General features: G+C 49.8%; 3 protein-coding genes across 15 annotated transcripts; 1 reads left to right on the top strand and 2 right to left on the bottom strand.

Annotated features, from left to right (window-relative positions):
* Positions 1–16,308: 16,308 nt before the first annotated feature.
* LOC122366449 (sorting nexin-16-like) lies at positions 16,309–28,418 on the top strand. Of its 4 annotated transcripts, none has more exons than XM_043338706.1 (2): positions 16,309–16,411; positions 18,261–20,838. In XM_043338706.1, the coding sequence occupies exon 2, from the start codon at positions 18,285–18,287 to the stop codon at positions 19,179–19,181; it is 897 nt and encodes a 298-aa protein (XP_043194641.1). In that variant the 5' UTR covers positions 16,309–16,411; positions 18,261–18,284; the 3' UTR covers positions 19,182–20,838. The 4 variants fall into 4 exon arrangements, 3 of the variants coding, with proteins under 3 accessions (XP_043194641.1, XP_043194642.1, XP_043194640.1); XM_043338707.1 differs by having other exon boundaries at positions 16,321–16,398; XM_043338705.1 differs by lacking the exon at positions 16,309–16,411 and adding an exon at positions 16,469–16,730.
* LOC122366450 (EEF1A lysine methyltransferase 1-like) lies at positions 22,436–26,248 on the bottom strand. 2 transcript variants are annotated; one of them, XM_043338708.1, is made up of 6 exons: positions 26,110–26,248; positions 24,698–24,749; positions 24,167–24,477; positions 23,696–23,846; positions 23,147–23,356; positions 22,436–22,863 (listed from the first exon to the last, which is right to left on the bottom strand). In XM_043338708.1, exons 2-6 carry the CDS (start codon positions 24,729–24,731, stop codon positions 22,718–22,720), a joined length of 852 nt encoding a protein of 283 aa, XP_043194643.1. In that variant the 5' UTR covers positions 24,732–24,749; positions 26,110–26,248; the 3' UTR covers positions 22,436–22,717. The 2 variants fall into 2 exon arrangements, with proteins under 2 accessions (XP_043194643.1, XP_043194644.1); XM_043338709.1 differs by lacking the exon at positions 24,698–24,749 and having other exon boundaries at positions 26,110–26,246.
* Positions 26,909–48,946, bottom strand: LOC122366447 (gamma-secretase subunit Aph-1-like). 9 transcript variants are annotated; one of them, XM_043338701.1, is made up of 6 exons: positions 48,919–48,946; positions 39,680–39,815; positions 39,013–39,132; positions 31,606–31,703; positions 30,142–30,392; positions 26,909–28,325 (listed from the first exon to the last, which is right to left on the bottom strand). In XM_043338701.1, exons 2-6 carry the CDS (start codon positions 39,790–39,792, stop codon positions 28,143–28,145), a joined length of 765 nt encoding a protein of 254 aa, XP_043194636.1. In that variant the 5' UTR covers positions 39,793–39,815; positions 48,919–48,946; the 3' UTR covers positions 26,909–28,142. The 9 variants fall into 9 exon arrangements, with proteins under 9 accessions (XP_043194636.1, XP_043194635.1, XP_043194632.1 ...); XM_043338700.1 differs by having other exon boundaries at positions 48,716–48,923; XM_043338697.1 differs by having other exon boundaries at positions 48,730–48,923.
* Positions 48,947–70,608: the final 21,662 nt, after the last annotated feature.

Here is a 70,608-nt window from a genome sequence, read left to right as displayed (position 1 = left end):
TTACGTGTTTGGCTTTGAAAACGTGTGACCCAATTCGATTCTCTTGAAAGAAAAGACACCACAATTCATAATGTTCAACAGAATCATGTTCGCAACTTTAATTATTTCATAGTCTGATAAAAGAAAACGACGTAAATATTAGAATGAACAGTGCAATAAGTAAGGGGAAATGGGCAGATATGCACGTGAAAGTGAAACTGTTGTAAAAAGATGACCCTTAGCAAATAACGTGCACTGTGCACGTGCAGTCTGTAGGATAACTTGTTATGACCTAAAAGATGATTTGTGACTTCTGTGCCTTCGAATTTAATCTGACGCATCTGTATTGAAAACTTTGGCAGCAAGACAGACGAGATGTGCATTGTGCTTCCTGTGTTCCAAGTCACAAAATAGGATCATCCTACTTGGGCAGCACGATGTGCTATTAGAAGCTTCCTTTGATCAGACTGAAAGCCTTTTGCGAGGCGCATCACAGCGACCCAGCCACGGACAAACCAGATGACTCGTCCCCGTGCGTTGCGTAGGCGACCGACAGAACCGATTATAAACTTTCCCAAAGCCGGAGCGGCCAGGTTCCGACAAAAGTTTGTGGCCAACTTTGGTCACAGACGAAATCAAATGACTATTTGTCGTGGTAAAATGTGCGTCCCTTTATTCGTCTGTTGGTGGCCGTCGGTCGACCTGTTCCGGTCGCAGCCGGCTGGAGACCGACAGAAAGACCCGGTAGCATTGGCGTGTGCAGTCGCGCCTCTGCGGCCGCCGCCTCCGGCCTATTCATCAGGCGCTGCCGAGCGTGCCGGCGAGCGGGAGCGGGGGCCGGGGGGGGGGGGGAGGCGGCGGTCCACCCACGCCGCCCGATCAGTGCCGATATGCGCCGCTCCAGCCGCGCTATCGACGCGTTATCGGTTACCTCGGGCACCAATAGCGGGCCGGAGCTGCAGCGACCCGGCCGGCGGCGCACGTCGTGACCGATGGCGGCCCGACCGGGTCGACGATCGGTCTGCGACGCGAGCCGCCTGGCCGGCCTCGGAGAGCGTCCCGACTGCCGACCGCACACGGCTCCGCCACCGGTAGCACCTCCGAGCTACCTCCCAGACACCAACCAACACCCCGATTGAGCGCCTGTGTCCATCGACACGGGCCAGCCCTGGCGGCACACTGCAGGGCGGCCGCCCAGACCAATGCCCTCCCCTAATTCTTATCGCCCTTTCGGCTCTGAAAGTCTTGTCAGAGCAAAAGGGTAGCCATATGAAACAAACAGAAGCAGTTTCCTCCAGTACACACCCTGAGCAGCTGACTTTCATACCAATCGAAATATTTGCCTGCTTTATGACTGCTGAAAGGTAGACATAGAAGGAAGGAGTTTTTAGGAATTGCATCCACCAAGAGGTGTTTATTCAGTGGACATAACTAGCGGCCTAGTCCTCTCCCGCGGGGACAGCCCATAAACTCGCGCTGGAATATATCGGAGGCGTCAGACACTCGGGGCGTGTCGGCCAGCCCGTCCGTATTTACAGACAGTTAACAACTTCGGCAGGAGCCTGACGATTCGCCCTAACTTTCACAAAGTTAGTCCACCCGGAGAGGACGTCCAGCCGTTCCAGTTTATGGCGACTGGGCGCAGTTGACTATCATCTGCGTTTGAAGGGTCCAGAAATGGCACTCGCCACGACACCACTTCAGTACGTCTTCAGTACGTCAGTACGTCTCTTCTCACGTACTGACGAATAGCTCCCCATAACTCCGTTAACCCGCGCCCTGCTGGGGGGGTGTTTGAACACCCCCCCCCCCTTGTGGTTTTTCGCGAATATCTCAAAAACGGCGGCGCGGAGCGCCGCCGTTTTTGGTACACCGTATCATACATCAATTCTACACATGTTGTGAAAATTTCAGACCAAGGTCATTCAAGGTCAGGTCACCAGGTCACTTGAAGTGACCTCACCTCATAAAAAGTTTCAATGTCTGTCATAGCTACACCGAGCGACCGATCGCTTTGAAACTTTCAGCGATTGCTAAGAGCAATAGCATGTACAAAATGTATATCTCAGAATTTTGATATCGATGACCTAAGGTCAGGTCAATTTTGCGACCTCCCCATTATAAGTCAATGGGAGAAAATTGCAATACGCCTCTTTTGGACGAAAGACATTATAAACACTGCCAAACACCGAATTACAAGTGGTTTAGACACACTGAACATGAAAATGGTGTCCGTGACCCTTGTTTGTGCCCTGAGGTCATCTTAGGTCACGAATGGTATCTAACAGTTTTTCGCAAATAACTTTTGATAGAGGCATGCTAGAGCGATGAAAACGCCTTATATGTGTTCAGCTCGACGATACGGATCGACTGATATGCAACATGACCCTTTCCGGTCAGGTCATGACCTTGACCTGAGGTCAAATTTTCAAGTTGACCTTTCAAGGTCAAGTTATAGTTCATTCGATGCGTCTTGACGAGAGGAACACGATGCCGGTGAAAGTAAGCTCGTACAAGGCTTGGGTCAAAAGTTATTGCAGAAAAACTGTTTCCGAAAAAACAGGTTATTTTTGCAGTTTTTGCCCCCTGCAGGCAAAATCGTTGACGTTAGGTCAAATCTGAGAGAATTACTCAGAAAGGGCGTTAATAGGGCTATCGAATACACTTTTCCGCGGCGCTGTAGCTCTATTGGTTCCCGAGTTATGCGTTGGCTTCTTGGAAATTTTCGACATTCGACCTGGAAATCGGCGAAATTTTGCCTTCAATGACCTCTGGTGACCTCACCTTTGACCTGACCAAAAAATTGACCGAAGTGATTTCGTCATTATTTTTTACGCTCTTTCGAACGCCGCCTTCCGCGTATCGCTACGTGGCCCAGGAGCCGAGTTACAAGGGGGGGGGGTGTTCAAACACCCCCCCCCCCCAGCAGGGCCGAAATCCAGGACCCCCAGCCGGGCGCGGGTTAAGATGTTCTCCGTATCGCCTGCTGATTTGTCGAACATTACCGGCTTCTGAAGACATAGCCCATTTTTTCCTGCAGAAGCAACACATCCGATCCATGCTACTGGTGGATAAGGTGCAGCCATTCTCAGAATCAGCGTGAGTAAGTTGACATAAACCAAATTCAAGGCAGCTTGAAGGTCCAAGTACACCTTTTACCTAATTGGCAGCGCCGCGAGGATCAAGACCATACAAAACGTAAAAATAGCAAATTACTCCGTCTTTCTTAGCTAAGCATGACTGCCAGTTTTTTTTTCTGTAGCAGCTGATTGTCTGCTGCTATGCAGACAATCAAAAAGCTGTTCCTGTTCCCATGCAGGAGACCCTGGGCAATAGCGAAAATACACAAAGGTACTAAACAGGGATCAATCAGTAACTACTTATCATAGACACTCCCACTTTGTAACGAATGTTACGTGAATTTGTTCTGAACGAGTAGGTATCTTGTATCACTATCCTACAACGCCGCCTCCGCTCGTCTCGCCCATAACCATGCGCGCTGTCGGGGGCTCCTTTATAGCCTGGCACATACTCCGGGTCTCTGGAGGGCTGTTCGAGCCATTCCGGCAGCACCGCTGTGCATATGGCATGGCAGCTCCCAGTGAATTCAGCGCCGGATGGTTCATGTGAACGCGGCCTCGGCGGAGGCGCCGACTCCGGGTCAGCGCCAAGGTAGGTATAACACCGGATTCGGGTGCCGCTTCTGAGACCATTACTGATGGAACAGCATCGGACGCAACTGTAAGCCAGCACGCCAAAGACCAAGAAATGAGATGGCAGCGAACATATCAAGCAAACGTTATCCTCGTAACTAAACTAATTGCGCCCTGTTCTGCCTGTAATTTCTAGACTTGAGCTTGTACTTACATACATTACATAAAAAATATGTTACTATGGTTCATGACATCGAATGCAATAAGGAATAGTAGCAAAAAAAAAAAAAAACACTAGCACTGCTAGCAGTTAGGCAGTACCAGCAACGCTCACAGTCTAAAACAGCCTTAATAAAATATGAAAGAAGGTGGATGAAAACTCCTCTCTGATGTTTTTCATACGAAATAAGTTTGGCAGTAAAACTAAAAGTTTGATCGTTTGAAAGTCAATCATCCTGGTTATGGTCTCTAAAAGGAGCCATAACCATATCCAAGTCAAGGTGCATGACGCCATTCGGCTCACCTGGTGGTGTCAGAAGCCACCTTACCTAAGCGTTTAGCCGTATAGAAAGAAACACTCCCACACATCGCATGGCGGCTTTTTATCGTGTTGATTCTAACCGCTTTAGTGGTTACTTTCCAGTAAATATCACTAAATACGAGCCATCATTGCATTTATCGGGAAATATCGAAACTAATCTAGCCCAACAGAAAACTATTGGCTGCCTCCCGAAAAGTCTTGACGATCCGTCTGCGTCCATGTCTCATGGGACAATGCGTGTAGTTATAGTGCTGTCCCCTTTAGAAGCTAAGAGTAAAAAAAGCATTAAAAACAACCGTCAACTCAGCTGATCTCGATGCCATTACAAAACAACTTCATAATGAAAAACATTTTCCAAGCCCATGGGAACTCCCATGTTCGAAAAACGTTAACATTTAGGAGACGACATGAGCCTGTCCTGAAGATGCTGCGCGCGACCTCGGTACGAGTTAATTTCATTTTCAGACAAACTTTCATCATAGCTCCCCTGGGCAAAATGTAATTACTTGCAACGTAGAATGACTTTCAGCCTTGTCGAAGTCAGGACGTGCTCCGCGGGACTAAGATGATCAATTAAAACTTGGCGTACACAAACTTAGGCTGTTAACATTTGTCATTTACATTTGACGTGGCTTCAACACAACTATTTAATTAACCCTAGAACGCCTAGGGGGGGGGGGGTTGTATCAACCCCCCCCTGAGGTTTTTTCGAAGTGCACGCTAAACGGCTTGTCGTAGCGGGCTGAAATTTTCAATACCCTCTGGGGCAACCTTTGCGCATCTTTTGCCGAAAAAAAATTGATCGGGTCATGTCAGGTCACGGAGTTATGACGTCATAAGAGGTACAGCCTCCGGCCGACAGTTACCAAACGTGTGCGCCGAATCCCTAGGTTTTCTGCCGGTGATACCCACATTGTTTGATGGATCATGATGAAACTTCCCATGCATGTTGGGGCAAGCATTGGCTATCGTGTGGTGCAAGAAAATTGACCGGGTCAGGTCAGGTCACGGAGCTATGACGTCACAAGAGGAACAGCGTCCGGTACTATTTTTGAAAAGCGCCCGAACCACTATTTTGCTAATTCTTGTCACCTCAATGGGAATATGCAGCAATATTAGCTTCTATAGGGAGCAAATGGACCTCCCAAATCCAAAAATACAATCAGATTTCAAAAATTTAAATTTTGATTTTTCGAATTTCTGCCGCCGACTGTGACCTTGCCGACTTCCGGCGCTCCCAACGCGCCATTTTTAGAGCTAGGGAAACGAAATACATACCAAACGATAGAGAATTGATCAAGGAACACGATAGTGAAGGTTTCAAGTCGATATCTCCCACCGTTTTTCCGCAATCGCCGCGGAAAGTTGAAAAAGTTTGATTTTTTCGGAAAATTTGACCTTTGACCGGTCATAAGTAGGTCAAATGTTGACCTAGGACCAAAAAATATACCACCAATCGCGAGATCTCGTTGAGAGCAATCCGTTGGTTTTTTTCCGCTAAGCTCTACGACCTTCCGTTTCGAAACGCCAGGGGGGGGTCGTAACAACCCCCCCCCCCTGGTCGTTCGTGTTATGAGAAATGGCCTGGTCGTGCGAGGGTTAAAGCTGTTCATTGTTCATCCAACTTCAGCGAAGTTGTTTTTAGGAAACCTGGAAATTGGAAAACGTAGGTACCAGCACCCGCTAGTTAAGTGCACTCATGAAACATCGCGCTCTTTTAAGCTCACAACTGCCAGAAAGAAACGACTACAACCCTGAGCACTTTTTAAGGGATACCTCCGTTTAGAAAGATACCGGACACCGGCAAACATCAATCAACTCTGAGCCCTACTAAGCTTGTTGCTCTTTCTTTTTCCGCTCCATCCCTCTTTCTCTCTCTTTCTCTCTCTCTCTTTCTCTTTCTCCTTCTCCTTCTCTTTCTTCTCCTTCTCTTCTCTTTCTCTTTCTTTCTTTCTCTCTCTCTCTCTCTCTCTCTCTCTCTCTCTCTCTCTCTCTCTCTCTCTCTCTCTCTCTCTCTCTCTCTCTCTCTCTCTCTCACTCTCTCCAATCCTCTGCCACGGACAAAATTACACTACATAGATGACCCTTTTTTCATGGAAGCCCGGACACTTCCATTGCTCAGAGGACTCTCAGGAGCTTTTCATCTGACGGATTCTCTCGCGGGTGCGCGTTCCCTCGGGGACGCGAAGTCGTTCGGCGGTCGGCGCGTCGGACGGTGTGGCTGGACAGAGTGGGTTCGGCTCACGGCGCACGGGCCGCCCCCATTACCGTGCCGTGGACGGCGCCGTGATGGGTGGCGCAATACTGCAGCAGGCCTCGTCCAACGAGATGACCATCGATTCACGGCTATAGGCTACCGTGTATTGGACGATGCACGAGATGCAATGCACGTAGGTAGTCTACATAATAATTAATCGTGTTTTATTGTTGTGTTGCCCACACTATACAGTATGTACGGTGACCAACGGCCGATAGTTTTGGCGATTGGAAAAAGAAAAGACGCCATTGATAGCAGTTCAGTAGTTCTGTGAGCTCAGCCACCGGTCTCCTTGGATTGCTCAAAACTGTCTCAGGGAAAGCATATAGTTAGGTGCAATGATACATAGAGCCCGTATCATGAACCATGATACGGGCTCTATGTATTGTCAAACAAGAAGCTAAAACTAAAATAAGATTAAAAGGTGGACCATGAGGACGCCAGTATAAAGATTCCTTTCAATGTAGTTGATATGCAAATACCAGCCATGTGCATTATGCCCGGACTTAATCTAACGAAGCGGTGGTTGCGCAGTTCTCATGAACATGAATCTTGTGTCCAATGAGCTTCATTTAAACAAGAGGCGCGCTGCCATTTGTCACGGCGCTTCCACCACCGCCCAGAGCGCGTTCCACTTATAGCCAGCCCGGAACAGCGTCCTTGTGACATTTTCCAGTGAGCGGGAATTTCGGCCAGGCTGAGCTCGGTGAGCAGGTCGCGTCTCCGATGCGACAGCAGTACCGCGGAGAGTTCAGAGTTGGACGGCGCCGCTCCGCGGTCCGACCCTCACAGGAACGCCACCTGCGCCGGCCGGTGTCGAGCGAACGACTTGCAAGCACTGAACGATGCATGAGGTCGGCCGTGTGCGGCGCTGCCATTGAGACGACCTTTACCTCCCCGGACGGCTCTGTACCTCCTCTCCGGGGAGCGGGCCGGTGATTGGAGTGCCGCAGGACCTCACTCAGCGCCGGTTCGTCCCGGCGGGCGGCCGGGCCATCTATCACCTCACAGAGACGGCTCCGTCACCTCACAGCGACGGCTTCCCGTCACTCCGCGTCAGCACCAACTCTGAGCTCAGTCATCTCTCGACGGCGACCTCAGCTGTCCATGACGGCGACAGGGAAAACTGACACACTGAATGTGTAGGTACTTCCAAACGCAGGGGAATCAAAAATATGTTACCATACACGCAATCGTAACTGTTAGTACAGGGAGCTTTCTCAGGTACATACCATGAAACTCACTTTCCTCGAAGTCAAAGACTCAGGTCCCAAGCCTGCTCAAACTCAAGGTCCAACCTTTTTAGGTATGTATAGGTACTCCATTACACACCGCGCAAGGCGAATGCTATCTGGCTAAAATGCCGGCTATTTAACATGGCTGTATGAGTCAAGCCAATCGGTTGTACTTAAAAGGATTTGATGGATGTCCTCAAGAGTCAGACGGAACCTAATCAATGCTCCCTGGGAGGATCCACCGCAAGCACAGGAGCTGAGTGGCTCGGCCGGCCGAAGGCGGGTGCACTTCATCAGCCGGGCCTTTATGGCACTCTCGGCCGAAGAATGGCTGCCGGCCCCACCAGAGCCCGACAAACGGTCGTCGGCGCCCAAAATGAGCCCATAAAATCGCCGCCGAGAGCTGTGCGAAAATAGCGTCCAGTCGACCAACTTGGGTGGCGCAGATGATTTAGCCGCGGATAAACAGAACGGCCGGCGCGGATGTGCGGCGGAGGCTCTTAGGACGCTGCGATCCGACCTCGCCGGTCGTCAGCGAGTGAGACGGCACCGCGGCCTGACGGGGCAACGCCGCTCGACAGTTGGCGAAATGAAGGCACTCAAGGGCTTCTCGACGGTAATAAAGGTAAGGTATTCGATGGATCTCCGAGAAGACCAATAGCAAACAGCGATTGAAATATTGGAGTGGCATCGATTGTAGGTTCGAATTTCGGAGTGTATGGTAACGGGATGTGCTCCTCGACGAAATCGTGACTGTTACCCTTCTGTGAGATGCTTGCCTGTGATCACTCAGTCGTCCCCTACGCCAGCTCCTCAATCAATCATTAAATAATTGACACCTGCCTGCTGTATTGTATCAAATATATGTAGATACTTTTACTTGAAGTAACCCCTTTACTTCACTTTACAGCTCCAAGAGGGAGGTGGGCATTAGAGGCATTTGCCTCTCCCGCAGCACCTGCCGCCGGACATTGACAACTTCGCCCTTTTCCTCGCATGAAAAGAATAATTTACAACTTCTACCTATGAGGAAGTTTGTTTTAGCCCTTTTCCCTACTGGTGTTTTGTCAGCTGCTGACGAAGGGGGGGGGGGGGGCTTAACTTCAGCCGTTAGGCTCCTGGAGTTAGAGCTTCGCGAAAAAAAGACGAGCGTGCTGCCCGCGATGAGATTTTAAGCTCCTGGGTCATCGGTTGACCTTCCAGGTCAGGTCAACGGACCCAAAAGGCGGGAATATCAGGTTCAGGACCCACTAGAACTTCTCAAAGAAAGGTAGTTATGGGACTCGGGGTCTTGATTTCGAATTCGGTACCTATTTGTTTTGTCAGAGATGATGCGTTCGTGAAATTGGGGTATGTCGGGTCAGGTTTAGTTTAGTCACGTCAACCAGAAGGCGTTCAGTCGGCAGCCGCATGTCGATAGTAGGTGTGAACCACTACTGACAGCTTCGTAACATGTTGCATAGCTACCAAAACTACTTCTCAATGTTCGAATGCATGACAAATTTGAACTCAGCTCCAAAAACTAACCACAGAAGTTGCGAAGCTCGAAAGTCCGGCCAAGGAGTCAGCAAAGCTGTAGATGACCTCGGCTTAAAGGTAGTGTGCCACCTTCCAAAGATTTCCCATTTTATTTTTCCTAGGATAAGGAGCTTCTGTTTTTACCTAATATCGCAAAAAAATAAAAATGGGCCTAAAATAGTGCTTTTTTCGCCTAAAAGGTAATCGGTTTTTCGATATGTATAACAACTGTAGTGGGCTGACCTGCAAACAGGCGTCGGCAACAATCGCGAATGCGGCGCACATGTGACAATAAGCAAAGGTCATTATAGAGTTACGACGTACGGGAATGAGTTATCAGCCGTCTAATCGTAGACAACACAATGTCGAATTTAAACTGTAAGCCTGTATTGGTATTGTTTCTTTAATTTGGCTGTCGAACATTAATTTATGGTTTGAAATATTATTTTATGTAAAATAATTGATATGAAACAGCCGTCTCTAAAGTTACTCGAGGGCAGCGCTTTTCGAGGAGCGCTGTGGCCCGAAGGTTTGGACTTTGAATTGTGAAAAACGCCCGCCCGCCGGAAAACGCAAACACCGCAAAAGGCGCAAAACGCACGCCCGAAACGCCAACGCAAACGTCGCAAAAAATAAACAAACGCCCGCCCGCCGCAAACCGCAAATAAAAAACGCAAAAACGCCGCAAAACAATAAAACCGCCCGCCAACCGCAAACAAATTTAACACCGCAAACGACGCAAAAAAAAAGAAGAAAACCGCCCGCATCGCCCGCCCGCCCGCCCGCCCGCCGCCAAAGACAAACACCGCAAAAAACACAAAACGCCCGCCCGCCGCAAAACGTAAACACCGCAAAACGTGTAAAACGCACGCCCGAAAAGCCAACGCAAACGGCAAAAAATCACCCGACCGCCGCAAACCACACAGAAAAAAACGCCGAAACGCCGAAAAAATAAAACCGCCCGCACCGCACCGACGCTAACTGCTAACCGAAAACGACTAAAAGTCGCCCGCCAGCCGCCAAACGCAAACACCGCAAATAAGCGCCCGGCCGCAGCAAGATAATAATTTATCAGCGGCTGGCATACCGCTAGGCTGGTCATTTTCACAAATCAAAAAGATATCTGCAAAAATCTCCTAGATGAAAGCGCCCGATTAAAAAACGGATGGCACGTGCGTGTTCCTCGCCCCCAACTTCCTTCAGGTCAATCGTCATTTGGGTCATCTAACGCATTGACGTATCTGCAAAAATCTCCTAGATGAAAGCGCCCGAGTAAAAAACGGATGGCACGTGCGTGTTCCTCGCCCCCAACTTCCTTCAGGTCAATCGTCATTTGGGTCATCTAACGCATTGACGACCGGCTGGGTGGAATGAACATTGCGCCAAGAAACGTAAGTATATTGTCAAAAAGAATCCCCAGAGTGGTGGATCCCAAAAGTTTGAAACTACCACTTTGGCCCACTGGACGACACCTTAAACAGTTGCCGACCGGATGACACCCATTGTTTGGTCACCCACGCCATAGTATGCATCATGGGTGCACCGAAATGACCAAAAGTCCCAATTTCCGGTGTGCAGGGTCATTTTCAACGGCACGTGGCACGTGGTTCTGGACTTTTCCGGCCACTTTGCGACATACCCATGGGTAGTGCACCGAATGGTGGTTGATCTGCATGTAAGAAAATGGGGGGTCGTTTGGATCGTTTTCGAGCAATCTGCCGTGGAACGCATTTTTTCATTTTCCCCATTGGCTTAACACGGGAATTTTTAAAGTCACGTGGCACGTGCACCAGATGGTCCGCGGAGGGGAGACCCATACCAGAACGTAGATCACCTGGCCCACTAGAAATCCTGAAAAAAATCAGAATATTTGGACCAGCCGTTTTCAAGAGCATCAAGTTGTACTGATCTCAGGCAGCTTTTGCCAAATTGTCAGGGAACTCAGATTTGTTTTTCAATAGAAAAACACAATTCTAAAGAATAGTGTTTTAACTATTGACAACAAACCTTCGGTTATGACCCCATCTCACCACATGAAAGTGGCAGAAATGACAATGATCAGCTGACGCATTTTTCTTGGCCGAAGTCAGAGCGCGCGGCCCGACGCACCACCACCGCACCACAAAGTATGAGCAGAAGCCGTGCCCAAAGCCAGGGCCCCGGTAACGTGAGTTAGCCGAGTCGGGGCAGCGTGCGCTGACCCAAGCCGGGGCCGCGGCTTTGGGTGCGGTCTACCGCATCCCCGCGGGCAGCCCCGGGCTATCACATGACACCGGGAGGACGCGCGGCCCCGGCTTGGGTCAGCGCACGCTGCCCCGACTCGGCTACCTCACGTTACCGGGGCCCTGGCTTTGGGCGCGGTCTACCGCACCACCTAACAGGCGTGTTCGAAACCGCAGGAGATGATGATGAACGGGTTTATCGAAACTTGATTGGATGAGCCTATCGGTAATAGCGATTTCAGTCTGTATTTATTGTTCATAGTGGTGTAAAATGTGGTTGGGGTACGACCGACAACCCGTCGGGGCGAATTTTGCACTGGGGTACTCAAAATTTGAAGAATTTAAGACGTTTCCATGAGTTTTGAAGGTATGGATAAGTTCTAAAAATCCGGTTCTCCTTATCTGGGCCATTAACTCCATACGGTCCAGGAAAGCTGGCACACTACCTTTAACCCGGCAGTTGCTGGGGTATTTCGCCACCCACCGTTTGCTGGGGGGGGGGGGGCGTTAAACGCCCCCAGCCGATAACTCGAGAACCAATAGGCGCAGCGAAACGCACGAGGCGGCAAACGAAAGAGCGCGACGAGACGCTTCAGATGAGTACTTTAAAGTTGAATTTTGAGGTCACAGGTCGGGTCAAGGTCAGGTCAAACACCTGAAATCGGGCTTTCAGTAGCATGGACTTCAGGACTTTGCAATGGGCGCCTCTCGCCATAAACTCTGTCAAAACGGTGCACAATCCATCTTATAAGGCCTACAAGAGTGTCAGCTTCATATAGGGATCAGTCAAGCATAGGTCAGGGTCAAGGTCAGGTCAACCGGGTAGGCACATATCCCCGAAAATCAAAACTGATATTCGCAGCATGTGACACATGTTTTATAGGTAATTTGGGGCGTAGAAAACGATGGTGACATTCATTTTATCATATGTGTACGTGTTTGGCTCAAAAAGTTCAATTTAAGAAATTCATGTATCATGGTCGTGAAGAAGTCACGAAAAATTGCCAAGATTCAGTTCAAGATTTTGGAAAATGCGGAACGATAATCAATAATCGAAGATAGCCATTTGATTGATCATGGTATTGGCAGTCTAATGGCGTTTACGGCATGTCTGTATCGGTCTATTCTGTGATTTTATATGATTTTTTGAACATATGCCGTTTTTGGTCGAAAAGTCAGAAATCATGACGTCACTAAAACCTCGATATCTCAAAAATTTTCCGACCGATTTTTTTGAAACTTTGTCACAATAAACTTCAATCAATTCCCTACAGGTACGCCTGCGGCGCGCCGTTTTTATGCTATGGCCCGGCGAAAAAAAGTGGGGGCGTTTAACGCCCCCCCCCCCCCCCCCCCAGCAACTCGCGGGTTAAGCTTCAAGTGACCTTGATACGCCACCATTATGAATGAGAAAAACATTATTTCACATGCTGACACATTTCTAATCACAAGTCTGGAAACGCACGCCGCACGGATGATGTGCGCTGACATACACCAACCCCGCGTTCGATGTCTCTCGGACGGCGAAGATTCTACGTCGTCCGGCCTTGGTCCGGCCAATCACGCTCCATAACCACAGCCGAGCCCCCGCTGACCTTGAACGGGATTGGTCGGACGACGTAGAATCTTCGCCGTCCGAGAGACATCGAACGCGGGGCAAGTCGCGACTCTGGCCTGTCATATCACATACGGCCTCGGGAAACGGGTCAAAGGTCATTTGGGTCAGACGAAAGTACAGACAGTTTGGTCGTGATCGGTCTCTTTTACATAAGTTACTTATTCGCGAGAAACCGACAGGGGTATCGATCCATCCGAACCCCTTATGGTACGAGCGTGGGAGCGGCGAGGCAAATATTAAAGGGAGATAATGAGCTTTCTTTTTTCTTTAATAGAAATTACTCGACATCTATAATATTTCTACTGTAGTTTCTATAAAATATGAAAATTTCCTAGCACATTTTCGTATGTGAAAAAGGTTTTTATTTTTGCAAAAAAGAAGCAGTACTTGCAGTACCTACTTGTAACACCCACCGAAATGCGTTGTCCTTCTCTATAAAAAGTCGCAGTATATGGCGCTTTTGTTTCAAACAGCGACGCTTGGGTTTTTGTTTATGTTATCGCCTTGTCGTTGCTTGGTTGTAAGGATTCTAATTTGAATTAGAGTTAATTCGGTTTAGAATTAATTAGATTCTAATTCGGGGGTAGGGGAGAGTGGGGAAAGATGCCCAGGGTTTTACTATGCCTTATATTATTCGAAAATGACGATCGGAAAGCAAAAATTTGGAGTTTCAACGAAAGCCGACATCATTTGTCTTCAAAAATATCACACTTTCGTGCCTGAAATATGATAACCTTTTTTGCTATTAAGCATTTTCCTGAAGAAGTGAAAGGGGGCATCTTACCCCACAGGGTGGGAAAGACGCCCCCTGGCGTTGGGGAAGATGCCCCCTGCACTATAAGTGACATAAATGGGCACGTGAATCGCCTGAACGAATCATTAGTCCCTTCGAGCCTGCAGTAGACACCAAACGTCATCGTAAGGGCCCTCAAAAGTGGTCGTAAGGGGCTTCAGAGGTCATCGTTAGGGCCATCATAGTCCAGCGCGGCCAAACAAGCCTCCGTGGTTGCGTTCGGAGACCACTGTGGGGCCCTTATTGGTCTTCATGATGCTTGAGGGCCCTCGAGCCCATCGTGAGGACCTCAGATGCCAGCGCGGCCCGTGGAGCCAACGTGGGAGCCCTCAAAGGATGTCGTGAGGGGCCCTGGAGCCAATAATGGGGCCCACAGAGGCCGTCGTGAGGGCTCTCAGAGTCAGATGCCGCCCAAAAAGTCGCTGTGTGGGCCGAGAGACCGGCATGGGGAGCACCCGACCGTACTGGACTCTCAATAGTCCCAGATCGGCTTTTGTCTCTCATCACAAACATGTAATAAATGATTTGACGGGCTGTTTGAAGGACAGCCTACGGATTTAGGGGGGCGTCTTTCCCCATCAGGACAGGGGGCATCTTACCCCAAGGTACCGAAGTAGCATTAAATCAGTACAATTTGTTAGCCATAAAACTACACCCTGAAACAAACTGTTTGGGACCCAGTAAACGCATATTAATGTATCACGACTATAGCAAGGGACCCAAAAATTATCTAAATTCTTTGATATTTACAATGTTTTGACACCAAAACATTTTTTGAAAGCAGCAAATAAAAAACCTGCATTCACCAGCCAGCCGTACTGCCCAACTGAGCTTCGCAAATTTTTGTGCATTTAACAAGGCAGGCTTCCGCTTTACGCTAAGAACATTAATTTCCGGGTTCGATTCTTTGTTTCGCCGCGAGAAGGGGTGGGGCGTCTTTCCCACCCTGGGCATCTTACCCCACTCTCCCCTACATAGGGCCTGTTCCAGCGCCTCCAGAATAAATTCTTGACTGGAGGCTCTACCAGAGGTTTTACTGGAGGCGCTGGAACGCAATCTGGAGATTTCTGGAGATTGGTGTCATAGATACCAAAAGAATGACGATTGTTCTCTCTTGAAACGCAAAATTTGTTTTCAATTTTAGTTAAAAAGATAAATAAAATTATAGCAATGTAATTTTCTTTACATTCAAGTTGTAAAATTATCAGTCAAATGTCCTTTGTTTACATTCGTGATTGTCACATGTGCGCCATAATTGTAGACCAGAGCCTCCAGAGAAATTTGGACCTCTCAACTCTCTGGAGGCTACTGGAGGTTTCTGGAGCTTTGGCGAGAGCTTTCTGGAGCTTTCTGGAGGCGCTGGAACGCTCTCTGGAGAATTCTAGAGCTTTCTGGAGCTTTCTGGAGGTTTCTGGAGGCGCTGGAACAGGCCCATAGTGCCTAGAGAAATGACACTGTTAGTACATTATTTTGCGCCACAAAATAACGGCATGCGCCAGAAACGCAGCCAAATCTTGCGATTGCGACTACGAAATTCATTATTTTGGCGTCAGAGCCTGAAGCGAAAAATACAAGCATATTTATTTCAAAAAGACATCAGGTTTGTCGAACGGTGTTATGAGAATTTTGATAACAGTACTGCATAAGTTGTTCAGTGATGCCGCAAAAGTGTTGTATCTATCTTCTTTTATTGTGCAGTCGGCGGGACCGATTCAAAATTGAGTCGTTGCTACTAAAATAGCAGCATATGGCGTCAGATGATGAACAGGAAAAATAGTTGCGTAAATTTAGACATAAACCACCCCCAAACCATGAATATCTTTTGAAGGCACTATAGACGACCATTAACTAACTAGATGTGATGAAGATCAAATGTAAGGAATACGCTCATTTTACAAAATTACATGCAAGTACCAAAAAGTGATGTAAGTACTTATTCAACGGTCATTTTCAGCGCTCCCCGCTAACGTGACTTCAAGTTGAGATATTTGCGGCAAGGTACCGAAACCGAATTGAGCAAAATGGTTTTAATTTACATTATAACTTGTTGTGCTTTGTCAGAAAATGGTCCTAACTCAGATTTTGTGGAAAAAGGTCATTATCTCCCTTTAAACCCGAAATTTTTTTTATACAAGATAGCCTTTTTGGCGAAATTGCGGTACCTATGCCCCGCCCCACCCGTGTAGCAACTAAAACACCTTTCTGGATCTGACATTGCTAATGGTGAAGCGTCGTAAAGTAGGTAGGTAAGGTACACTCCCAACTACGTACCTAACTACTTTACTTCAGCTTCAAGTTACTATTTTTCAGCTACTTCAAGTTACTTACAGCTACTTTCACGCAATGTAGCTATGCTGTTTTATTTTCTATTCTGGCAAAAGCATCAAAATGCTATTCGGGGACGGCGATTCTGTCTGCCAGAAGCAAACTTGCAAATATCAAGCTGCTACCAATCTGACGAACATACCAAACGATATCAGCGATCCTTGATAAGCTTGATAACAGGTTCTACGCGCGCAGTTGTGCTCGGGGGTTTGGTTTATATTGGACGCCGGTGAAAACAGGGCGCCGGAGGGCATGAGGTAAGAGCATGAGGTAAGAGCATATTAGTCACGTGACATTTGGAACTTCTCCCGCTCAATGGGCCTTCCATGTGCCAAACGTCACGTGTAAATTTAACGAACCTTGATCAAATCGCCCCAGGCGCCCTGTTCTCACCGTCGTCCTTTATATTGATATGGGTTTATATTTGGTTTATATAGCCTTGGCTCAGGTTGTGCTGTTGCATTTTGATTTGGTTCTGCATATTTTCATTAAATGGGATGTTTCTCATTCAAGCCATGTTATTTATTGATGTAGTTTTCTATATGCCCTGATTGTGTGTGGTGTTTGAAAAGTGGAGGACATTGGTTGTGTAAGTTCTTGTTTGTGCTGTTTGATGAATGATCTGTTTTTGTGTGTGTGTGTGTGTGTTGCATGCCCCCTGTCATTGTCCTGTTATGTTTCATGTAAGCAGTAGCTGCGGAACACCTTCAATTAAGGGGGCACTGCTGACTTTTGGTTCCATTCTTCCCATGTAATGCTCATCTCATGGGGCTAATGTGAAAATGCCAAAATCAAAGGGGGCACTGTGCCCTGGTGCCCTCCCCATTCCGCAGCCTATGCATGTTGGGCAATATTTAAGGCATATTGTAACAGGATAAGTTGGATTTCATGAGGAATCTGGCACTAGTCCAGAATGCTACACACCTCTAAATCATTGTAAAGCCCATTCATGCATGATTGGTCACCATTTTATCTTTTGATTGTGTGCCTAGGTGAAGGTGCACCTACCTATGCAACAATTGGCACATCATACTAAGGTGCACATGTGACAATCTTCCAGCAAGGCCACCGGCTAGCATAAACTTGGATGTTTCAACTATATTTTAAGCTATTGTTCCCTTATACTTCTTGTTCTGAAAGAAACATTTTTAACCCAAAGCTATATGAAATGAAGTTCAATAGGTGGCATAATTATAGCAGGCATCTCACATGCCGCCACCCCATTGTGAAAGGTCACGATACACTGTTCTCCATTTACACAAATTTTGCTGATTAGACCTAACCTAACCTAACCTAACCTAATCTAATAATTATCAAATAGTCCTAAAAAACAAAACATAATTAACCTGACCTAACCTTGCCTACTAACTTACAACCTGCAACCAACTGGCTTCAGCAAACCCCTACCTTCAACCTTCTCGCATACCTTCAACCCAGCAAACCTAGCATTTAGCAAACCTACAACCTTCAACCTACAGCAGAATTTGTGTAAATATCTAAGAACTGGAGAGTTGAGCGACTTCACAAATGTGTAGCAGCATGTGAGATGCCTGCTATAGGACTGCACAATAAGCTTGCCTTGAACACAATTACATATGCCATATCATCATTTAACTGAAGGTTTGTGTGTGCTAGTTGAAACTTAAAACACTATTTGTTAGACTTGTGTTTATCTAATGAAAACAAACTTGAGCTCCCTAACATTTTTGCTAAAACTGCCTGAAATCAGTACCTGCATTAAGGGAACTCAGCTCTTTGTCACTACCCCAACCTAATTGCATTGAAAGCCAGGCAGTAAAAGCACTGGAAATGCTTAAAATATGCCACTTAAGAATAAAGCTAAAATTCATCAAGAAGCTCAATAGAATTGAATCTTTAATGCCTGGTGAATGGTGGTCTTAATAAATTCCACAGGTTAAGAAGTGTTGCTCTAAATTACATTTTACAGAAGATATATCAAACAGGCTCATCTGAAATAAGCATGCTATGAATTTAGTATGTCATCGTCATTTGGGATAAAAATGTACGTGAAAAAGTGTTTTGATAAGTGAAACATGTTTACTGACTATGCTAAAAGCCATTGAGGTTTTTATCTTTACCTAGCTTAATCTCTTTTCAGTGCAAGGTTGCCTGTTGGAACGTTATGATGTGTGCAGACCGTGAAGACGTTGGCACAGAAGAGCTTGATGGAGCAGAGGACGGCCACCTTCCACCACTGGAACGGCGCGTGCCTGTCCGCGGCACGCTGCCACAGTACGACACTCTGTCGGCCAGCTCCCTTCATATGACTACCACTGACACGGACTCCATGTTGTCAGGCGGCTTCAACCGCGGTCCCTTCTTCGCTTCGCCGGGAAAGGCCCTCCACGGTGAGTTTGTATTTCCCATCCAAGGTTACGAAGTGATGGAGGCACGATCTAAGTTTACCATCTTTAAGATGAAGGTGCAGCATGTGGCATCACAACAACAATGGTTTGTGTTTCGACGCTACACAGACTTCGCGCGGCTCAACAAGAAGTTGCGACTATCGTTTCCTGGTTTGCGCCTCGCGCTACCGCCCAAGCGCTGGTTCGGCGACAACTTTGATCCGTGTTTTTTGGAGGACCGTATGCTTGGGTTGCAAGCATTCGTCACTAACATCACCAGTCATCCAGACATCTCGCGGCACGAGGCGGTGCGCCAGTTCTTCTGTCTGGACGAGCCGCCGGACCCGCGCGACTCCCTCGAGGAGAGCCGTCTGCTTTGCGAGTCACTCGAGGAGACAGCCGGCTCGCAGGAGCTGCTGCTGAAACAGCGGGACCTGGAGATCGCCAGGCTGCGTGCCCAGCTGGCCATGGTACGACAGCAATACGATGTTCTCGTGGCTCGTCTGAGGAGTGGGCGGCGACCGGGGTCGGCGGGGTCCGCCCGCCGTCGGCTGGGGCCGCTGTTGGGAGTTGACGGCACCCAGTCTGCCAGTCAGACGGACCTCCCTGGCAGCGACTCCGACGGACGGGAGCCACCTCTGGCACCGCTTCCTCCTTCATGCGAGCGGCAGTGACAAAATAACAGTGGTAACAAGTGGTGGGCTTGTGGGCTCTGATCTGAAGGTCTATCTCATAAGCTGTGGGTCACCATCCTGGATAGCTTACCCTTGTGGCTGTGTATTGGGGCCTGTGTGAACACTAGACAGCTTTATACGAGCACTTGAGTTATCGGTTTCGCTTCGCTATGCTTACTGGAGTTATTTCATTTTACCCTTTTGATGGTTTTCGGGATTTGTGCATTTCTGACAATTATTTACCACCAGTTCGTGCTGTAAATTATATCCATCAACAAGGAAGACATTGCTCTAGCCGCGAGTCCAAGTTTATCACGTTATCAATCTTGATAAGGCGCCTAGAACAAGACATTGTTAAAGGTAGTGTGCCACCTTTGAAAGATTTCCCATTTTATTTTTCCTAGGATAAGAAGCTTCTGTTTTTACCTAATATCGCAAAGATAATCAAAAATGGGCCTGGAATAGTGCCTTTTTCGCCTAAAAGTTTATCGGTTTTTCGATATGTATAACCATGGGTGGAGAATGTTTGAAAAAGTTACCCCGGCCGGCGACCGAAAGTCAGAAAGACGATGATGCACAAATATTTGTCAACGGTTATCAACAAACCCCTATTCTGTGGCATGGAACAATGGATGTCTGCCATTACGAGTTATCCAATGTTTTATTTGCAGTGATTTAGCTCGAATTTTTTAATGGACCGATTGACAGAGCCGGGGGCCCACGCTAAGCAGAGCTTGTTGCGTAGGTAGACCCCGAACCCTACCGTCCGATCGCGCAATTCTGGGTAACGGGATAATTTAGATGCCAAAGTTTAACGTGCCCTTCAAAGCCGGACACGGCCTGTCCCACTCAACTGACTTCAGCTGGCTGCGGCTGCTCCCACCAACCGCAGACCATCACCGTCAGGAGTCTCAAATATCGAGCGCCGGAGCGACTCGAACCCGGGCTCTCGGGAGTCCATTGCCTCTACCAACTGAGCTACGGGACAGACTTATGTTATGAACTTTGAGAAAAGCCGTTGGAGAACGCTAAAATCAGAGGAATTTGGCTTTTATTATCTATGGTGATTTTATGATTGAGCTTGCCTAAAACTTGACCAGATTTCTCTGATCACGTTTGTCCCTCTTTCAAACGTCGTTCCGCTTTTCGCCTCGTAGCCCAGTAGCCGAGTTAGAAGGAGCGTGAAACGCCGACCGCTCGACTCAACGTGTTACGATAGGGCCACCACCCTGGCGCGGGTTAAGTTGGAGGAGCCTTGAGCCCCAGCCCCCAACAGCTCGTCCTTCTATCTCACTGGACACTGATATTACCCTCGTCCTCTCTTGTGATGATATTGCAGTGCCATCTTACGATAACGGCCCTTAAATATGATTTAGGGTTGTTAGATGAAACTTGTCGGGCTGCGCGATGAAAAAAAAATTGAGAGCATAGAAGCTCCAAAATGAAAATAAAGTAAATTTTAAAAAACCTTTGAAGGTAGATAAGAATAATGAGAGATTCTTTTATAGGTGGCAGTTTTTCGCATGGAGATAGGATTTACAAAAGTGGACAAAGTTACCCCGGCCGCGCCGGGGTAGGCTGAAAGTTACCCCGGCCACGGCCGGGGTGGCCGGGGCAGGTTCTCCACCCATGTGTATAACAACTGTAGTGGGCTGAGCTGCAAACAGGCGTCGGCAACAATCGCGAATGCGGCGCACATGTGACAATAAGCAAAGGTCATTATAGAGTTACGACGTACGGGAATGAGTTATCAGCTGTCTAATCGTAGACAACACAATGTCGAGCCTTAAACTGTAAGCCTGTATTGGTATTGTTTCTTTTATTTGGCTGTCGAACATTATTTATGGTTTGAAATATGATTTTATGTAAAATAATTGATATGAAAAAGCCGTCTCTTAGTTATGACCCCATTTCACCACACGCAAGTGGCAGAAATGACAATGATCAGCTGACGCATTTTTCTTGGCCGAAGTCAGAGCGCGCGGCCCGACGCACCACCACCGCACCACAAAGTATGAGCAGAAGCCGCGCCCAAAGCCAGGGCCCCGGTAACGTGAGGTAGCCGAGTCGGGGCAGCGTGCGCTGACCCAAGCCGGGGCCGCAGCTTTGGGCGCGGTCTACCGCATCCCCGCGGGCAGCCCCGGGCTATCACATGACACCGGGAGGACGCGCGGCCCCGGCTTGGGTCAGCGCGCGCTGCCCCGACTCGGCTACCTCACGTTACCGGGGCCCTGGCTTTGGGCGCGGTCTACCGCACCACCTAACAGGCGTGTTCGAAACCGCAGGAGATGATGCTGAACGGGTTTATCGAAACTTGATTGGATGAGCATATCGGTAATAGCGATTTCAGTGTGTGCATTTATTGTTCATAGTGGTGTGAAATGTGGTTGGGGTACGACCGACAACCCGTCGGGGCGAATTTCGCACTGGGGTACTCAAAATTTGAAGAATTTAAGACGTTTCCATGAGTTTTGAAGGTATGGATAAGTTCTAAAAATCCGGTTCTCCTTATCTGGGCCATTAACTCCATACGGTCCAGGAAAGCTGGCACACTACCTTTAAATAACTCGCACTTTAAAATATTTACTATATTTGATATGGTAGATAGGTATCTGATGTCATATGTTATCGCTTGTAAAATATCTATGAGCGATAGGCTCATGAGAGACGTAGGTATCATTATACACAACCGTACCCCAACCTCGAACTGCTCCGGTTGTTTTCAATAGATAACACAATTCTAACGAATAGTGTTGTCTATTTCAAACAACCTGCGGTTATATTTATACTATATGGGATATTGCAACTAAATGTCCTACAAGTCTTCCATTATTTAACAAGATAGAAATGCATTCGACCAAGAGTAAATAGTTTGTGTGCTTGAACGATTATTTTGTGGGAATAAAACACTCTTTGGAGAATTTTTCTGTTGGAGCCTTTTACTTCAATACCAGAAAGGTACAGAACCGTTGAATGAGCTTGCATGAGCCATGTTGACTGGCAAGTTGCGCTTCCAAGGATAGATTGCGAATCGTTACTTGATTTCTTAATCAGCCAAGATGCACGACTGGTGGCAAAAGGTAAACTAGATGGTGTGTTGTAAAGAACAAAATTTTAATTTTTTTCCTCAAAAATTTTAAACAGTACCAATGGCATGCTGTCATTTTTTGTTGCATGCATATTGCTACAGACAGCTGTTTTATAAACGGGTCTGAAGTCGGCGTCTCGCCGCGGGACTATGTTTTAATCTAAAATGGATGAATTTTATTGTATTAATTACTGTTTATGTAGCATACATCAGCACATTTCTCGTAAATGACAACGCATCTTGCAATTTGCCACGCTTTTCCTGAACATACCCAGGGTCAGGCCAGCACGAATCGGCTTCACTTACGACATGAAGTACTACTGCACCGGCCAGCTGTCGTTATCACTCTTGCTTACGCATTATTTGTCAGCTTGTCACGTGCCAGACGAATAACACCAGTTCCCAATATCCTCCCCCCCCCCCCCCCCGGTTCCCTGCTGCACTGGTGTCATGTAGTACCCTTCGAGACGTGGCTGTCCAAGTCATAGCTGGCGAAGCAGCGGAACTCATTCGCCAGATTGTTCGCATGCGCTGGTCGAAACCGGCACTCATGGAGGCCGAGTAGGCGACCGGCCAGCGGGGCCATTTGGGCACCTGTCGACACAGAAGGCAAACCGATGACGAACCTGACCGCCAAAAAAGCCGAGAAGACCCGAGTCTCCGATGCATACGGTAAAAATAGGTACGCTACATATGAACCAACGTGACTTTAAAAACACAATGGTAAGAACTAAGAGCTAATACAAATGTCCAGCCTGTAAATGCAACCCAAACAAGAATACAGGCTGGAAATATCAGTTTAGCACGCCGGATAAAAAAGTGAACAGTTCAAGCTAGAGGAAGCAATACAAGTACAGGCTACAGCTGCTAATCGTACCAGTACACAGAAGAATGTGCTGTTTGGCCAGCAGCCGAACGGTGACTGCGGTCTTTGTGAGGCATTCTTCCGAGAGGAACGGTGGATCAGCGACCACGAGGTCAAACTGTTCGCGTAGGTCACCAGGTACATCCAGCGGGGAGCGGTAGTCGTACAGAACAAACTCTGGGCCGAACACACTGAATCGCTGGTCGTACTCAAACAGTGTCACTGAAACACAAGAGGCCGGTGAATGACAAACACATGCAAACCAAGGTAAAAGCGCAGAGAAAGAGGATACCGAAAACAAGCGCGGTCAGGTTAAAATGCTTCCCGCCGCCGGAGACTTTGCCGTTATTTTTGCTTCAGACTCACTAGTTCGGTGTTCCAGGTCGGTTCCAAAGCTTAAGTAATCAAATTACGTTATGTGCGCAATGTTTACATCTCAATTACATGTCTGCTAGGGTAAAGTTGAAAAAATAACATCTCAGAAATATGATACTATTAGTTCGGACCGTTGAAAGTATATCGGATGCACGGCTGTCATTCAGACAAACATCAGCTGCTCACGTTTCAGTTCAGGCGGTCGGACCTTGCGCAAGTGCCGGTAGAGCGTGGGGCTGGACAGGCAGGCCACACGACCCGACGGACCAGCTAGCCGCAGCGCTTCGGACGCCAGAACACGACACGTAGCATCATCGTACCAGAACTGACTCAGTTGCTGAAAAGAGGAGAGTCGGTCTCATAGTAAAAAAATGCGAGGTAAATCTCAGAGCGGACGCAAAAACAAACTGACAAAAATATTGTCAAAAGAAACAGCCGTCATCACACGTGTGACGTTCGTTTAAAATATGACGGTAAAAAGGACACGATGAATTGTAAAGGAAAAAGAAAAAACAACAGCTTTTATGAACATATTATTCCACCCTAGTATCCCTGGAAAAAGATGTATAGAGGGTTGAAAAACCCAGTTAACACGTCGTGTAGTCACCATCCGTTAGCAATTACAACTGTCCATTTACTCGCTCATTTCAAGCTTACCCAGTCCTCTTCGAAATCTGCCAGCTGGTCGGGGTCCTTGGCGGCATCCTGCGCCAGCTGCTCCGCCTGCTGCCTACGCTGCTCCCGCTCCAGCTGCTCGGAGACGAACTCCTGCAGCGCAGACATGGTGAATGCCGACAGCTGCACGTCATCCTCTTCGTCCTGATCTTCAGCGGCTGGTGATCGCTTTTCCTTTACATCTTCACTCTGATCGATCTCTTCTTTACTAGTTGATGTTATTTTGGCGCCGTTGCCTTCTTGGTATGCTTCGTTGACGTTAACTTCAGACATAACTTCGAAATTCAAAAGGTCTGAAAACAGGCAAGTCAATTATATACCACATGTCGAAGAGTTATGCCCGTTGTGGTGCTCATTCATAACACATTGACTGACTCCCATGTGTTTCGTGAATTACTCAGCTTGCTTGTCAGATATTTTTAAAACAATTCAAATGATTGGGCAGGAAAATAATGATGAACAAAAATAATACCGATCTAAAGACAACGCCAGGGTCCTGTCTTTAGATCTCACCTGGTGAGATGACGGGGTTTCTCACGATTGTCATTTAGCGACCTCGATCCACCTGGGGGCGAATCAAAGAACTATAGGTTTGCAGGTGGCGCTCCAAGCGCATTTTGCCTGGGCGGTGTTTCACGGGCTGCTGCTACCACGCTGCTATCAAATTGCGCGAGCTGACGTCACACTTGTGGTAGTGTTGGAGCAATGGGCCTGTTGATGTCTCCATGGAAACCCAATTTGACAAGTCGTAAAATCGGCGTGCTGCTATCACGTTTCGCGAGCTGACGTCATGTCATGACGCCATACTGTTGTCGTAATGGGTAGTTCCGGCGCACGATTGCCGCGACCTTGGCGGCGGCATTAAGTGACGTATGAGCCTAAAAGTAAGAGTTTACGCAGTCATGATAGTATATATATTTTTGGTATATATTTTTTCAATATGATGTATTTGAAAAAAGTTGAGTTTAGGAAAAATTTGGACATTAACTTCGAACATTTAGCTGATGACGTAAAACAATATTGCGGCAATCGTGCGCCAGAATTGCCCCTTACGTCAGCAGTATGACGTCATCACATTACGTCAGCTCGCGCAATTTGATAGCAGCGTGCTGCTATCACCGGTGAAACAGGGCCCTGATTTCATGCATCTCCCATATTACCAAAACTGAAGCCCTTTTGCAATGTAAAGCATGGGGGAAAATGCTCAGAACCAGTGAAACAGTTTTGAAGGGAGGCAAACTGCTATCAACTCTGTTGATTATCAAACAAATAAACATCCAAAGATGCATCCAGTCAGTTCCCTGTTCAGTTTATCTCTCCTTTTAGACTGCTGAGGATTTCCAAACAATATATTTTCAACTAATTGAAAATATATCATGACTGAAATGCCTGACCCTCAGCATTACAAATGGCACCATATCCTGAAACATTTCATGGGGTGATGCAGTTTTTTTTGTCATGAAACAATATGTAGGTACATTACCAACTAATGACTCAATTTCCTCAAATTATTTTACAGAAGTTAAAGTACCTATCTGATACCATCAAAATACCACTCCATTTAGTAGGAGTGATGTTGTCATTGTTAGCAGACTAGATCTCTAACCCAATGTTGTAATTCACAACGGGGCGGCAGATCACCAAGGTCCAAACGTTAAAATCAGAGTCCAGCTTCTACCCTGTGAATAGCACTTCACTCAGAAAGTATGGACCATTCTTGAATGAGAAATATTACTCTGATTACACCAACATGCAACGCACGGTTCAGAATGAGATGATCATGATTCATGCAGCAAACGGTATATCAGTATAGGCTATACCCAAGATTCCTTTGGGGCTTACCTACCCAACCATGGCTTAATTTCTTTCACTTGCCAAAAAAAGGATGACACAGGATTCAATGAAGTAACAAGCATTCAACTTACCTAAAAATCCAGCGACCACGCAGCCATCAATTCACCATGCAGATACCACCACTTATCGAAAATCAGCCAAAGCTTGAGATTCAAGCCATGTGACTGCGCCAAAAAATGACTGTATGCGTCATCCTTGTCAGAATATACGAGTGCTGCCAAATAGACACCACCTCCGCGCGGTCCGTCGGACTGGCGGTAGTTTAATATTCGCGAATCCGCTGCCAGTTACCTTCGTCGTCTCAAAATGTGTTTCATCTGGTATGAGATAGAGCACATTATGTCTAGGCAATTAGGCACGGATTAGGAACACTTCAATCATGATAGCTTTTAGCCGGCTTGGGTTACATTATGCCCGCCAGTGACTTTTTCTTGAACTTGAACTCTTGGGTTTCGATACGACTTCTTAAACTTCGATAACAGGAGGTCTATGTCTATTATTGGTGCCAATCGGAATTTCTTTTCTTGGAATTCCAATTTTTGTCCAATTCCAATTTGGAATTTGGACGGAATTCTTAACATTTTTTTGGAAATTAATCGGAACACAAGGCCTTTAAAATTTAAAATTTTAAAACGGAGGCCTTTAAAACGCTTTTAAACACTTTTAAAATGTACGCAAAAAATGCAAAAATCGTTAAAAATTGGAATAGCCCCCGCTTTGGACAAAATTGGAAATTTACTTGGCCATTTCTTGGAATTGGATCGGAATTGGAATTGAAATTTCATGAAATTGGCACCACTAATGTCTATGCTTTATGATATCTTCACATATTATCTGTTCGACTACTCAGAATCTTTTAGGTAATCTATCTGAGTAGAAGTGGAATGTATTTAACACATCTCGTCAGTGAAAAACATGAATGGCGATTAATACAAGTTAAGCAGACGACAAGCCGCGGTCCGTCCAGACTCACCGCGGCGTCAGCGGCGAGGTAAGGAGCGGCCGGGTGGCGGGATCAGTCAGTGAACTAGGAACGCAGGTCGCCGGGCCAGGAACGGAGGAGCGCGCCGGGCGCGTGGGATGATCCACGTCACGCCGTCACCCAGGGAAGGTCAGGGTGACGTGGCGGTCCGAGACCACGCCGCGCTGGGGGACCTGCCGGCACGACCGGGACGTTCTAGAGAGGACTGCAGGACATGGTCCATTCGACAGACAGGTACGCAGGGGTGTTACAAAACGCAGGGGATAACGATACTCAGTCGAAACTGGCTAAAGTTTCTGATTCATTGAAAATAGCGATTGAATGGCGTCAAAACGCACACCAATGCCTTTACCACAACAATGCCCATGGCGCACACAAGATAAAGAGGTGTTTACAATTAGAGAACGGAAATCATTGAAAGTTGGAGCTATAAAGAAGTCCGCCCAAAAGCCATTAAAATGTCAAGTACGCCTTCTAGTTAGACATGTTCAACCGCCCCTTCAACTACATATCGCACAATCATCAACTTGTGACAACGCTCACACATTTCCTAAGAAAGCTAACAGTCGACGTTGTTACGATGTGTATGATGTAGTAATAATATGCCCAAGATACCCCAGATAAAAATGAAGCTAAAAATTTAACGTGACAACTAAGTGACAAACGTATCCCAAAAGTCCAAAAACAGATAGTAAAGCATGACCTATGCGAAGCGTGGCAAAAGGCAACATGACTTTTAGATTTTGAATAAATGTAGCCGGCGCGTCGTACCTTGGAGGGGCCGACCAAGCAGTCAGCACATATACACCGTTACACAGCATAGAAATATTCCAACAATGACGCAAGGAGATATTCGCTCTGTAGGTACGGACGAATTTTCCAATCAGATTACTAATTATCAGCATGTCATTACATGGCGCGCACATCAAGCTAATGAACACAAACATTTAGGATAAATAATCATACCTAAGCACACACAACCACAGCTCGCAATAGATGTCGCTGGGAGCCCGTCCCCACTCCACAGCCCAGACCCATAGACCGCATCCAGCACTCAGCAGGCTAGTGCCCAGCCGTCAGCTCCCTCGGCTGTGGACGCCGGGCGGTCAGCCGCGCCGCGTATCACTGCCGGTCGGGCAGCGGCGGCTCGGGCACCTGCAGCTGGGTGGGCCGTGGCCGGAGACAGGTGAGCAGGCGGCGCCCCGTTCCGCCCGTGACCAGCAGCGCGCCGTAGCCGGTGATGACGGTCAGCGCCACGGCCGCCACCAGCGTCACCGCGTACAGAGAGGTGGCGTTCAGCAGCGTCTGCCCACACAGGCACCAGAGACGGGTCAGACAAGGTAAGGTGTGTTTAAAGGGACCCTCCCACCTTCAAAAAAGTTAATGAATTGGCACGAAAGTGATGTCGCTCGGTTCAGAAAGAGCGAAAACGAATATCTACCAAATTTCATCGAAAAATATTCACCGGTTTTCAAGATATTAGACTTTTACTTTTGTTTACTTTTTGGGATCTCCGCTGTTCCTAGCGACTTTATTTGAAAGTGCGGCATTTGTTGCGCGCAAGGCAGCATATACCACCGCGTGCTACCAAACGTTTTAGTAAAAGATTTAAAAATCGTTAGATCTCCGCTGACGTCACAAATTCTAAGGGGGCATACCAATGCACTAGCCCCTTAGAATCCGAAAACTGCAAGTTTGAAATTCCATATCTCCGAATTAACCCGCGCACCGACGGGGGTCTGCGCCAACTTAGTACCGACGGGGGGGGGCGGATGACCGCCCCCCCCTGAGATCTCGAGAACGAAGCAAGATAGCGACAAGCGGTAAACGGCATCGGATACGCACGGTCAAGATCTACAATTTTTACTAAGGTCATTTTCAGGTCAGGTCAAAGATGACGTCACAGGGGTCGAAAAAGTCAAAATGGCGGCGCTAAATATGGAGAGAGTTTTTGTCGAATAACTTTCGAATTAGTCAAGATAGGAACAAACTAAGGGCATCATCGTGATCCTCTCGTCAATCCGCATCGAATGATATATATGTTGACCTCGAAAGGTCAAGGTCAAAGGTTGACCTCAGGTCACGTGACCTCGAGGTCATCATGTATATCATTCGATGCGTCTTGACGAGCTGAACACAATGAGACCATCCACGCGTCTGTATCTTGTTCCTGTACGGAGTTATTGGCCAAAAACCTTTGGTGACCTTTGATGACGTCACATGACCTCACAGCTGCCCAACAGCAAAACAGACCTCAAGGTAGTGAAGGTTGATCGTATATGAAGTCATGTATGGTATATGGGGCCATTCCGACCCATTTTAGTGGTAAAAACAGGGAGTTGATTTTTCCCCCATTGACTTATAATGGGGAGGTCGCGAAATTGACCTGACCTTAGGTCACCGATATCAAAATTCCGAGATATACAAATTGTAGCTACTAATGGCCTAATAATATCCTGCGACTTTCAAAGGCCTCCGACATCTACTGTAGCTCTGGCACGGTGACAAAGTTGCAAAAAAGTGACTTGAGGTTGGGTCATTCAAAGTGACCTGGTGACCTGACCTTGAAAGGTAGGAGGTTCAAACTTGCACACCATGTGTAAAATTGATAAGGGAATAGTCATACCAAATTTCGCGGCGCTACGCGCCGCGGTTTTCCCGCTATTCGCGAAAAACCTCAGGGGGGGGCGGATATCCGCCCCCCCCCGTCGGTGCGCGGGTTAAAGCATTTGTCGATGTTGTGAGTGCCCAAACCGGTATTTGCAGGCCATCGCCACCAATTTGGCTATCTCAACTCAAAACTAATGTTAAGGTGGGAGTGTCCCTTTAACGTGGAAACGACGGAAGTACAATATTTTTTATCAATTGACCAAGAATAAGTCATTCATTAAGGCGTTTAGGTCTGGTCTGCAGCTATTACATCGACTGCATGTGTCATGTGACTTGTATTGTATCATGAATAGTGTTATGTCACTATGTCTCGTCTCTTGATGTAAGCTAGGGATATTGTCTACCCATACCAAACTTTGACTAGTACTAGCTAATATTCAGAAGTAGGCTTGACTAAACTCTCCACCACACGTCGATACACTAAACTCTCAACAACTGTCGATGAACTCACCAGACAGGAGAGAGCCAGGTGGGAGACGACCACGAACAGCGTCCGCAGCACGCTGCCTCTATCCACGGCGTCGAACAGGATGACGCCCCAGAAGGTGTGCAGCATGATGAAGCACAGTGTCAGGGTGGCCGACACCAGGAAGAAGTAGGGCGAGTGGCCGCGCAGACCCATGGTGCCCGGGCCCACCGAGTCGGCCAGCACGTTCACCAGCGAGAACGCCCCCGACATCATGCCGAAGCCCAGACCGCACACTGCCGGAGAGCGAGAGATTGAGATCAAAACACACGATAAGATGCAGAGTTCAATGAGCATAGGCCCATTGATTATCATGTTGGAATACTGTTAACGGTGGTCCGTGAGTATGGGAACAGACTTGTTGTTACTGTCCCTGGATCCGCATCAATCGTTACAAATACTACTTGAAAATCGCATGCATATTTGCATGTCATCAAACGTGGAAGAAACGAAAGAAATGACATGACAATATATAATATATATATACAGATAACAGCAGTACCGTAAGGTGGGGCTATTTGAGACAGTGGGGCTATTTGAGACAGTATTTAAAATTGCTATAAAATAAAAACCACCTAAAATTATGCTTACTTTTTTTGCTCAGGCGATTTTCTGCTCGATTCCACACCTCCCTGAGCAAAAATATCACACAAAAATCAAACGATCTTCATTTTATAGCGATTTTAAATACTGTCTCAAATAGCCCCACTGTCTCAAATAGCCCCACTTTACGGTACTACTGTTATCTGTGATATATATATATATATATATATATATATATATATATATATATATATATATATATATATATATATATATATATATATATATATATATATATATATATATATATATATATATTATATATATATATATATATATATATATATATATATATATATCGAGTGCTCACCACCGGTCTCAACTGTGACCGTCAGTTCGTCAAAGTTTCCTCCAAGTGGTGCATCACGCAACGGGTAACATTGAAACTGAAGCTTGACAACGCACAATAGCCATCAACGACAAAAACAGCGAGAATACCTTTACAAGTTCTGTCTTTAATGTGTTTTAGCATCTTGTAAGTCATGCGCAAAAAAAGTGTACGATGTGATGACCGTCAATGGTAATGGTCCGTTACTTTTCTGCTCCATAGGTAACTATCAGAGTTCGTTCTGAGCCTTTCGTCCAATTTACTTTTTCTACCTTACCCAATTAGTACCCATTCTGATGTTTTTGTATGTCACTGCAGTATTTCGGCAACGATATTGAATTCCAAGTACCTAGCAGCATCAAACGCCTCAGAACTTGTGTTAAAAAAATGAGCGATTGCTTCAGAGAGTAATGCGGTAACAATATTTGATGGCATTCAGTGTTTATCAGAGTTCAATGTTTGAGTGCAGGGGAAGCACTGCAATACTACTGCAGCCAGCAGTCTGCCCCGCTACTGACCGTAGGACATGATGTGTGGGTTCGTCACCACCTGGTCGTTGTCTGTCACCTTCTTCAGACCACTCTCGGCCAGACGGAGCAGCTTGTACAGCAGGAACCTGAGAACGGGGGGCACCGGTCATTAAACTTACGGCAGGTGACTGCAGGGTCCATGACTGGTATGCACATTATTTTAGTTACCTACTAAATTATTCGCCAGTCTGTTCATCTTAGCCCTTGCAGACAGAACAGTGGTTATGGTTTACACCAGTGGATCTGAAAAGTTAAAACAATCCACTGGCACTTATCAATATATTCTGAATCCGATCCACATCGTTCAACAAAAATTCAACGCATGTTACCACTAGTGCATAAACACATGTTATCATTGGGTAAGATCACAAAGCTTCAAGAAATATCAGGTTCCCTTCACTTTAACCCTATTAGTGGCAGGGGGGTTGTTTTTATCCACCCCTCAGGTTTTTCGGGAATATCTCCGAAACCGCTGAAGCTACGATGCTGAAATTTTCTGACTTTTCCTAAAACTAAATTGGGCACATTCCCTGAAAATTTCAAGTTCATAACTTTACCAGGGGCGGCTCCAGAGCACTGGGAATTGGGGGTCCTATTCGTGAAGCGAGTCATTTGGGCGAAGATCACGATGCTGCACCAGTTTTACGAACAGTGAATGAAAGGTATCATGTGATAACATATACAAAGTTGTTGTGCATCCTCTTTTGACACGTTTTTGCTATAATAGGCGGATCCAGGCGTCCAAAAAGGGGGGTTATTTTTTACCTCCCAACATAGGTGCCCTGACACCGCCTATGCATGACCAATACAATTTTAGTCGTTCTCTGTATTGTACGGTGGATTGGTGTTAACTGTTACGTTTCACCGATCTCCGTAGGCCCTGACCGTACATATTACCGTAGCTGCGTTTATGATACGGGCCCCACCATACGGCTGCGTCTGCGCATGCGGGAGCCGGGAGGGTAGGCTGACCCGCATATTGCCTGAGGCTCAATGTGGACGAGCGTGTCGTGTGGACTGGTCTGTGGCAGTGACTGACTGGCGAGCGACCAATACAGGTTGACCTCTGAGCACGAGTGGTCTCTACACTGGCGACGAGGATTTGAACCGGCGCGGCGGGGCGACTTCTACGGCCATGGATGGGGCAGCGTCGGCCACCCTGCAGCTGGAGCCCTTCAACCCGGCGACGGACTCCTGGAGCCAGTGGGAGGAGCGTCTGCACTACTTCATCGAATGTAACGGCATTCAAGGCGAGAGCAGGAAACGCGCCACGCTGTTGACGGTATGTGGGAAAGAGGCCTTTTCGCTTATTTGTAGCTTGATAGCACCGTCTAAGACGTCTGAGAAGTCGTTTGATGAGCTTTTGCAAGTAATAAGGGAGCACAAAGAACCCAAACCATCTGTCATTGTGTCGCGATTCAAGTTCAACTCGTGTCAACGAACGGCAGGCCAATCCGTTGCTGATTTTGTTTCTGTGCTAAGGAAGGCTACCGAGCACTGCTGTTTTGGAGCCACGCTTGATGACAGACTCACTGAGCAGTTTGTTTGCGGCATCAGGGATTCTCGGATGCAGCGGCGGTTGCTGTCAGAATCCAGCCTGGACTTCAGCTCAGCACAGAGGATCTGCCTGGCGATAGAGGCTTCCAGCAGAGACGCTCACCTGATCTCCGGCACACCGGGTACGGTGCCGGCAGAGGTATGTGAGGTAAGGGCGCAAGGCTTGCCGTCAGGTCAGTCAGCTCGTCCAGGGGCTCGCTGTTGGCGTTGTGGCGGGAGGAGCCACTCACCTGATGTGTGTCGTTTTGCGTCGTACAAGTGTCACAACTGTTCGAAAGCTGGACATTTGGCTAAAATGTGCACAGTCAGAAAGACGACAGTCAGACCTCGGAGGCAGCAGGGCAGAACAAACGCCGTTGAAGCAGATGAAGAGTGGGAGGCGGACTACACGACAGATGGTGGCCGTGCAGAACAGGATGAAGAGATCTGCAGAACGGAAGCGGTCCATCGGGTGAGTGTACCTCCCATTTCTTGTCTGGTTCAGTTTCAAGGTACAGATGTAGATATGGAGATTGACACTGGTTCTAGCGTATCGTTGATTGGGCAGGATACGTTTGAACAGTTGAACAGAAAGCCTAAACTCAAAATGTGCTCATCTCGTTTGAAAACGTATACGGGTCAGTTCATACCATTGTTGGGAGAGTTTCAAACAGACGTGTGGTATGAAGGCAAACAGCACCGTGCCCTGACAGTTGTGGTGGTAAAAGATGCCAGGACTAACCTTCTAGGACGAGACTGGCTGGAGCACATCAACCTCAACTGGCGGGCAGTGCACGCCATTCGAACCAGTTCCTTGCAGGGCCTGAAGGAGAAGTATCGGCGCCTCTTTGAGCCTGGCCTGGGAGAGCTGAAGGGGGTAAAGGTACGTCTGGACATTGACCGTACTGTACCACCGAGGTTTTGCAAGGCCCGCTCTCTGCCCTATGTTTTCAAGGAGAAGGTGGAGGCCCAGCTCCAGAAGGACATCGACAGCGGCGTCCTGGAGGAAGTGCAGAACAGCAGCTGGGCGGCGCCCATTGTTCCGGTGCTGAAGAAGGACGGGAATGTCCGAGTCTGCGGCAACTTTAAGTTGACGGCCAACCGAGCGGTGAGGTTGGACAGATATCCATTGCCACAGGTCCCGGATCTGTTTGCAACGCTAGCGGGAGGTACCGTATTCTCGAAAATTGATCTGGCTTCGGCCTACAATCAGTTAGTTCTTCACGAGGACTCTCGAGACGTCATGACCATCAACACCTCACGAGGTCTTCTCAGATTTTCGAGGCTCCCGTTCGGCATCAACAGTTCTGTGGGTATATTTCAGAGAGAGATTGAAAAGGTTCTCCAGGGCATACCCAACGTCATTGTTTTCCTGGATGACGTTCTGGTGAGTGGAAAGACACAGGCCGAACACCTGACCACGCTGGAGAAGGTGTTTTCTAGGCTTGAAGACGCGGGTCTAAAAGCCAGAGCGGATAAGTGTAAGTTTTTGGTTCAGCAGGTTGAGTACCTGGGTCACGTGGTCAACAGGCATGGAATTTCCCCGACTTCTGAGAAAACTGAAGCGATCAGGTCAGTGCCTGAACCTAGAAACGTGTCTGAGCTGAAGAGCTTTCTTGGGTTGTTGACTTACTACTCCAGGTACTTACCAGCGCGCGCTCAGAGGCTGGCTGCGCTGTACGACCTTCTCAAGAAGGACAAGGACTGGATATGGGGACCAGAACAGCGGAAAAGCTTCCACTGGGCCCAGAGTGTCCTTACCTCGGACTCTGTTCTAGCTCACTTCGATGCGACGAAGGAGCAAGTGCTGGTCTGTGACGCATCGTCTCGAGGCATTGGAGCGGAAGGGCTCAGCGTGAAGTGGATGGAGCTGAGCGTCCTGTCGGGTACGTGTCAAGGAGTCTGACCTCTTCAGAGCAGAAGTATTCTCAGTTGGAGAGGGAAGCTCTCGCGATCGTTTTCGCGGTAGAAAAGTTCAATCAGTACTTGCTGGGTAATAAGTTCATACTGGTAACGGATCACAAGCCGCTGGTAGTTTTGTTTGGAGAAAACAAAGACATTCCGGCTATGGCGTCTGCTCGCATTCGTAGGTGGGCATTGAAGTTGTCTGCGTACCAGTATGCCATCCAGTTTAGGCGCACGGAAGACATGGGTAACGCGGACGCCCTCAGCAGGCTTCCCCTGCCAGTTGCAGATGGCTCTGGCCAGGAAGATCTGGTGCTGCTGATTGAGAATGCTGTATTTGATGCTAAGCAAGTAGCACGTTTGACAGCTCGTGACCCCGTTCTTTCCAGAGTAATGAACCTGGTGCAGAAGGGCGGGTGGCCCGAGATAGCTGACCCGGCATTGAAACCGTTTTCAGAGAAACGCTGGGAGCTGTCTGTGTGTGCAGGCGTGCTGCTGTGGGGGCATAGGGTCATGATACCACAGAAGGGCCGCCAGTCTGTGATTTCAGAGCTGCATTCTGCCCATCCAGGGATCGGCCGGATGAAATCACTGGCAAGGAGCTGCGTCTGGTGGCCCCAGATTGACGGTGACCTGGAAATGGCGGTTAGACGATGCTCTGCGTGTCAGGAGAGTCGTCCGACCCCTCATCGGGCTGACCTGAGTATGTGGCCCTGGCCGAGACGCCCATGGTCAAGGGTTCATGTGGATTTTGCGGAACCAATCAAAGGCAAGTACATTTTTGTGGTAGTGGACGCCTTTTCAAAGTGGGTTGAGGCTGAGCCGTGCTCAAGTGTGAGTTCGCAAGCAGCCATGGTCAAATTGCGACGTATGTTTGCAAGATGGGGCTTGCCTGACATGCTCTGCTCTGATAATGCTACGACGTTTACCTCACAGGATTTTCAGCAGTTCCTGGCGGCTAATGGGGTTCAACATAGAACGATAGAGCCACGTCACAGTCAAGGCAACGGGCTAGCAGAGCGGGCAGTTCGTGACGTTAAGCAGGCTCTTAAGCGCAGTGGAGATGGGAACTGGGAGACTGTGTTGGCTGAGTGGTTGCTGTATCAGAGGAAAATCCCTCACTCAACTACGTCTGTGTCACCCTCAGAGCTGATGCTGGGACGAGTGATCCGGAGCCGGCTAGACCTTCTTCATCCTGACCTGCAGAGCCGTGTTCAGCGGAAGCAGCTGCAGCAGAAGCTGAATCATGACCCTGCTGTACCCCGAGTGTTACAGCTGAACATCGGGGATGCGATATATGCTCGCAATTATGGTGTGGGACCCACGTGGATATCAGGTGTAGTTGTGGGTATAGATGGATCGCAGTCATATGTGGTCAAATTAGAGGATGGTAGGATCTGGCGTCGTCATCAGGATCAGTTGATGCGGAAAACTGACGCAAACTATCCCGTCACAGGACCTGCTGCTGATGTAGCTGCTCACGAGCAGCTCAGCCCGTCGGAGCAGCTGACGGCCGCACCGGCTGCCGAGGCCGTCTGCATGGGTGGAGAACCTACCCCGGCCACCCCGGCCGTGGCCGGGGTAACTTTCAGCCAACCCCGGCGCGGCCGGGGTAACTTTTTCACTCTTGTAATTCCTTAAAACTGTCTCCAAACGAGAAAAAGCTGAGTTCTACCTACAAAAGTGTCTCTCTTTACTCTTTTCTACCTCTTTTAAGTTTTTGAAGATCTATTTATTTTGATTTTGGAACTTTTTGACAAAATATTTTCATCGCAGAGCGCGACAAGTTTGATCAAACATGCAAAATAAAACGATATTCAAGGGTCGTTATCGTAAGATCACGTTACAATAACATCACACAAGAAAACAGGTCTAGGGACGGGTCATATCAATGAGACAAAATGGGTAGCATTGAAGAAGTAGAAGAGCTGCGGGAGCTCAAGGCTTGAAACTTGAACCACGCCAGAGTGGTGCCCCTATCGAAAACGCTGAGGCGAGATGTAGAGTAGGCGTTATACGCCCTTTCAAACTCGGCTGCTGGGCTGCGTGGCGAGGAGTGGCAGCGCCGTTTGAAAGAACGCTAAACATAATAAGAAAAATTTCGTCATATTTTAGGCCAGCACAAAATAAATCACCACAGGACATTAAAAGTCAAATTTTCCCTTTCATAGCGTGCTTTCACAACTTTTCTCATAGCTCGTGATCTAGAGGAGCTAGAACACTGCAAACAAAACATTTGATAGCTATTCGCGAGCGACATTTCAGGTGCAAGTGAAATTACCAATCGCTTGGCTTCAAGAGGGCCACAACGGTCAAATTTAACATTTTTGTGTGAAAAAGGAAACTTTCGTCTTTTTAGGAAATACCCAAGCTCTGCAAATGATCCATGAACACAGACTGTTAAAACATGGTTATCTAGCAAAATCGACCTGATGGCCTGACCCTAGGTGACTTGGGAGCGAAATTCAGAACCACGATGCGAAACTGATTTATTATAGCTGAATCTATAATTTATAACTGCCTTAACTGAGTTTCACGCAAATGCTTGCCGCGGTTTCACCTACAAACGTAAAAGCAACTGAGTGGGGACTAAGGCTAGAAACGCCCCCGGCCCCCGACACCATTATGAAACTTGAGGCGAGGTCACTTGATGTGACCTGTTGGCCTGACCTTGAATAACTGAGAAATAACTGAGAGTTAAAGTGTTCATCATTCAGCAATCACAACGTCCATTATTTCAATCAACAGAAAAGGGGTTTGTTGATAACCGTTTACAAATGTTATTTGAGCATGCCGTCTTTTCCATGACTATCGTTCGCCGGCCGGGGTAACTTTTTCAAACATTCTCCACCCATGGCCGTCTGCACTGGTCTGCCCACCGTACCGGAGACGGGGGCGCACCCGGCACCGTTCCCTGACACCGGTGGCTCGCTGACGGCTGAGGCGACGCAGCCGACGGGAGGGTCCTCGACGGGGCCCGGCACGAAGGATCTGCCCGCGATGCCTCTGCCATCTGAGCCAGCTCTTCCGAAGTCTGTGCCTGCATCGGCTACGGAGATGGCTCCGCGAAGATCATCTCGAGTGCGGAAACAAACTGAGTTTTTCCAGGCGTAACGTGTGTTTTCGTTATCTAAACTTTTTTGTTAAAGGGAGGAGAGTGTATTGTACGGTGGATTGGTGTTAACTGTTACGTTTCACCGATCTCCGTAGGCCCTGACCGTACATATTACCGTAGCTGCGTTTATGATACGGGCCCCACCATACGGCTGCGTCTGCGCATGCGGGAGCCGGGAGGGTAGGCTGACCCGCATATTGCCTGAGGCTCAATGTGGACGAGCGTGTCGTGTGGACTGGTCTGTGGCAGTGACTGACTGGCGAGCGACCAATACAGGTTGACCTCTGAGCACGAGTGGTCTCTACATAAGAAAATTGTAACATAACAAGACCATCGCCACCCTTTTTAGAAACAGTACCAACAAAAACCTTATCTACTATACTTTTTGTGTACCCCCAATCTCAATGATCTGTATCCGCCTATGATTTTTGAAAATGCATATTTTTAGGGTCCATGTTAATTCCTGGTTCATTCTCTATCGATCGGCAAAAGTTGCGTTAAGATTGGTTCAGAAACCTGGCCGTGATAAACAGTCTAAAATGTATCTGCAATTTGCCCGTTTTTACCCCCTTCTATTGACATTTTTTAATTTTATTTTTTTAGAAATGTAGATCTCGTTGAGCCAAATCGAATGCCGTTTGAATTTTGAAAATCGGCCGGTTAGATCTCGAGATATCAAGGGGGGGTCGTAAACAGCCCCCCCCCCCCTGCCACTAATATGGGGTAGCCAGGAGCCTGCCACTAATAGGGTTAAGAGCCATTAGTCTTAGAACCAGAAGCCTCAGATGTAGCTGACATACATTGGAAAAGCCCACAAGTAATCGTTTCGGCGTTCGCACCTGAATAGTTCCTGGAGCAGCACGGAGAACACCATCCCGAACGCCAGCTCTGTGCGGAGAGGGACCACGGCGAACCAGAGCAGAGACGAGAACAGCAGCGACAATAGCCAGAAGAATGCGCTGGCGACGGGCGGACAGCAGCGTCAGCTCAATAAGTAGGTAACTCAGCAGCGACGGAGACCGGACATGGTCTGTCAGAGACCCCCCTTGCATCCCGACTTCACGTCCGGGAGAGGTAGGGACATCACAATCATGTTGACTGGGGCTGCCACCTTCGAAATGCAGACCCCAGGTGGCAGTATCTCACAGTGGCAGGCGTAGACACGGAATCTGCGCATCAAAGTATCACTGACTGAAGTTATTATACTGCATTGTTAAATGAATTGTAGTTACATTTGGCAACTGATTTTCCATAGCAGGTGCAATTAGAAAACAATCAACAGCAACAATGACGGACATTATATGCACCTAAAACCATGTTGCCAAAAACTAGCAATTAACATCAGCAGCACGTCATCTTTATAGGCACAATTCAACATCTGTAACAATAAATCTAGAGTTAGGTACAATACATCTCGAGTTACTTTTGAAACCAGTAATTCCAGGTCTAGACAGCAGAAAAAGTAGGATGGCAATAATAATATGAGCAATTAAACATTATGCATACCTTGACATAAGGATAATAATTCTTATTGGATCTTTAGCAATGGTGATGATAAACATTGCTAAGGGTGGGCCAAATGCCAGAAAACCACATCCAAAAAACTCCATCACTGTCATGGTGGCTGCTTTACGACTGCTTCCTGTAATGGAAGAGAGTTAGAAGTCAGAACACAGACAAAACTGACAGAAATGGAAAGTATTTGAGCAACGCTCTTATCTAATTGTTCCTCTATGTATCAATGACCATTGACCAGATCCTGAGACCTGAAGGAGGTTGACAAAATATCTGCATGAAATTCAATTATTCCATTCACTGCTATGATCAGTGAATGGAATATGATCAGAATACAGGGTGTCCCATAAGTTCGTTCTCACCTAAATTTTACGTTTTTAGGCTCTCTTGCTTAAAGGCACGCTGACATTGGTTCGTTACTGAGCTTCCGTGGTTGCCATGGCTAGTAGAAATATGCTCCACAGTAACTAATTTCTGTAGACAAAATAGTTTTTGCTAGAGAGCCCGTTTCCTACACAGACGGCTAACGCCGCAACATAGAGGTCTCCAATACGGGTACGTCTCGGTATTTAGTCAGCACGTGACCATTCGCGACGATTGAGGGTGATTGAGGCCTACCAGTCTGTAGACAATGTCCATCGCTAACTGGACGCACAGTCAGCAAGTGACACCGATGATTTGTCGGGAGTCAATCATTGCAAGTTTATCCTCTTTTTTGTCAGCTCTCAGGAGTGAGCCATGTGGCCAAAACTGTGTAGCGCCAAAGTGGCCATCAAAAAGGTCAAAGGGTTAGAAAGTTGGTAATTGAGGACTTTTCAGGATGGATTACCAGCTGTCTAAAATTGTTCTTACGGGGTACATAACTCAAGGTGACTTAAGCTTTGCTTACCGGAGGGCTCAAAACAGTCAAAAACGTCTTAAAATGGCCAAACATGAGTTTCGTTATGCCTGAGGCTAAAAAAAAAAACTAAAGGGCTGAGGACATCAACCAGGTCATCTGGACTAACTAGTCCACGTTCGAGATGAAACACCCGTCCAAACCCGAAAACAACCCCATAAGGGCGAAGGAGGAGGCCTCCGTTTCGTCCCGTTATGTTCCTATGCGAAAGGCCAAGATCACGGTATTGTGGGGTTATAGGCGTCCAGACGCTGACCAGGATGCGATTGGTGTCCCAGAAACAGCTTTGGGAAGCATAATGCTTTTCCAAGAAAATCTAGGAGGAGTTTCAGCCCTCAAGCTGAACTCGAACCGCGAGTATGAACACATTTATAGAGGAGAAAATGGCATCCGAGAGGTCGTAGGCCCATCTTCAGGCAAGACAGTGCATCAGTGCACAGGCCAAGCAAAGCTTAAAAGCGGTGGAAGGAGACTGTGACAGGCGTTTGTGGCAAGACCACATGCCAGGCACCTCATCGGATCAAAATTTCATAAAAAATTGTTGGTTATGCTGAAATTTAGGCTCGTCGAAGCGTAGCGCTGTTCCAGCCTCGAGGAGCTCACGGCGCATGTCAAGTCAGTCTGGGTTAACTTTAAGCCTGCTATGCAGCCAAACATGCCGGTTGGCATGCCGCAGCATGTGTTCATGTGTTTGCCTATTAAATGGGGAGCACATTGAGGGGTCATAAATATATCAAAACGCAAAGTACTCTGTTTCACATGCAAATAAAATGTGAGAACGAACTTATGGGACACCCTGTACAGTGGGATCCGCTTAATAAATCCATCTTGGTGACAAGGTGTTTTGGATTTATTAAGCGGTGGCTTATGAACCGGAGTCACTTATTTTCATCAAAAAGCGTGTATTGCAGTGCAGCTGCACTGCATGTTCCGTTCCCCTGCAATAAAAGCATACAGGCTAGCATTCCTCATTGCCTTACTTATTCCAATGAAAGTGAGCAGGGGCTGCACCGTCGGTGCAGGGTCGCGGGGGTCGGATTTGGGGGAAGATTATTGGGGTCCCCCAATAATCTTGCTTTCATAATGCAACCTAATATTTCATAAAGGCGTGCGTTTCAGTGTTGGACATCCCATTACCCGGCCGGGCCCGGGGGTAATCCCAACCACCGCAGCCCGGGGGGGGGGGGCGTTTTTCGCCCCCCCCCCGTCTAGCTTCGTAAATAATGGAGCTGCGGAAACAAAAGCGATATTTAACGAAAGGTCCTTACGAGACGATTCTAAAGCACCTAAAATTTGTGACCTCAGGTCAATTTTCAAGGTCAGAAGTCAAGGTCAAAGGCAAAAACCGGCACATGTGTAGTGATCTCAAAGTAAGCATTCTAGAGGACGGCAGGATGCATAAAACCGGCAAAATTGGGTGTCAAACGAAAGAAGAGAATCTGAGGATTCCGAAAATGTGCTCAAAATCAAAGGTCAAGGTCAAGATCATGCTCAAAATTGACCTCAAACTTTGCACTTTTTCGTAGGTACCTACATCTTACGTGCTAACTTCCAAGATGTTTTGAAATGTTTTGAGGCTTATCAGGTTCCTATTTGTGGTTCATCTTACGATACTAGAATGCTCAAAGGTCAAGGTCACAGAAGAGTCTCCTTGCTAGAGGCTATTTCACTGATCCAAGTTAGTAATAATAAATAAGACAATTTTGCCATCCAGAGGCTCTAAATTAAATTAAAGGAAAATAGATGCCGGATTAATGATCAGCAGGTGCGAATCCATCAAAAAAGACCTTTCATGTGTCAAGGTCAACCAAAGGTCATTCGAGGTCACATGAGGTCAACATAAAACTTGACCTTTTCCAAACAAAATATATATCATTCGACGCGGTTTGACGAGGCGAATGCGATGGTACCATTGCCGTAGCTCTAGGGCCATTTTTGTCGCAGTTATTTATGAATCTTATATCGAATCTATCTTAGGGTGATCGCCTGGTAAGAGGTGATCAAAATACCTTACTTACTTACCTTACCTTACTTTGATCAGAATTTTGAAAGGCTCTTTGGCCTGTGGGGTACCGTTCTCATCGAGCTCGAGGCAACTTGAATGTCAAAACTCAGTCAGGCACTGAGTACCTGATGTTTGCCCAGTGGGCGTCCAGCCTGGATTTGAAGAGGTCTACAGAGGCAGCGCTCACGACCGAGAGGGGGAGACTATTCCAGTCGTTCACTACCCGCGCACCGAACGCTTGTCTTCTCGGTCTTGATTCGGCCCTCGGCTTCAGGAGTTTCCACGGGTGACCGCGGGTGCGCTGGACTGCTGCAAGAGTGAAGAAATCCTCTGGAAGCAGGTCCATTCCGCCGTGGAGAACCTGGTACACTTGGATCATATCCCCGCGACGTCTTCGGTAGAATAGTGATGGAAGCTTCAGTGCCTCTAGTCGTTCCTCATATGGCAGGTGTCTGATAGAGCTGACTAAACGAGTGGCTCTCCGCTGAACACGTTCGATCAGGAGTTGGTCGGCTCGGTTAAAAGGACCCCAAGCAACATTACCATACTCTAAGTGGGGGCGAACAAGTGCTCTGTACAGCAGAGGGAGTGTAAAGTCGTCAATATGCTCGAACGATCGTCTGACAACCGCCAGGATCTGGTTCGCCTTTGCCGCCGCCGCCGCTGCTTGCTTTCTGAACTTGAGGTTAGGGTCCACGTGGATGCCCAGGTCGCGTACGGTTTCAGCCACTTGCAGGTTGACCCCTCGCATCGTGTACTGGAGTTGAGCGTTGTTGGTGCCTAGGTGAAGAACCTCGCATTTGTCCTGGTTGAAGGGAAGTTGCCATCTGTCAGACCAGGCCACCACAGCATCAATGTCGGCTTGCAGAGATGCCGCTTCCGAGGGTGCTGACACGCTGCGGTAGATTTTTGTGTCGTCCGCGAACATTTTCACCATGCAGTCGACGACAGCGGGCATATCGTTGATGAAAGCAAGGAACAGGAGCGGACCGAGGACCGAGCCTTGCGGCACTCCACTTGAGACGGCAGTCCAGCCAGAGAGGTGACCGTTGACGGAGACTTGCTGCTTCCGATCGGAGAGAAAAGCATCGATCCATTGAAGAAGGTTGCCTGACACACCAAGACTACGAAGCTTCAATAGAAGGCGCTTGTGAGGGACCGCATCAAAGGCTTTACGAAAATCAAGGTAAACTGTATCAACTGGGCTCCCCTGCTCAATCATCTTACTCCAGTCGTCCAGTACCTCAATGAGTTGCGAGTTGCAGGACCTCCGTGGGCGGAACCCGTGCTGGTGCTTGGAGAGCTGGTCTGTTGTGCATAGGAAATCCATGAGTTCGTCCCGGATCAGTGATTCGAGGATTTTGCACGGGATCGACGTATGACTGATGGGACGATAGTTACCAGGAGTTTGCTTGCTGCCTTTCTTGTGAATGGGAATGACCGTTGCCGCCTTCCAAGAGTCGGGAATAACGCCTTGATCGAGAGAGGCACGATAAATGGAGGCAAGTGGACCAGCTAGTGGCCGGGATGCGAGTTGCAAGAGCTTCGGGTGTAAGCCGTCAGGGCCCGGTGCACAAGTCGTCTTCAGGGTCTCGAGCTTCCTCCTCACAGCCTCGGACGTGATCTGGATCGTCTCCAACGGACGGCCAGCGTACTGTGAGGGTGGTTCGGGAATCTGTGAGACGTCTTCGGCTGTAAAAACACTGCTAAAGAAGGCATTCAAGAGGTGTGCTTTCCCGAGATCATCGCTTACCACCAGCCCGGAGTCATCTTTGAGGTTTTCGAGCCTGGCTTTTGTTCGGATCCTAGTGTTGGAGTAGCGCCAAAAGGCTTTCGGGCATTCTTTGACGTTTCTGGCTAGGCTGATCTCCAGGTCCCTCCTCAGGTTTCTTGTCAACTTCCGTAACCGGTTTCTACACTGAGTGTACCTGGTGTAGTCAATGATATTCTTTGAACACACATATATTTTCCACAGCTCTTCTTTTCGTTTCTTCAGCCGTAGGGCCTGCCCATTTATGTAAATGTTCTTGCGATTACTTTTTCTCTTACTGGTGGGGAAACAGACATTGGCAGCTTTGAGCAAGGACTCGCACAGAAACGTATACTGCTCATCCACACTGTGGTCGTCGGCAGAGCTCCAGTCAACTTCCTCCACCAGGGCGATAAACCTTGCAGGGTTCCCTTTGAAATAGTTAGGGTGCTTCATGTGAGAGTTGTTGCGGGAAGAGTAGCAGAGCACATCAAATTGAAGAATGAGATGGTCACTTTTACCTAAGCCCGCTTCATACCTCAAGTTCTGCACCATGCCGTCCTCCAGTGTCAGAATAAGATCGAGGATGTTTGGTGTCTCACCAGTGCGGTAGCGTGTCGGTAGGGTCACCTTTTGAAAGAGGTAGCAATCGTTAAGAGCTTCCAGGGAAGCATGAGAATGGTCTTCGGCTGGGGCAGAGGAAAACAAATTTTCCCAATCAATATGTGGTAGGTTGAAGTCACCACAGACGAGAAAGTGGGATGGCATAGAAGCGCAGGCCATGCGCAAGAGCTGACATAGTTCATCAGTGCTCTCCTGCGGATGGTGTGATGGACTCCGATAAACACATCCAATCAGGAGCTTGTCGCAACCTTCCAGAGTAAGTTGTACCCAAACATTTTCAATGTATGTGTTCAGGCCAAAAGATAGCTCTGAGACTTGCAGGTCATTCTTTACATAGATGCAAACACCTCGAAGGCTACTAGATCCTAGCTTGGGCTGGAGAGGGTCAAAGCTTGGATACATGGAGTAACCAGGCACATCCAAAAGTGCGAGAGAGATGGGAATTACTTGTGCTTTGGGTATGACCTCTGCAATTAGCATGACATCAGGTTCATCGCCAGCAATCTTCATGCATAGCTCATCCCTCTTATTTGGGAACTGGTCAGCATTAGTATATAAGACTTTCAGGCTCTTCTTCCAGTCCACTGTCGTCGCTCCAAGTCATATACCTTGAGCAGGTGTGTTACCCCCGCCATTCTGTGTGGACAGAGCATTAGCCTGAGGGCCACTGTGAGTTGGATGGTCTCTGCTACACCCACTAGGGGGAACAGCCAGTCCACTCGCCCCAGCTTGCTCAGCCTGCACAACTTCCTGTGGGGTTGCTCGAGCAGGGATGTCTCCACAGCCTCCGCCCCCAGACAGAACAGCAGCACCTCCCACTGCAGGACTGGGCAGCGCAGCCAGAGGGTCAACCTGGGAACCTGATTGAGCAGGATGGTCTCTGATACACCCGCTTGGGGGAACAGCCACTCCTCTCGTCCCAGCCCCCTTGGTCTGAGCAGCTTCCGGTGGGGGCAATTGAGTCCGATGGTCATTGTTTCTTCCCTCAGATAGGGCATTAGCTCCACCCATTGTGGTGCCTAGAGGAGGGTCAGCCTGGGGACTTGTTTGAGCAGGATGGTCTCTGCTACACCCACTTGGGGGAACAGCCACTCCTCTCACCCTGGCTCCCTTGATCTCCTTGGCATCACCCTGCAGAGTTTGAGCAGGAGGGACAATGATACTGTCATTTTGGGGGTTGGCCGGCCCTCTCAGGTCCACTGCATCAGCCTGGGGGCGGATGACCCCAGAGTTGCCAGCTTCACCACTGTTGGGATGTAGAGCTGTGGTGTTTGTTGTTTCAGCTTGTATCCTGACAATCTTCCCACCTCTGATGGCCAAGTTTTGTTCACCTGCCCTTTTGCGGTTGTTAAGCTCTTCTCTCAGTTTCTTGTTCAGCTCTCTTTCCTTTCTGGTCAGGTCAGGTGAAACATATATGTTGACATACTTGTTGGAGTGGCGCAGTTGAGGGGCTAGTCTTAGGATGTCATGTTTTGCTGCTGGGTGCTCAAGCGTGACTATCAGCAGCCTTGCTTTATCTGAGACGCGTCTCCCTACACGGAATGAATTTGTCACCTCCACAATCAATTTCATTTCATCCTTGATCATTGTTTTGAACAGAAGAGAATCATTCCTTGCACGTTCAGCGTTGGACTGTCCTACCTGCTCAGGTAAGTTGTGAACCACCAAGTTTGCTTTCCGTTTTTCCTTTTCCATAAACTCATCGAGGACTCCTGTTAGGTCATGGGCAGCTTTTTTACCTCCTGATACTGCTGAACCTGGGAGAGAGGAGATTTGGTCACTCACTTTCTTCACCACCTCAGCACATGTTCCTTTCAATGCATCAGCATATGATGTTTTCTGCTGCGAACTTTCCTTCAGGGACTCTTTGATGAGGTTAGCTTGACGAGCAAGTTCGGCCTCCTGAGCTTTGTGGATTTTGTCAGTTGCTCTGATTTGATTTTCCAGGATGGTCTGATGAGCTTTCAGGGAAGCACTAACCTCAGTGACATGTTTACGGATAGTCTCGTCAAGCTTCTCCACTTTGTTGGCAAGTGACGACAGAGGGGGACGTAGCGACTTACTCTTCTTGAGCTCACCTTTGCAGCTCACACATAACCAGGCAAGAACTTTGAACCGATCGAGAGCCTTTATTGCCGGTTTTGAGATGCCCTGGCACGAAGAATGGTACCAGTCGTGACATCTGTCACAGAGCACGCAAGCTTCACCATCCTGAAATGGCTCACCGCATACAGCCTTGCCAGGGCCTCCTTTGCAGATAGCCCCTTCGTTACTGGTGTCGCTGGAAGACCGAGAGAACGAAATAGGGCTACAACCGGGTTCCCACTTCCTGTAGACACTTTCATCTAGTTTACCGACATTTTTGCCGCTTACCGCGCTGTCCATACCTTTTTGACGTTCAGTGACAGGTCCACCATCAGCAACACATTCTTCAACTTTACTTGTAGACTCAGATTCAGCACCTTCGGCACCTACCTCCTTCGGTTTTTCTTCACATTCCGCATCACGGGACGAATCCAACGCCCGCGCCTGACCTTGAGACGATGGCGCCGTTGGCGCGGCCGAGGACGGTAGAGCCGCAGCTTTACGACGAGTCGGGACCGGAGACCTGGCTAGAGTTGGCATGCTGCCTTCGATGGAAATCACTACCGTGCGAAAGTAGGTATTTCTTCTTAGAAAAGGACTATTTGTGCCTCAAACAATCGGATTACGGCCTCTAAGGTTAAACAGTGTCGACCACGGAGCTCGATGAGACACGTCCGCCCCCTCCGAGAGTCAGCCTTAGAATCAAAATGGCACCAGAATAATCTGAAGGCATGCTGACCAGGAACGTTCGGTCTGTCTGGTCCAAGATCAGTCCACAGAACCTGGATATGTTGATGTCTGATGTCCTGGAACGTATGTTTGCCCGTATCAAGGGAAAGGTGGGATACATATGTAAGAAAAGCACACCTCTCATGTTTGTTATTTTCATGCAATTGATGCTGGAAAGGTGTGACATTATTTTGGGATACCCTGTATTGGCAAAAACCTTTGATGTGACCCTTGATGATTTCACATGACCTTACAGTTGCCCAAGAACAGAAAAGGCCTCAAGGTAGTCAAGGTTGATCGTATATAAGGTAATTCAATTTCAGGATATATTGGGCCATTCTGATGCATTTTAGTGGAAAAAAGGGAATTTATAATGGGGAGGTCAAGAAATTGACCTGAGTCTAGGTTATTGATATCAAAATTCTGAGATATACAAATTGTAGCTACTAATGACCTCATTACATCCTGTGACTTTCAAAGGCCTTCCCCATTTACTGCAGCTCTGACACTGTGACAAAGTTGCAAAAAAGCGATTTGAAGTTGGGTCCTTCGAAGTGACCTGGTGATCTGACGACTGACATTGAAAAAAAAAAACTTAAAACGGGGTGTTAAGGGACAGTGGGGTGCTAAGGGAGTTGTGAGGGAAAAACTTTGAGTCATTTTATCCTCCTAATATGAGGATAAATAAACCTTATCCTAGGATAAATACCACATATATTTTAAAACATTCATGAGTGATTTTTTGAAAAGGACGTCCTCCTAGATCCCTCGACTGGGAGGGGCACGTCCCCCCGGCCCCATCCCCCGCTTTTGACGCCCATGCTCTAAGGGATCCATTTCATCTAGTTGTTGGAAATTTTTCATTTAGTGTGTGTTCTCTTTCTGCAGCGCTTCCAAACAAACAAAAAAATAAAGAAAGGACAATGTGGACAAAACCTGTGAGTTCTGACCCCAAACCTGTGACCTTGGCCTTCTCTTCATTGTTATTTTATGCTTTCAACTACTGGTCTCCAAATGATGACTATTCTCACGCAAGAAAAGATAAATGGAGCCCAAAATTTAGCCCAAAAATATATCCAAAATGTTGCAATACACTTCTCTAAATAAGGAGATAAATTGAATGGTTTTCGGAGCCTTACAAGATGTTTCAGATATGACGCGTCATACAAACTGACGCATAAAGATTGTGTTCAAAAGAGTGAGCTTAGCTCCGCAAGCACTTGTTGACGAATTAAAAGCGAATGTTTTGCCAAATCGCCATAGCAATAAGAAAACGTTACAAATTTCGAACACCATCTAAATGCAGGGATCACGGATTTCATGTCCATCAATTGAGCAGCAGATTGATAATCGCGAATATTCGCGAAACTCCATCATAACGAAATCCATCAAATCCATCAAATCCATCATAACGAAACCGGACGGGGAACGCAGAAACTCAGAAATCAATGAACCGATTTTGATGGAAAGACCCTCATTCGATTTCTCGTTCCTTGTTGCAGGTTGACAGCTGTTGCGCCGCTAATATCCGCGGCTGAGTTCGTTCCAGCTTCCGGGTCCGCGATCTCGGTCCGCGATCTCACACAGCGTTCTGAATAACGTAGTCCTGTATTGGTGATCGGTATCCGGCGGGGGTCGCTGCCCGACTGCTGCACGGCCGCACCGTGCCCGCGAGCTCCACGAGCTCAGCGCCACCTAGCTACTGCACAAAGTTCAGAGGGCAAGGGCTACGTCACCACACACTACCCCCCTCAACAGGAATGACAGTCGTGGCGAAGCAGACAACACAAAAACTGGCCGAAATAAGACTAAACATCCGTCTAAAACTATTTCAAAGCAAAGCCAGTCGCTTCGAACACGACTTTGTGTCGCCGTCACATTTCGGCTATGAGGCGACGCGGCTGCTTCCGCTGCCTGACGGAAACACGCTGAGCGATGCCCCCAGTTGCTGATCCAGCTCCTGTTCCTGTCGCCGATGAGGTCGCACCGCCACCTCTGCTGACCTCCTCCTCGGCACCAGCGTCGCCGCCTGCAGCTACCTGCGCTTCCTCGGAGCTGCCACCGGTAGCGGTAGCAGGTGCTGTCACAGCATCATTGCCCGTCGCCTCTGGTCCGTCTGTGGCCGGTGACCTGACCGTCGTTTCCGACCCGCCGGTCACACCTGACCCGACGATGACCCCCGGTCTGATGGTCACCGGTGGTTCGCCAATCCCTGTGGGTGCCACCGGAACCTGTCCAGTACGGTTCGGTGCTGCCACCGTCGGCTGCCGGCTGATTTCCTCCGCGCCATCGGGCGCTGCAGCAGCCTGTTGGGTGCCCGCCAGACGCAGCTGGTCGGCGTGCCGCGACCAGATCGCGCTCCCCACGTCCACTTCGAACGACAGCGGGCCCGTTCGGGCGGTGATGACGCCCCGCCGCCACTTGGACGGTCCACCGTAGGCCCGTGTCCAGACGTGGTCTCCGATCGAGAACTGCCTGTTGTGACCTGGCCTACCGGCCTGCCACTGGCGAAGTTTTTCCTCGCGCTGCCGCACATGCACATCCGGCTTTAGGAGGTCCAGGTTGGTTCGCACGTTCCGTCCCAACATCATTTCCGCTGGAGACCTCCCCGTGGTCGCGTGTGGCGCCACCCGGTATGCCAGCAAGAACCGCTGGAGGCGCTGAGAAAGCGTTCCTCCGTCATTGAGTGCAGCTTTCAAGCCATTCTTTACGGTTTGAACTGCGCGCTCCGCCGCCCCGTTGCTACTTGGATGCCACGGCGCTGTCCTGATGTGCCGAATCCCATTCGAGTTCAGGAACTGGGAGAACGCAGTGGCGGTCAGCTGGGGTCCATTGTCGCTGACCACCTGGACCGGCAATCCAAACCTGGCGAACATTTCGCGCAGAACACGCACAGTGCTTTCCGTGCTGGTCTCACGCATCGGCACTGCCTCCACCCAGCGCGAGTAGCTGTCATACACTATCAGAAAGAAAGAGCCCTGGAAGGGTCCAGCGAAGTCGATGTGAACCCTGAACCAGCAGCTGTCCGTCGGTTCCCAAGGGTGAAGTTCAGCACGCGGTGGTGCCCCGCGCTTTTCCATGCAAGCCGCGCAGTCACGCGCCAGGGCCTCCAGCTCGGCGTCCATACCAGGCCACCATACGTATCGGCGCGCCACACCTTTCATTTTGGCGCTGCCCAGGTGACCTTGGTGCAGCTCTGCCAGCACCTGTTGCCGAAGGCAGTGGGGAACCACCGTCCTGCCACCCCAGAGCAGACATCCCAGGTCCGTGGAGAGCTCATCCCGCCTCTGACGGAACGGGGCCAGCTCCTGCTCCACCTGTCCGGGCCACCCACTGTGCACGTACGTCAGGACGCGCGACAGTACCCGATCGCGGCGTGTCGCCGCCGCGAGTTGTTTGGCCGTCAGAACTGGAGCTACTCCGTCCATGAACAGCAGGTACGAGCCGCCGCTGTTGTCGTCTTCAGCATCCGTTGGCTCGACCTCTCCGCCTGGCACTGCCATACGAGACAGACTGTCCGCCAGGTGCATGTCTTCTGATGGACGTAGCTCCACATCATAGGTGAAAGCCGCGAGCTGCAGCGCATACCGCTGGAGCCTGGCCGCCGCCAGCGTTGGCAGCTCGCGCTCCGGACTCAAGATGCGCGACAGCGCCCTGTTGTCCGTGACCAGGGTCCACCTCCGGCCGTAGAGAAACTGACCGAAACGCTTGACGGCGAAAGACACCGCCAGCGCCTCCTTCTCTACCATCGGATACTTCCTCTCCGTTTTTGTGAGTGTCCGAGAGGCGTACATCACCGGACGCTCCAGTCCTTCCTCGTCCGGCTGCAGAAGCACGGCTCCCACGCCGACTTCACTGCTATCTGTGACGAGCTTGAGCGGCGCCTCTGCATCGTACCGCTTTAGGACTGTGTCCCCTGCCAGCAGTTTCCGCACTCTGACCAGTGCGTTTTTGTGCACATTAGTCCATTTCCACGTGGCGCCCTTCTGTAAGAGCTCGTACAGCGGCGCTAGTTCCGTGGAGAGGTTGGGAAGCACCCGCTGGTAGTAGTTGATGCTCCCCAAGATGCTGCGCAGACTTTTCACGTCCTTAGGGTCCGGCATGTCGATCACTGCGTCAACTTTCTCCTGTACTGGACGCAGCCCCTGTGCTGAGATGCGCCAGCCGAGGTACTGCACCTCGTCGAGTCCAAGTTGACACTTTTCCCGTTTCAGCTTCACCCCATGAGCTTCCAGCCGAGTTAGCACTTCATCCAAGCGCACGCACAGGTCTGTCATGTTCGCCGCCGTCACCAGCAGATCGTCTTGATAGGCCACACACCCGTCTATGCCATCCAGGATGTGATCGATTGCTGCCTGAAACACCGAACTGCACGCCGATATGCCGAACGGTAGAGATTTCATCCGATACCGTCCTCGGTGCGTGACGACTGTTGTCATATCTCGCGATTCCTCCGCGAGCTCCAGCTGCAGGAAGGCGTCTTTCAGGTCCAGTTTGCAGAACCGCCGTCCTCGGACGCTCGCAAAGATGTCCTCGGCGGATGGCGTAGGATGCGTCGCCATTTGCAGCTGCGGGTTTACCGTCAGTCGATAATCACCGCACAGACGCACACCGCCATCAGCCCGTGGCACCGTCACCAGTGGTGTTCCCCAGCCGGGCGCGTCGTTTGGACCGACTTTTTCCGCGATCCCGGCCTGCACCCAGCGGTCGAGCTCCTGCTCGACGGCCGGTTTCAGTGCATATGGAGGCGAGCGCACCGGCCGTGACACCGGCCGTGCATCCGGTTTCAGTGTCAGGTGCGCCTTTACTCCACTGATGCGCCCCGGTGTGCCGTCAAACACCGAATTGTGCCTGTTACAGACCGCCTCCAGGTCCGCCGTCCCTCGGTCCGGAGTGACGTCCATCACCGCCGTCTCTCCGCCGCCCACACTGATGTCCAGAGCCCGCAGCCAGTCGCGGCCTAGCAGACGGCGATCGCCAGGCAGGTCCACCACGACCAGTCGCAGTCGATAGTCCCGACCGCGAAACCTTACCGAGACGTCTGCCTCACCCCGGAGAGGGATCCGGTGACCAGTGAATGACGACAGCTGTAGCTGAGTAGGTTTCAATCGCAGCCGCGGGATGACCGTGTCCCGCCCCACAGCAGTGATAGGGCTGCCGGTGTCCACCACCATTTTGATGGCCACCCCGTTCACCGGTAAAGTCATTTTAACCGCCTCCGTTAGGTTAACAGCGTTTATCTGCCCCAGCCCCCACATGTCCGCCGTGGCAGTCCGCTGTCGGCATTGACTGCGCAGATGTCCGATCTGCTTGCAGCGGTAGCACCGCCGCGTCTCCGGTGCCGGTCTGACCCCGTCGGATCCACGAGTGTCAGATTCCCGGCGCCCCGGCCCCGTCGGCCGCCGTGACGCTGGTGCCGCACGCGCTGACTCATCCGGGCGCCGTCGGCTCTCCTGACAGTCCCGCTGAAAATGTCCCGCCGCACCGCAGCGGTAGCAGCGGACCGTGCGCCGCTGGCGGTTCCGGTTACCGTCAGCCGTGCGCTGTGGCCGGACAGCGTTCAGCTGATCCGGTCCCGAGGTCACCACATCGACCTCTGGCCGCTCGTCCAATGCGGTGGTTGACCGTCCGACGCCGTCCGTGCTCAGAGACGCGTTACGGAACTGCGTCACTAGCATTTGCGTTTGCTCGTATGCACGAGCCGTAGCCTGCAGATCTTGCAGTGAAAAGTTGTCTCCTTTGGTTCCGACCGTCTGCAACAGTCGCTCCTGAATTTGTGGAGTTGCGCCGGCCACGCTCCTGTCCCGGAGCTCACGGTCGAGGTCAGCCGCCGGGAACCCGCACCGCCCAGCCACCGCCCGCAAACGAGCCAGGTACGCGTCGAATGACTCGCCGGCGTACATGCTCGTGCGGTGGAACGTTACACGTTCCGCCATAAGGTTAGACGTCGGCTGTAGATACTGGCGTAGTTTAGCCACGGCGGTGTCGTATTGTGACGTTGCAGCCGTTGCAGCCGGCTCCGGCAGGGTGTCGAACACGTCCTGGATGTCCGGCCCCATTAGATGGAGCAGGACTGCAGTCCGCCGCCGGTCGTCTGTTATGTCCATCGCCTCGGCGTAGAATTCCAGACCCTTCAGCCACCGGCTAAAGTCCATCCCCTTTGCAAAAGGAGCCACGCTCGGCAGTCCGGCCGCCATGTTTGCCACCGCCCCGAGCCTGCACCGGGGTCGGGCACTGCACACTGCACTGACCGCGCTGACTCACCAGTCACGCCACACCGAGCAGAGTCCAAAGTTCAGAGTCCAGCGGCCGCCGTCGCCGCCCGCACCACTGTTCACCCAACACGGAGGTGCAATACAAATGTTCCCAACAACGATACAGCGAAACGCAGCGGCAGAGCTGACAGCGTTAATGCACAAAATTATGCAGCAGTATAAAAAATACTAAGCACTAAGCAGAACTAAGCACTAAGCAATATCACCCGGCCCGACGCTATCACTTCACCGTGATGTATATCCGCGCCGACCGCCGCGCACTGCACCATCCAGCACGCCAAACGAGTTTGTCCGAGTCCCGACGCTGTCACTTCCCCGTGACGTATATCCGCGTCGGCCACCGGTGCCGCACCACCAGAACGCCAAATCCGTGAGAACGCCACTTGTCCTTCCGAGACCACCACTAAGCGAATCTCGTCCTCGTCGCCAAGTTGTTGCGCCGCTAATATCCGCGGCTGAGTTCGTTCCAGCTTCCGGGTCCGCGATCTCGGTCCGCGATCTCACACAGCGTTCTGAATAACGTAGTCCTGTATTGGTGATCGGTATCCGGCGGGGGTCGCTGCCCGACTGCTGCACGGCCGCACCGTGCCCGCGAGCTCCACGAGCTCAGCGCCACCTAGCTACTGCACAAAGTTCAGAGGGCAAGGGCTACGTCACCACAACAGCGATTTCCAGGCCAGAGATTTTCGGTTGGCTGGGCAAAACCAACTTTTGCTCGCATGTGTGCGGCGTTTGCCACTTCTAATGTGTTGGGGGGGGGGGGGGTCGGTTGGACCCCCCCTTGCCGTTTGGCCCCTGATCGAGCTAGAGCTTCGCGGAAAAACGAGCGTGTTGCCCGTGACGAGAGGAAGCCGATGATACCCATAATAAAAGGTCATTGGTTGACCTTCCAAGTCAGGTCAATGACCCATGAAGTCGGGAAAATCGGGACCTGTTAGAAAGCAGGGGCGGATCCAAGGGGGGGTCACATGGGTCATGGCCCCCCCCTTGAGGCCCGGGGGCCCAAAGACCTGCCAGGGGCACCACCGGCCTATCAGGGGTATCACAGTCCTGACAGGGGCACCACAGGACCGCCAGGGGCACCACAGGCCTAGCAGGGACACCACGGGCCTGGTGCCCCTGGGCCCTGACAGGACTGTAACGCCCCTGACAAGCCTGAAGTGTCCCCGGCAGGCACGTGGTGCCCCTGAAGGCCTGAGGCGCCCCTGCAAGGCCGGTGGTGCCCCTGGCAGGCCTGTGGTGTCCATGGCAGGCCTGTGGTGCCCTTGCTAGGCCTCTGGTGCCCCTGACAGGCTTGTAATGCCCCTGGAAGGACTGTGGTGCCCCTGGGCCCTGACAAGCCTGAGGTGCCCCTGACAGGCCAGTGGTGCCCTTGCTAGGCCTGTGGTGCCCCTGGCAGGCCTCTGGTGCCCCTGACAGGCTTGCGGTGCCCTTGGAAGGACTGTGGTGTCCCTGGGCCCTGACAAGCCTGAAGTGCCCCTGACAGGCCCGTGGTGCCCTTGTTAGGCCTGTGGTGCCCCTGGCAGGCCTCTGGTGCCCTTGCTAGGCCGCTGGTGCCCCTGGCAGGCCTCTGGTGCCCGTGCGCCCGGAGAGGACTGGTGCCCCTGAAAAGTCTGAAGTGCCCCTCGGCAGGCCCGTGGTGCCCCTGACAGGCCCAAGGTGCCCCTGCAAGGCCGGTGGTGCCCCTGGCAGCCCTCTGGTGCCCCTGGCAGGTCTGTGGTGCCCCTGGCAGGTCTGTGGCGCCCCTGGCAGACCTGTGTTGACTGGTGCCCCTGCTAGGTCGCTGGTGCCCCTCACAGACCTGTGTTGCCCCTGGGCCTTGACAAGCCTGAGATGCCTGGCTATGACAGGCTCGTGGTGCCCCTGATAGACCAGTGGTGCCCCTGCAAGGCCGCTGGTGCCCCTCACAGGCCTGCGGTGCCCCTGGAAGGACTGTGGTGCCCCTGCCCCTAGGGGTGCTCATGGGCCCAACAGGCCCGTTGTGCCCCTGACAGGCCTGTAGTGTCCTTGCTAGGCCTGTGGTGCCCCTGCTTCCTGGCGGGCCTGTGGCGCCCCTACAAGGCCATAGGTGCCCCTGACAGGTTTGTGGTGTCCCTGGAAGGACTTTGGTGCCCCTGCGTTAGGCGGCACGGGCGGACATCGATAGCAGCGCCTCTATCGGTCACTAGGGAAAGCTGGGCTGTAGGCGACGATATACCGGCTGAGTTGTCACACGTTGAATAGGTTTATAGCCATCCGTCTTGTGAAAAAGTTGAACTTTTGCCTTTAATATTTCTACAGGCAATTTTAGAAGTGTCTTCACATGGATTACAAAACCGTTTAGATTATTGTATTCACTTAAAGCCTTCCCTATTGTTCTTGATGATGCGGGAACTATTTCTAATTAGTGTTTCTAGCTTAGCAAAAGAACATACTGTGCAAACGATGAAAAAAGCATAAATGGAAGATTTTAAATGCAATTTTCTCTAACAATTAATGGTAAATTCTCTACATATCAAGGAAAAGGTGCATGCTAACTGATAATTTAAAGTTCTTGGGGCCAGTTGTTTTCTTCTTTTCTTACGTCGCCCCAATGGCCGCAAATACACTTGTGATAACGCCTATCGGACAAGCCTGAAGTGTCAAGGACAGACCCTTTAGACGCCAGTGTCAAGTTCGTCGGACTGACAACGATTTGCTTACCTGATAACGTTCCTGGTAACAGGTAAGTACTCACTACTCAGCGTCCACAACATATACATATACACATAGCACATTCATGTATACTTGCTTACAATTGGTAAATGTGGTTGTGGCTAAGAGTTAAGATACTGACTAAAAATAAAAAATAAAAATAAAAAAACTGAAAATGGGGGCACCACCAAAATGAAGTGGACGAAATCCGTTGAGTTTTTAATTTTGGGTATAGGTAGGGGCACCACTTCGATTCATGACCCTCCCCTTGGAGTTTTCCTGGATCCGCCCCTGTTAGAAAGTCGTAAAGTGTGGCTGCTAAGGGGTTTTTCGGGGTGCTGATCACGAATATCGTGTTAGTTTTGATCACAGATGATGTCTTTAAGCATCTAGACCAGGTCGGGTCAGGTCAGGTCAGGTCAACCAGTAGGCGTCGTGACGGGTATTCGTAGTACGTGTCAACCGCCTCTGACAGTTTCGTAACATGTTACGAAGGCACCAAGACTACTTCGTAAATGTTCAAATGGTTGCTAAATTCGAATTCAGCTCCAAAAAAACTAGCCTAGAAACATGTACAGCTCGAAAAAGTGAACCGAGGTCACCCGAGGTCACCAAAGGTCAATGACCTGACCTGACCTTCAGGTGACCTTAACACCCACCCTAATGCACGGAAGCAACATCAAATCACATGTTTGAGCGTTTGAAACCACGAAAAGCTTGCAAGCGCGCGGCTAATGCGAGCCAACATACGCAGAATCGCGATTCCGACCAAACATGGTCTCGAAAAAGAGGTCACAGATCAAAGGTCATTTGGGTCAGGGTCATGAAATTTTCAGGGTAGGTGTAAAATTGATAAATGCGAGGGTACTGAAAGTTTCGTCGCGATCGGCCGCTTTTTACGCGAGGTATTCGCGAAAAACCATGGGGGGTCCATCCGACCCCCCCTACACATGCGAGGGTTAAAACTTGCCTTTCCCCAGTCTTTACTCACTCGTTTTACCTACATATCATTCGACGCGCAATGGTGCGAGGAATCCGATAGTGACAAAGGTTTCCTTCTAGTCAGAGGCGGATCCAGCTCAGAGTTTTGCCGGGGGGGCTAACCATAATTTATCGATTCTTTCCATGCCTCGTCCATAGGCGTAATGTTAAAATTATGCCGTTTGGGAGGGGCAAATGCCCATTTTGCCCCCCCCCCTGGATCCGCCACTGCTTCTAGCTATGACATATAATTTTTTAGAGAAAAATTCGAAATTTTGAAATTTCGTGACAAAAACGACTGGTAGAATTATAGTAGGTATGTATATAGTGGCTGCGATTGCCGACACACTGCAGAAGGCCCTTGTGCAGACGCTCGACACACATGATCATTGCCCAGAAAAAGGTAAAAAACGCTCCATTTAATCGGATCACCCTGCTAAAACCTCCATTCACGCATGCATGCAGAGGTTTTACGTGAAATGCATAGGGGAGAGTAGTAGACCGGGGCAAGTCGCCCCGCCGAGGTAAAACGCCTCACCGATGTTTCTCGGAACTGGCAGAGTTCTGGGGAAACATCCTCTCTTCTATAAAACGTGCACTATATGATCATTATATGAACAGACTGGAAAGAAATTGTGATGACTCTTTCGGGAGATATAGCCAAAAATGTGTTTTTTGAGCGATTTTTATGTTTTGTTGTCAGATTATGCATCATGGCGTTCTTTTATGGTCCACATCAGGTTAACGACTTTTATGTATTTTGAACAACTATTGTCTAACGCTTATCATGCCGGGTTCGTTCGTGGTAAATTATGTCTTGCTTGAGTGCAAAGCGTTGTTCTCTGACCGAACTACGTGATGGGGTAAAACGCCCCAGTAGGTCGCGGGGCAAAAAGCCCCATGGGGCATTTTACCTCATGTGTTGTTCGGGCTACCCACTTTCTAATGTTCGGTAGCTGGCGAACAGTAAGTTTCTATGCCATTATGTGTATTTTTCTCAGCAACTGGATGGCAAAGGAAGCATTCTGTAAACATTTGCATTGCAATAATTTATTATTTGGTCTTATGAGGGAGGTGAAAAACCTGTTCATACAATAGTGTCATAGCTGAACACCTGACAGGATGGAATGTGCTAACTTAAGAGCCGTGCCTCCAGAGGTCTAACGGACCTCTCACATAAGATTAAGCCAACTACCATGTTAAATCTGTAATCTAAAGTATGGGGCTACTTGCCCCAGGCCGTGGGGCGTTTTGCCCTGGGGTTGGGGCAAAATGCCCCATTTGCAGTTGCTTCACAAATCACTTCCTAGCTTGGAGTCCGATCATAAGTGAATGAATTTGAGGGGTGCAATTTAAAGTAAAATGTCCAAAGAACGCATTGAGCACAAATTTGGCCTTCCAGGTGGTGTGGGACAAAATTTATGTAGCAAAATAAATTATCTGGGGCGTCTTGCCCCAGGCTACCCTATAGATAACTGGGACGGGAGAGAAGTGGGACACCTTCGATATCTGGGTGACCGATTGGACAAACAATTTTGTTTTTGCATATTTTCTCATGAATTTAGTCGGGGCACGTCACAATCAAGCGGTTTCCTTTTCCGGTTGCCTGTCTCTGCGATATTGAGTTGGGGTCTAATGAATTTTTCGGCATTGTACTCTAATTCCATTTGCCGTTTACTCAGCGATGTGAAATGTTCAGGCCGTTCACCTTTGGATGTCAGTGAAGTCATCTTAATTATGCAGAAACATTTTTTCATGTATCTGTTATAGTAGGTACCTACTTTTTGTGTGGGAGAGCAGTTGAAATAAAAATGAAGACTTGGGGAGAACTGGGACAACGTGCCTAGCCTAAACCTTGTCCCAGTTCTCCCGCATGCAAATGCATGTCAAAATTTTCCAGGATACTCAGTGAGCTGTCAGTTTAGTTCAAAAAAGATAATCGAGGTGATTTCCTAAGTGTCAATTTTTAAAGCACTTCTTCTTCGTGATGGGTCATCAAATTTTAATTGTATTCCATTTGAATCACATTTCTTGACCAGTCCCAGTTCTCCCCATTATTTGTCCCACTTCTCCTGGACGTGTCCCAGTTCACCCCATTGTCAACCTCTCCTAAAAATTTAAATTTGAGAAGTAGCACGTGAACAAACACGCATAAACACAGTAAAGAATGAAGTAGAAATAAACCGTTTACCAGTAAATGCAATCAATTTACTTAAATCTTAACCCTCGCATGTGTAGGGGGGGGTCGGATGGACCCCCCCCCATGGGTTTTCGCGAATAACTCGCGTAAAAAGCGGCCGATCGCGACGAAACTTTCAGTACCCTCACATTGATCAATTTTACACCTACCCTTAAAATTTCATGACCCTGACCCAAATGACCTTTGACCTGTGACCTCTTTTCCGAGACCATGTTTGGCCGGAATCGCGATTCTGCGTATGTCGGCTCGCATTAGCCGCGCGTTTGCAAGCTTTTCGTGGTTTCAAACGTTCAAACATGTGATTTGATGTTGCTTCCATGCATTAGGGTGGGTGTGAAGGTCACCTGAAGGTCAGGTCAGGTCATTGACCTTTGGTGACCTCGGGTGACCTCGGTTCACTTTTTCGAGCTGTACATGTTTCTAGGCTAGTTTTTGGAGCTGAATTCGAATTTAGCAACCATTTGAACATTTACGAAGTAGTTTTGGTGCCTTCGTAACATGTTACGAAGCTGTCAGAGGTGGTTGACACGTACTACGAATACCCGTCACGACGCCTACTGGTTGACCTGACCTGACCTGACCCGACCTGGTCTAAATGCTTAAAGACATCATCTGTGATCAACACTAACACGATATTCGTGATCAGCACCCCGAAAAACCCCTTAGCAGCCACACTTTACGACTTTCTAACAGGTCCCGATTTTCCCGACTTTGGGTCATTGACCTGACCTGGAAGGTCAACCAATGACCTAGGACCTTAAAATTGGGTATCATCGGCTTCCTCTCGTCACGGGCAACGCGCTCGTTTTTTCCGCGAAGCTCTAGCTCGATCAGGGGCCAAACGGTAAGGGGGGGGGTCCAACCGACCCCCCCCCCCTACACATTAGAAGCTGGCAAACGCCGCACACATGCGAGGGTTAAAAATTCTATTTTTACGATTTTTTCAAAGTTGACGTCAAAATAATGTCCCACTTCTCCCTGGTATCCCCTAGGACTTATCCCAGCCGCCGATCGTAACTAAGTTGAGCATTCGGCGGAGAGTGAATGTCGGAAGTGTGAATCGGAAGTACCTAATTCATCTTTGCTCCAGTGAGAGGAAGTGTTTTGTTTACTCGAGTGTGAGCAAAAGTTTCTCGTTTTTCGTGTTAACCCGGCCGGGCCCGAGGGGTAATCCCAACCACCGCAGCCCGGGGGGGGGGGCGTTTTTCGCCCCGTGTCTAACTCCTTAAATAAGGGAGCTACGGAAACAAAAGTGATACCAAACGAAGGGTCCTTACGTAACGATTCTAAAGCACCTACAATTTTTGACCTCAGGTCAATTTTCAAGGTCAGAGGTCAAGGTCAAAGGCAAAAACCGGCACATATGTAGTGATCTCAAAGTAAGCCTTCTAGAGGACGGCAGGCTGCATCAAACCGGCAAAATAGGGTGTCAAACGAAAGAAGAGAATCTGAGGATTCCGAAAATGTGCTACAAATTAAAAGTCAAGGTCAAGGTCACGCTCAAAATTGACCTCAAACTTGGCACTTTTTCGCACATCTTGCGTGCTAGCTTCCAAGATGTTTTGAAATGTTTTGAGGCTTATCAGTTCCCTATTTGTGGTTCATCTTACGATACAAGGCTGCTCAAAGGTCAAGGTCACAGAAGAGTATCCCTGCTAGTCGCTAGAGGCTATTTCACTGATTCAAGTTAGTAATAATAAATAAGACAATTTTGCCATCCGGAAGCTCTAAATGAAGGCTTAGAGGAAAATAGATGCCAGATTCGTGATCAGCGGGTACAAATCCATCATAAACGACCTTTCATGTGTCAAGGTCAACCAGAGGTCATTCGAGGTCACATGAGGTCAACATAAAATTTGGCCTTTTCGAACAAAATATATATATATATATATATATATATATATATATATATATATATATATATATATATATATATATATATATATATATATTAGTGTAAGCTGGAAGCAGATTATTCTTATGGCAATGCTCATTAAATGATAACGCAGCTTTTCCGTTTATAAGCTTACGGTTTATGGACTCTAGTGCTCTTATAGCTTTCTTATTGCTTTCAACATGTTCAAAAAGGATATTACCCAAGCTCATAATGGTTAACAAAAGTATTATTTCCATTAAATTGACCTTATAGTTCGACGCGTTTCGTATATTCCCTATACATTTTCAAGAACAAAGGTCATGTCACACATTTCGGTCAAGTCAGTTCGTTTGAATTAATCCACCGCGAGATAGTCGCTCGTGATAAATTGCAAATATCATCCGACGCGACTTGACAAGGCGAATGCGATGGTACCACTGCCGTAGCTCTAGGGCCATTTTTGTCGAAGCGATTTGCGAAAAACTAAAACCACATTTTGGGGTTGTTGACCTGACCACTGACCTCAGGTCACCAAAACTATTTTTCTATTTTTCTCTAGGTCAAACGCTACACAACCGTGCTCGTAATTTGTCTTTATCTCTAAAACTCTATTTTTAGCAGCTATTTGAAGTTTGAGTCTGTGACGCCAAAGTTTGCCGTGCAGGGGTCTAGAAAAATAGACCTTGTGACGTCATCAAGGGGCTAGGTCCAATTTTTTTACTTCAGAAGATATCAAATTGATGGGAGAAAAGGTACTGAAAGTTTCGCTTTCCTATCGCTAAGCGTTCGAGTGCTATCGCAAATATTCGCCAGGGGGGCGAAAAACGCCCCCCCCCCGGGCCCGCGAGGGTTAAGGGAAGCGCTGCAAACGCGAACAAAAACTGTTAAACGGAACCAAAAGTTAGCACGGCATAGCGGCAAGGGATCCCTTAGAGATAGCTGCTGAGGACATCAATCAGGTCATCTGGACTAACTAGTCCACGTTCGAGATGAAACACCCGTCCAAACCCGAAAACCATAAGGGCGAAAGAGGAGTCCTTCGTTTCGTCCCGTTATGTTCCCATGCAAAAGGTCAGGGTCACTGCATGTTGTGGGGCTATAGGCGTGGGGTTATATGTAGGCAACCTGAAACTTTCATAACTTATACTCGTGGACCACGTTCTTTTCTGTCACATATATACGTGTACCGGTTTTATGTGGGTTCAAAATCGCTGTCGATTATAGTACCTATTTGACATGGTGATCTTGACCTGACCTGGTGCCGGTGGCCTAGCCTCAGGTCACCAAAGTTACTTTGTGTGTGTGTGTTTTTTTCAGCTACTATGCCACACAGTCATGCTTATAATTTGTCTTTATCTTTAAAACTAATTTTAGCAGCAGATTGCCGGTCCCGTAGCTCAGTTGGTAGATCGTTGGACTCCGCGTGGTGAGAGCACGCGTTCCCGATTGTAACAGTCCGGGTTCGAAGCGCGACGGGTGCTTGACATTTATGGGCCTCCTGACGAGTATGGTTGTGGTTGGTGGCAGGCCGTAGCCAGGCGAAGTCAGTGAGGGTACCGGCCGTGCGCGGCTATGTGCGCACGTTAGCCCTCGCCCGTATAGGGGGGGGGGGTCGAACGGACCCCCCCCCCATGGTTTTTCGCAAATAACTCGCGTAAAAAGCGGCCGATCGCGACGAAACTTTCAGTACCCTCGCGTTCATCAATTTTACACCTATCCTGAAAATTTCATGACCCTGACCCAAATGAACTTTGACCTGTGACCTACTTTTTGAGACCATGTTTGGCCGGAATCGCGATTTGGCGTATGTCGGCTCGCATTAGCCGCGCGTTTGCAGTCTTTTCGTGGTTTCAAGCGTTCAAACATGTGATATGATGTTGCCCCCATGCATTAGGGTGGGTGTCAAGGTCACCTGAAGGTCAGGTCAGGTCATTGACCTTTGATGACCTCGGTTCACTTTTTCGAGTTTTACATGTTTCTAGACCAGTTTTTGGAGCTGAATTCGAATTTAGCAACCATATGAACATTTACGAAGTAGTTTTGGTGCCTTCGTAACATGTTACGAAGCTGTTAGAGGCGGTTGCCACCTACTACGAATACCCTTACTGGTTGACCTGACCTGACCTGACCCGACCTGGCCTAAATGCATGAAAACATCATCTGTGATCAAAACTAACATGATATTCGTGATCAGCACCCCGAAAAACCCCATAGCAGCTACACTTTACGACGTTCTAACAGGTCCCGATTTTCCCGACTTTTGGGTCATTGACCTGACCTGCAAGGTCAACCAATGACCTAGGACCTTAAAATTGGGTATCATCGGCTTCCTCTCGTCACGGGCAACACGCTCGTTTTTTCCGCGAAGCTCTAGCTCGATCAGGGGCGAAACGGCAAGGGGGGTCCAACGGACCCCCCCCCCCCCCTTATACGTTCGCGGCTGGAAAAACACCAATACGGGCGAGGGTTAAACTTTGGAGTTTGGACACTAAATTCTGCCATAGAACCGGAGTTGCGCGATCGGAGGGTAGAGGGCAGGGCCACCGCAACAAGCTTCGCTTAGCGCTGGCTCTGTCCTTGTGAATCCTTCCTATCAAAAAGGTTCGGACTTAATTTATAGAAAAAGATTGAAGTTAACGTCTGCGAATTGTCGAAATTTTCCATGCAAGGGTATTGAAAACACAGCTCTGTTTTTGAATCTTTCAAAGTGATGCGATGCGACGAGGTAGCTGTCGTGACTCGACGGTGTTTAACCCTCGCCGGCACAGGCCATTTTGCGTCCTTCGACGGCACAAGGGGAGGGGGGGTTGGTACGACCCCCCTCGCGTTTGGCCCCTGATCGAGCTAGAGCTTCGCGGAAAAAACGAGCGTGTTGCCCGTCACGAGAGGAAGCCGATTATACCCAATTTTAAGGTCCTAGGTTATCGGGTGACCTTCCAGGTCAGGTCAATGACCCGAAAACCGGTAAAATCGGGATCAGTTAGAAAGTCGTAAAGTGTGGCTGCTATGTGGTTTCCCGGACCCGGGGTGCTAATCACAAATATCGTGTTAGTTTTGATCACAGATGATGTCTTTAAGCATTTAGACCAGGTCGGGTCAGGTCAGGTCAGGTCAACCGGTAGGGGTTGTGACGGGTATTCGTAATACGTGTCAACCGCCTCTGACAGCTACGTAACATGTTACGAAGGCACCAAAACTACTTGGTAAATGTTCAAATGGTTGCTAAATTCGAATTCAGCTCCAAAAACTAGCCTAGAAACATGTAAAACTCGAAAAAGTGAACCGAGTTCACCCGAGGTCACCAAAGGTCAATGACCTGACCTGACCATCTTACTTACTTACTCTTACTCCTCGGCGACAGCTTCGTCGACGGAACGGGAGCCGAAGATCCGCCTCCATGCCGTCTCCGCTCCTCCCAACGTGCAGATGTCGGCCAGGGTTCGTCGAGACACCGTCCCGCACGCGAGCTGGCACGCCATCCTCCCACGGGGGCCGCAGAGGCCCGATCTCGCGATCCAGCCCGGCCTCAGACCGACACGGGCCATCCTCCCGACTTCCGCTTCTCCTGGATTCGGCTTCCTGGCATCGTCACTTTCCATCTTGAATTTGAGTAGTTGCTGGAAGTCGGAAGACGAGAGGACGATCCTGCTGGTAGCGGGCGCGCCATTGCCCGCCAGCCGGTCTGCCTTCTCGTTGACCTCCACGCCAGCGTGGCCGGGGCAGTAGAGCCAGGTGATGCGCCTGTCTGTCGTGTCCGGACAAAATTTCGTCTGACATTTTTTCGTCGGACAGTTTTTCGTCCGCAGATTTTCGTCCGACTTGTTTTCGTCTCGCATTTTTTCGTCTGTACATTTTTTCGTCTGTGCATTTTTTCGTCTGTACATTTTTTCGTCTGTACATTTTTTCGTCCGGACATTTTTTCGTTCGTATATTTTTTCGTCTGTACATATTTTCGTCCGGACATTTTTTCGTTCAATAAATTTTACGTCTGTGCACCCAAGGTTGAGTGAAAACATACTACAATGATATTCAACTGTGAGGCAAATGACGTCATAATAATACTCGGGGCGAAGCAGTGCAGTGCCGAAGGCAATGCCTTAGGAGAGATTACAGGCAATGGTAAGTCAAATATTTTTAGGTTAAGTGGTTGTGTATCTGGCGAAGGCCTGAAGCCTGATGCATAACCACTTAACCTAAAAATATTTGACTTACCATTGCTTGCAATCTATTCATGCAAGTAACTTTTTCCTTATCCCCCGGTAGGCAAACATCAGTAGGTAAGGTTAGGTAAGGTTAGGTTAGGTTAGGTTAGGTTAGGTTAGGTTAGGTTAGGTTAGGTTAGGTTAGGTTAGGTTAGGTTAGGTTAGGTTAGGTTAGGTTAGGTTACGTTAAAATTGTAGACGAAAAAATGTCCGGACGAAAAAACGCACAGACGAAAAAATATACGAACGAAAAAATGTCCGGACGAAAAAATGTACAGACGAAAAAATGAACAGACGAAAAAATGCACAGACGAAAAAATGTACAGACGAAAAAATGCGAGACGAAAAAAAGTCGGACGAAAATCTGCGGACGAAAAATTGTCCGACGAAAATCTGCTGGACGAAAAACCGTCATGGAATCCCTGTCTGTCCACCATTCAGGGGGCGACACGCCGCCCTCCAATTTCCGCAAGAGAGACTGCGAGTCAGTGGCGACGACAATGTGCTGACAGTCGGGCTGATTCAGGGCGTTCAGTCCAACAGTGACGGCCTCCGTCTCAGCCCGCATGCTCGAGAGCACGAGCCGCGTAGCTCCCGATACGCTTTGGGTGAGTTCAGCCGAGCGGATGAAGCAGCCCCAGCCGCTCCGGGGAAGGGGCTCCCGGATGACTGATCCGTCGGTGGCCAGCAGCGCGTCGCCCTCGGCCATCAGCTCCTCGAGCAGACTCTCAAACTCCACGTTGGCCACGCCCGGCGGCCACTCACGGCAGGACCTGCCGAGGCTGTGTTGTGAGATAATTGTCCACAGCTCAGCGACGCCGTCAGGTGTAGGCTCGATCTACGGTCGGGGCCTGACCATCAGGTGACCTTGACACCCACCCTAATGTATGGGAGCAACATCAAATCACATGTTTGAACGTTTGAAACCACGAAAAGCTTGCAAACGCGCGGCTAATGCGAGCCGACATACGCCGAATCGCCATTCCGGCCAAGCATGGTCTCGGAAAAGAGGTCACAGGTCAAAGGTCATTTGGGTCAGGGTCATGAAATTTTCAGGGTAGGTGTAAAATTGACCAATGCGAGGGTACTGAAAGTTTCGTCGCGATCGGCCGTTCTTTACGCGAGTTATTCGCGAAAAAACCTTAGGGGGGCTGCTTCACCCCCCCCCCCCTATGCCGGCGAGGGTAAGCCATATTGTCAAAGTAGTTGTTGCGACTCCTCGGTTTAGCCGAGCCATATTGTCAAAGTAGTTGTTGCGACTCCTCGGTGTAGCCGAGTCATATTGTCGAAGTAGTTGCGCCGCGCTGTCGGCTGAGATAGATCGTCGCCGCTCGGGTCGTTATGAGCGCTGGTCGGAGCGGCGGCCGGCCGGTCGTTAGGGGAGCCACTCGCCATCGGCGCCGGCGGCCGGCTAACGAAACGGCCGCCGCTGCCCAGCGGACGGTGAACGGGCGCTCGTCAGCCGCCGCCCGAGAGGCCCCCCGGGAGCCGGACGGCGCCAGTTTCGCGCCGGCAGCGCCGATTCGGCCGCTTTTGTAACGGTCGGCGCCCAATTACCGGAACGGAGCACATCGCCGCCGCGCGCCACGATTGAATGTGGCGCCGCGCGCCGGCCGGGCTGCCGCCGAGCTGCCGGGCAGAGCTGCTCAGACAAGGAGAGCCGAGGGAGAGCCATCGGAAAGGTCTAAGTACATACATAGTCTCTGAAAGTAGGTCACAGGTTGTTGTTGTTGTTTGACCCCCCGGCTACCGCCGGAGCGGTAGCGTAGCCGACCGGCTCTTGTGGGCCATGTATCCGGCGGCCAAGGCCGCCACCACGTCGTCGCGCCGGACATCGTGGGCCGCGCCGATGATGTTGCCCAGCGCACGGAGCCGGGGGCCGTACAGGCACGGGCATTCCAGCAACACGTGCGCCGGGGTGTCCGCTGCTTCAGAGCAGACTAGGCAGCGGCCCGCAGGGCATTCCTTGTCGTCGCATTGAGCGCACTCAGGTGTAGGTCTTCGACCAATCCGGTGGAGGTACTGCTCCGATCGGGCCCAGTGGCCAGACCGGAGCTGGTGGATGTCGACGGCCTCCTCCCTGGTGGCGGTCCGGACCGGGGCGGGGGCGCGGTCCCCCATGACGGTGCGGTACCAACCGGCCGGCCAGTCCGCCTGCCACTTCCTCTTGGAGTGCCGCGCGACAGCCCGCGTAAGAGTACGGACATCCACCGGCGTTGACTGCTGAGGAAGAGCGGCCGCCTCCTTGGCCAGGGCGTCCGCTCTTTCATTACCGGCGAGCCCACAGTGGGCCGGGACCCATTGCAGCGTGACCGTGCTGCCGTCGGCCGTCATGCGCCGGAGCTGGGCCCACAGCCTGGCGCCCAGTGTCGAGGCCTGGGCCGCAGCGCCTCCAGCCAGGAGCAGCAGAGCCGCCTTCGAGTCCAGGCAGGCGACTACAGGCACTCCTCTGCAGCCCGGCAGCTCGGCGGCCGCCTCCAGAGCTGCCAGCAGCGCGGTGAGCTCCGCGCGGGTGCTGGAACAGAAGCGGCCCGCCGGCACCCGTACCTCCAGGTCGTCTCCGTTTGGTGGGCGGAGCAGCGCGCCGCCGCCACCGTTCTCCACGCCGCCCTCCGCCGAGCCGTCCGACCAAACCCATACGGCCTCGGGCGGGAGCTCTCGGATGCGCTCCTCCGCCGCGGCTCGGCGGGTCTCTGCAGATGTCGCGCGGCTGGCTCGCGGACCGAGGTCCAGATGGAATTGGACGGCAGTACTGTCGGTCCACGGCGGCAGGGAGTGGTGTAGTCGGGTCTCCACTGGGATGTCTTTAGCCCCGGCGGCTGACAGCGCAGCGAGCCCCACCTCTCTCCATCCCTCGGTGGTACGTAGTCGGCGCGGGACGACCGCTTCACCCACTGTCCTCAGCGGGTCGCCCTCCGGGAGGGACGCGGCGAGGCCCACCATTCTTGCCGCTAGCGTCACGCGGCGGGACCGCGCGTCTGCCATCCCGGCCTCCGACATTAGGGCGTGGACGGGCGTAGACGCTGCGCAGCCTGTCACCACACGGGCCGCGGCACGCAGCTCTCTCGCTATGATCTCCACGTGTGTTGGGGGGGGTCGCCGGCAGCCAGGCGGCTGCAGCGTACTCCAGCGCCCCCCTGACGTACCCATTTGCCACAGTCCTTAGTTGCCGTTCCTCCAGACCCCACGAGCGTCCTGTCATCTTCCTGAGCTGGGCTACCCTGGGCCTGACTTTCCGGCGGAGTTCCGCACAGTGTGGGCCGAAGTGCAACAGGCGGTCAAACGTCACTCCCAGGAGGCGGAGTTTGGGACCCGCTTTCACCGGGGCGCCTGCCACCTTCACCGTCACATCTTTGGCATCCTGGGCCCATTGCGAGAGGACAATGGCCTGGGTCTTCTCACCCGCCACTACCATCTTCCAGCGGGTCGCCCAAGCTGCGATGGTGTCGGCTGCTCGCTGTGCTCTCTCCCGGGCCAGGGCGATAGAGCATCCGCTGCTGAGGGTGGCGGTGTCGTCCGCGTACATGTAGGTGGATGTACACGGGATACACCGCAGTTCCAGGATCAGGTCGGCGGCCCACAGGGTGTACAGCGTCGGAGCCAGAACGCTGCCCTGCGGGAGGCCGGCTCTGAAGACGCGCTCTACGCTCCGGGTGCCGTTCACCTCCACCGACGCCCGGCGGTCACGCAGGAACGCCCAGATCCAGCGGGTCATACAGGCGGGCAGGCCCAACCGCAGGAGCTTCAGCTGTAGCATACGGTGGTCGATGACGTCATAGGCGCGGCTGAAGTCGTATGCCATAAGAACGAACTTCTCGGCCGTGACGCCGTCCACCGGCTTCCCTCTCGGTTTGGGCTTGTTCCATCCGTCCTGGACCGTTTGGATCAGCCTTCCCAGGTTCTCTTCCGCGGACCGTCCTCTTCGGAAGCCGACCTGCTCAGATGGGACCATCTCCTCCCTCTCCGTCAGGTAGGTCATGCGTGCAGACACCATTCGCTCCATCAGCTTCGCCAGGTGTGACGTCAGCGCGATGGGTCGGTAACTTGATGTTAGCTTGGGGTCCTTTCCAGCCTTGGGGATCGGAACGATGACGGCTCTGCGCCAGTCAGCCGGTACCTCTCCCCGCAACCAGGACTGATTGATGACGCGCAGGAGCAGGGCCTTGGCTCTCGGGCCGAGATGCTTCAGATGCTCCGCGCAGATATTGTCTGGTCCGGGGGCTTTCCTATCGCTCATCTTCCTCAGTTGGTTGTTCAGCTCGTTTTCCGTGAAGGGGCCGCAGCAGCCGCCGTCTTCTCTCTGACCCGCGCACGCGGTGCACGGGAGGCGGCTTAGCTGGTTAAGCTCCTGTTTCACGACGCGGTCCCGTTTCCTGTTACGGACCTGTCGACTAACTCTGGAGTAGGTGCGCACGAAGGAGGTCGCCTTCTCCAGGTCCTCCACGGCGAGGCCGCGGTCCCCTTGGAGAGCGTGGCCGGGGCACGCCTGCACCGATCCCTCCATCTTGCGTAGCACCTTCGTGACTCTCCCGATGTTAGTCGGCTTGTTGAGCGTGGTAGAGGCGAACTCACGGAAACTGCGGGTCTTGGCCTCCTCTTCTACCTTGGCGGCCCGACGTTTG

Source organism: Amphibalanus amphitrite, unplaced genomic scaffold (genome assembly GCF_019059575.1).
Source record: "Amphibalanus amphitrite isolate SeventyFive unplaced genomic scaffold, NRLGWU_Aamphi_draft 000807F_arrow, whole genome shotgun sequence".
Lineage (NCBI taxonomy): Eukaryota > Metazoa > Arthropoda > Thecostraca > Balanomorpha > Balanidae > Amphibalanus > Amphibalanus amphitrite.
The sequence above is the reverse complement of the archived record's forward strand: the minus strand, read 5'-3'. Positions and strand labels throughout refer to the sequence as shown.

Bases quoted from the DNA above. Each gene is read 5' to 3' on its own strand.
- LOC122366449 (XM_043338706.1), top strand. From the start codon at position 18,285: ATGATGTGTGCAGACCGTGAAGACGTTGGCACAGAAGAGCTTGATGGA.
- LOC122366450 (XM_043338708.1), bottom strand. From the start codon at position 24,731: ATGACAATCGTGAGAAACCCCGTCATCTCACCAG. The intron at 24,478-24,697 runs GTGAGATCTAAA...GCCTGTTTTCAG, and splicing joins AAACCCCGTCATCTCACCAG to ACCTTTTGAATTTCGAAGTT. The intron at 22,864-23,146 runs GTACGATTAGCA...CTGTGTCGACAG, and splicing joins GCACATTCTTCTGTGTACTG to GTGCCCAAATGGCCCCGCTG.
- LOC122366447 (XM_043338697.1), bottom strand. From the start codon at position 48,760: ATGAAGAGAAGGCCAAGGTCACAGGTTTGGG. The intron at 30,393-31,605 runs GTCAGTAGCGGG...GCTCTCCGGCAG, and splicing joins CCCACACATCATGTCCTACG to TGTGCGGTCTGGGCTTCGGC. The intron at 28,326-30,141 runs GTGAGTTCATCG...CTGTGTGGGCAG, and splicing joins ACCTGGCTCTCTCCTGTCTG to ACGCTGCTGAACGCCACCTC.